The following is a 72,089-nucleotide window of genomic DNA, read 5'->3' as shown; positions in this document are numbered from 1 at the left end:
TATTATTATTAGCTCTGAATAGTAATTTCTGTTTTTACTATTATATCTGAATTATAAACATAGACTTCCATTTGTACCTTATTTATATGAATAGTTAGATCAACTGATGTCAATTACTAAATGTAAAATATTCAGCTCACACAACATATATTTCTTCCCGAACCTTGTGAAATATGCTCTTTATTTATTTTTGTTTGGTATAAATATTAAAAATTTCAAGTGCTCTCTCCTATGACATGCCTTCTTGTACCTCATGTACAGCCAAATTAAGGTACTTGCCATTTTAAAATATTATTTGAATCATAATCTATTTTAACCATGGATTCCTTTTGCAAGTATTTGAACAGATCTTGCTATAGGCTGAACTGTGTTTTCTAACTTTATATGTAGATGCTCCAATACCCAGTACCTCAGAATATGATGGTATTTGAAATGGGCATCTATAAAGGAATAATTAAGTTCAGATTATCATGGGTTCTAATCCAATATCACTGGTGTCCTTAGGGAAGAGAGGGTTAGCACACAGATACACAAAGGGAAGACATAGGGAGAAGACACCTCCTAGGAACCAAGGAGAGAGACCTCAGAAGGAACCAACTTTGTCAGCACCTTCACCTCACCTTTACTACCATTGTCCTAAAGATTGAGAAAATTAATTTATGTTGTTTAAGATACCCAGTCTATGCTGTGTATTATGGTGTCATTAATAAACTAGAAGTATGCTAGTATTGGGCCTTATATCTGCTATTGGAGTTTCACTGTGGACAAAATTAGACCATGGCCTTCTTAAGCTTATGCTCAAAGATCTGGGTAATAGAGGCTGAAAAGAGGTACCCAAAGGTCTTCATCTCTGAGAAATCTGGAAGAGGACTTGGATCCAGGAAAGCATAAAAAGAGAAATCAATTAATGGATTAAAGTGTCGGAGTTAGACATGAGCACATAAGAAAGTTAGTATGTGATAGCTTACTGATCAATGTAGTTGAGTAAAAAATATGAGAAGAAACTATTGGGAAAAGGAGAAAACCTGGAGTGTTACAGGATCCCAAACGAAAGTGTTGTTGGTTTAAAGTTGTATCAGAACAGATGAGCTTGGGAAATTGACCTTTGGCTTGGCAACACCAAGTCATTACTGAACATGTTACAGTGGTTGCAGAGGAAGATGATTCTGTTTATTTCATGCACGGTTATGGGCAAAGAAAATGATACAACTACTCTGAACAACTCTTGTATTTTCTTAAATACTTAAACATACATTTACTACAAAATGCAACAATACTTCACCAATATTATCCAGGAGAAACAGAAGTGAAATAAAACAGGCACAGAAAGACAAGTACCACATTATCTCACTTAAATGTGGTATCTTATAGAGTTGAACTAGAAATTACAATGTCAGTTATCAAAGTCTGTGGGCATGGAGCAGGAGAGATTATTGACTTGATAGGAAGAATAACTTTTAGATCTATTAAATTACAGAATTACAGTATGTGTAATATATTGCAAAATAACCTGGAGAGTAAGTCTCAAATGTCTCACCATCAAAAGTGATAGATGAGTGACATGATAGATATGATAATTACCTTTATAATTGTGCCACGTTACATAACATGTATCAAAATTTACATTGAACCATCTAATGTGGTGTTTGTAATTATGATTTATTAATGAAAAATGTTAATAATTTTTGAAAATATATAAAATTATTTATAGCAACTTTGTTAATAACAGCCTAAATGGGAACAAACCAAATGCCCTTCCAATTCTGAATAGTGAAACCAAACATTTCATCCTTGTAATAAACTAATACTGAGGGATTTTTAAAAAATTACTGATGAACTATTGATACTTGAAACAAATTAGATAAAATTTGAGAACATTATGCTGAATTTTAAAGAAAACAAACTCAAAAGTTCATATATGGCATAATTTTATTGATATGACATTTTTTTGATATGATAAACTTATAGAAATGGAGAACAGGTAATGGTAACCAAAGGTTTGGGAAGTGGGTTGGGGGTGAGGGACTCCAAAGGGATGAAGAAACAACTCCCTATCTTTAATATGATTCTGGCTACATGAATCTATCCAAGTGATAAAATGTCATAGTTTATACACAAATGGATTTCTATCACCCCCTAATAATGAGTTCATAAAATAACCAAAAATATCTGAATATCACTCAGAGAACCAATAGTCAGGAATATCCTCTCCCAACATGCTGCTGACCTCATTCTGGTGAGACAGATCCTTTCCACTATTGTGAATATTTCAAAGAAAAAGCATTGAGGAAGAGATTCAGAGGAAGAAAATTTTGAAAATGTCAAGAAGGATGGAGGTACTTTATCTTCAGACTAAAGTTTTCCCTGAGATTATTGAAAAAAGGCATGTTAAAAAATATTTGGATGTACAAGGCCTTGGATTTGATCTCCAGCATTGCTGGCGGGGGCGGGAGTGTGTGTAAAAAAAAAATGGCTGTGGGTATAATTCACTGATAGAGCACATGCTTAGCATGCATGAGGCCCTACACTTATTTCCCAGTACTGAAAAAAAATAGTTTAAAAATCGATTTGGAGAACTTTTGGGTATCAGTGGTGTAATCCACAGGCCCAAGTAGAGAGAAGAGAAGATAACTGTTGAACACGGCAGGGAAGCCTTGACTCTCAAAAACACATCTGACTGACCTGGAGAGAGGCTCCTCATTTCTGTTCCACTCTGCTTCCCAATATCTCTTGTGTTCCTTAAGGATAGAAGCCTATCCATTCATAACCTCAGGAGGTTCCTGTAGTGTGTTAGGGTAGGATTTGTGTTTGCTGAATTACTCAAAATTGCAGAGAGAGAGGGAGTAATTGAAGGTGAGGTGCTTGTGCCTCGGAAAAAAGGTATTGGTAGTAAGGGAATATATATGGAGGGCTACTAATTTGATGTATAGAATATAAGCACTTTCTGTTCTTTTTCCCCAAGAGATTCTTAATAGGGTTTGGTTTTCAGCTGGAAGTTTTAGTGTGAAAGTCTGTGTCAGGAAAGTATGAAATTTGCAGGGCTTGGAATATGAAGTGAGATGAACAGACACATTTCCATTTTGAAAAGTAGACTGGCTCACATCTGGGTAGAAAAAAGCCAACTGACAATTTACCATGCATTTTCTCTTTCATTTTCTGAAGAACCTACAAGGTAAAAAGTAGAATTTTTCCCATTTTATAGAGGATGAAATTATGTTACAAAAAAGATGAGTAATGAATTTGTGATCTCAAACCATGTGGTTTTTACCCAGAAGACTAGCACAGGCCCTACTGTTTTGACCACACCAACACTGTTAATTACAGATGGATGGGAAAGCAGAGAAGTCATCCCCCAGTTATGTCCAGATAACATTCCAAATTATGAACAAATGTAAAATCTAACAGAAGCAACCCCCAGAAACACCAAGGCCAATCACATAGTGGCAAAAGTGCTGTGTGAAAGCAAATTATGAGCTGATGTCTGAATCAGGGAGCCTTTTCCTGACTCACAAAAGCAGTCATTGATCCATGAATCAGAAAAATGGTGGGTTCAGGAGGTCTTCTAGTAGAAAATGTACGTGTGTTCTCCGGGTGTTCAGGGAGTCATAAAGGACTAAACTCTTTCTGAAAGGCCTGCTCTTACAGATGGGTTGGCCAGAAGATAATGTGGGAGAAAAGGTAGAACCTCTGTTATCTCTTCTCAAAGAGTAATTTATAAATCCCTTTTTAAGGTCTGATATATTTGTCTTCCTCTTTCAACCTGGAGGTCCATCAGAATTAAGTCATATCTGTTTTTTTTTTATATTTTAACTACTATATTTCCAAAATTTTTCATGTGTCTTAAAGACTACATGTTTTAATACCTTCATTAGATTTTAAGACTTTCAGAGTCCATAAGATTTTCCTAAGGTCACACCAGAAACAGTAACCCAATACCAGCCCTTGCTCCTGGATCCCTATCTAAGGTTTTTCCACTTGTCTGTGCTGTGTTATTATTTCTGAGGAGCTCTTAAAAATATCTTGATGCAAATAGAATCTGAGAGGCAACCAGACTTTGCATACGAGTATTTTGCCCAGTCTCTACTTGCTATATGTTATATAATAATCCTGAGCGGTTTATACCAGAAAAAGACCCATTTCTAAGTCTCCTTTGATTCTGAATGGCTCCATGTGCTTAGGCACTGACTACTGATTGGAGGTTGAAGTGGTGTGAGCAACTCAGTCTTGAGATTAATAGAGGCAGAGTAGTCTCCCCTTCTCAGGAGGGGAGATGATATGAAATGATGATGTGGCTGGGGGCTGTGTATGGTTATGAGAATGAGATCACCTAAGTTTGGGGAGCACCAGTAAAGAAGGAGGCCTGGAGACCATTAATGTGCAGGCTGCACCCCAGGTCTAAATTGCTTTCTTATTTAAATAAATGTCATAATGAGTCTCTATTAGAGCATGCAACCTTACACACTATCCAAAAGTAATATTTTTCACTTTTTTATGTTACATTCCATTTCCAAGGAATTTTTGATGAATGTACTTGGATACTTTTAAAAAAGTGACATTAGATAAAGAATTTGAAAACAGAGAGAGAGAGAGAGAGGAGGAGGAGGAAGGGGGGTTAGCAAGAGGGAGAGAGAATGAATGCTGATGTAAAAGAGATGAAAAATAATTCAGTGACCTCTTGATGGAAAAAAAAACCCAGGATGTAAGAGGATATAGGGAAATATGAGGGATAGTCTCATTTGCCAAGAGGATTTTAATTTTATCCTCCTCTATTGTGTCTTGTATCTCAGGAGTGTAGCTTCTTCATGTCCTTCATGAATTCAAGTTTCTGATTGAATTGAGTCATCAGCTCACTGGGACATACCATCCAGGAGAGTAAGACACAAGGAAAGCAAATTGGATTGCCCATCTCGCTCTGTCTCTGATGATCTGTGTTGACAGTGACAGTCCATCTGTGTCATGGCCCTCCTCTTGCAATTTTACTTCCCTTCTTTCTTTAGGTCAAAGGGTAGAAATTGTGCTTCCCCATCATTTGCATTAAAGACCTTCACCAGGTTTTGTCATTTTCCCTTAACCATGTCCATCTTTAGAAATAGTTCCATCATGAATTACTGCTCAAGTATTATAGCTTGGGCCATCTCTTTCTTCACAGGACCTTTCCAGAGACAAAAATAGAGTAACTTTGAAAAGTAAATTTAAAAGCCCATATTTTGAGCAATTTACTTCTGTGATGCAATGCCTGTGTGTTGCCTTGCTCCTTGAATGAACGTAAGAGGCAGCATTCTACCCATGATGGCTTTATTTCAATGGGTGGAATAAAAGTCAGGACATAGAGAAATGGACTAGAAGGAAGAATGGGTCTGGTTGGAGTTCCACTAGGAACTCCTGTCTTTGAGAATGTCAGCACCCTGCTTTTTATGGGGAAGCTGCTCTCTCCTGTCTCCTGCCTCTTCTTGAAAGAACCCCTGACTTCCTGCATGTAGCAACTCAGTGTAGAAACAAAAGGATGTGAGTTTAGACTAAAGACCATAACTGGAAATAAGATAGTTCTTAGACTGTGTCCTGGACTTTCCTCCATTCTCTGGTTTGGAGGTGAAGAGATGCCCAGTTTTGAAGAAGAGCCTCTATCCTCTAACTTGAAAATATGCACAGGAAATGGAGTGAAAGCGGCGTCCAAGACACACCCATCAAAATGCTAGAGAGCGCTGTGATTTCCTGTACTGGGACTTCAAAGAACAAAAACCATTTGGAAAACAAGCCAACACCGAGGGTTTTTTGGCGTCTCCCCCATTTTCACACACATAACATACTCTCCTGTCCCATAACATTCTATCTGATCTACCTCTTTGTGAATAATTGTTATGCCTTCTAGCATTGTTAGCAATTGCTGTAAGTAATCTATGTTGAGTAAATGCTTTTTTGGAGCATCAATAAATTATGACAAACAGAATTATGCAGAGTCATTCAAGCTTATGCTGACCTCGCTATTCTCTTTTCTTTCATGTTTGCTTTATATTACTTGTTTACCATACAGTAGTAATTCTTTCATGTGTACATGTTACTCCAAATGGCAGAGAAATATATGCAAGGTTATTGTCCCACTCCATGTCATTTCCAGAGCCTACCACGTGCTATACATTACACCCTATTTTTTATTAGTAGTATATCTGGATATTAAATACATTTCTGTTTTTATATTATTATTATTAACAAATGCATCATGTTAACTCCACATTAAATGCAACTAGTTAAAAACTCATTGCAGTTCATTTTTTCATCCTCCCATTCTTGAATATTGTTATTCATTTCTATTTATTTGGTGTAGATGTTAAATTTTTTAAAGCCTCATCTCTTATAATTTCCTTTCTTATGAATCAGTCTATTGCAAAATTAGGCTGGCTGTCTTTATAAAAATAATGTCATTTGATAGAAGAGTGATCAGTGGAGTAGAGGGAGGGGATTGAGAGAGAGGGAAGAACAGGTAAAGGAGAAATGATGGAATTAAATTGACCAGAATATTCTACATACATAGATGAATACACCAAAGTCAATTTCACCTTTATGTTTATTAGTAAGGTACTAATTTTAAAAATGTAAATAAATAGAAGAAAGGCCAATAGAATAAAGAGGGGGAAGGAGAGGAAATTACTGGGGACTGAATTGGAACAAATTATATTCCATCCTTATATAATTATGTTAAAAACGAACCCCCATATTTTGTATAGCTATAATTTATAATAAAAATTAAAAGAAAAAGTATCAAGGAAGATAGATATATTGAGACATATTGGTTCACAGTTCCTGAGAATCCTTGAGTTCTAATGTTACAAACCATGGAGAAGACTTGGGGGTCAATCTCCTATCCCAGCTCCAAATTAGAGACAAACCAGATAAAATTGCTTTATCATCTTTGGCTCCCTTGGGTGAAGAACCACTTACTCAGGAAGGCATAAGAGATTTCACCCTTGGAGGAACAGCAAGAACTAAACGACTGATATTAGGAACTCAGGTTGTTCACCAAATGTTTTGTCTTCTCAGTTGACCTTGAGGAACACAATCTGTGATTCAGATTCCATAATTGACAAAGCTGGAGGTTGAAATAAATGTTGTTTGAATTAGGATCACTTTTACTACTTAGTAAAGTTCTTTATTTGTTTTTGAAGAGAATGCATATATGCCTGAAGACCTGAACTACAAAGAACAATTTTCAGTGTAAGAATTTAAATAAATTTTTTTTAAAAATCTTTGGCTACATTATGATCACATAAAAATGTAAACAAGAAAAATAAATTTACTGATGTAGCTAAGAAAAGCAGATAGAAATATGAAGATATAATAGAGAACATAAAGTTTGATACGAGGAAACTAATATGCTGAGGATGAAAAATATTTGTAAAGAGATCTATATTCAGGGAAAGAAAAGACATAAGGACATGAATGGAGGGGAATGTGGCATTGGATAGTGTTATAGTCAGCAGAAAGAGTGTTTTTAGACACTGAGATAGTTCAATGAGAAGGAAACCTCAAGATGCAGCCATTAAAGCCAATCATATGAAGTGATGTTGCACAGGAAAAGGAAAGGTGAGGACCATATAGGTTGATTGTTTAGATCATGCAGATCCCATTTCTCTGCATAAAAAGAAAGGCAGAGATATGGGCTTAGAGATAGATAGTAGGGTAGGTTTCGTGCAGGGATAAGGGGAAATTCTCAATGAAGCATCAATGAGAAATAGTTTGAGAAGTTAGAAAATGGTCTTTCTCTTGGAAAGTGAGGAGGAAATTATGCAAAGTTACATGATTCTCAGCAGAGCTAAGAGGACACTTAAGGTTCATAATCGCACATTTAAGATGAAAAGATATTCAACATCACTAGCCACCAGGGGAAAACAAATTGAAACCACAAGATATGACTACACACCTCTAATTTCAAGTCTTGGCAAGGATTTGGAGAGCTTCAGTCTTTCACAAATTGCTGGTAGGAAGAAAAAATTGTACAGCCACTCTGGAAAACTCTTTTGCAGTTTCTTAAGTGGCTAAAGACACATTTACTAACACAACACAGTAATCTGCTCCTGGCATGAATCCAAGAGAATAGAAACTATGTTCACTTGAAAATCTCTATTTATTATAGCAATAATCATTTAAAAAACTCCTCTAACTTCAAGATAATAAAACAACATAGAGTGAATCAATTCAATCACAATGGCATACTTCTCAGCAATTTAAAATACTCATCAACAAACTATTGATACATGCAAGAGATTTCATGGGTCTTAAGGACATATACTGAGTGAAAAATGCATATATAAAAGATGAGATGTTGTAAGATTTTGTGCATGTAATTTTTTGAGATGATAAAATTTTAGAAATGGAAAATAGATCAGTGGCTGTCAAAAATTTGGGGAGTGGGCTGAGGGAGGAATTAACTCAGGAATAGATAAAAGGAGTCAGTGTGTGGCAATCAAATATATCCCATCTGAAATGGTTTCATGGTTATGTGAATCAGTATGTGTGAAAAAGGTCTAGAAAGATACACAAGGGACACCCTTGCCACAAGCTCGCATACAAGAACTAGTGAAATCCAAATAAAATCAGTAGGAAATATAATTGTATAGTCCTGATGTCAACACCCTGGTTTTGATAATATATTGTACTACCGAAAGATGTTACTGTAAGTTGTGTGATGAATGTATAAAAATTCTGTACTGTTTTTGCAACTTCTCATTAGTATTTAATTAATTCATGACATAAAAGTTAAAAAAATGACTGATGGGTCAGTTTCCTGAATTGACTGTCAACAATCAGGGTGGACAGGGGTTTTCTAGAGAGTTTGTAAATCAGGCACACAGATGAGAAGGTAATATGATGAGCACAAAAATGAAGCATTTGTTAAAATTTTATCATATTTGCTTCTAATATTTCTTTAAAAATCAGTGAGTAAAATTTTACAGACAGCATTAAAGACCCACAACTGAATCACTTGTCTCCCTGATATCCTCAGAATTTTCTAGTTGGTATGACTTATTCTCACACATGTATTAAGAGGAGGATGAAATCTATTAAGCTATTTAATATAATATCAAATGTTTTAACATAAATAGCAAGTTACTACAACACCCCATATCAAAATAGGCCAGGGTGACATAAATAATTTTAAAATGAAGTTTCCAGTAACTGATTACCAACTCAATCAGTCATCCATATCAAGGTTATAAAAACGTTTAGAGATTTGTTTTTTTATGAGGGAAACAAAATGGTGAATTTAATTCACAAATAAAATCTCTTGCCTCCAATTTGGGCTTTTGTCAGACAAATAGTCCAAACTAGAGAAGTACATGCAGACTCCTGTTTCTGCCTTCCCTCCTGCTCCCCAGCTATTCCTATTCCACCTTTCTATAGTCTTAATGTGGTGTCAGAAATGTAAGAGTTGAAAACATCCTTGAGCATAAAATCAGGAGAGCAAGAAGTTGCCATTTTACTTATTCTGTTGGGCTGATCTAGTTGACCATCTCCAGGTGTGACAATATTACAGAATTTATTCCAACCTTTCTGAAAAATTAATGTCATGCTCTATCACCTGAAGGCCATGATAGTCATTGTTCAGAACACTCTAGCCTTGTGACCCTTCTTAAGTGAGATCTAGCTGCCAAGACCAAATAAATGTACAGAAAGCATTGTATCTATGTATATATTGATCATCATTGACTTAAGAACCTTTAGGCTTTTATTAATTTATATCTCCATTAATTAACTCTTCTTCTCCCACTTTCATATATCCTGATCCTCTTTTCCTTCCCTATCTCAAGAAGTGGTGTGGCTGGCAAGAGTGCAACAGTTACTCCCTTGGTAAATCATGGAGTTATTTGTTCAAATTCCAGGTATTTCAAGAAGAGTCCCCTTTGTACTCAAAACTACATGTGTGCTTCTTAATGAGATAATCCCCACCTATGCTCCTATACTGTGTTGAACTTCTGCAAGAATTCAGAGCCAATCATACCAATGTGATATATATGTGAGATCTCTTCTTCCACACTCCATGGTAAGCTCCTAGAGAGCAAGAACGAAATCTTACCTATTTTTTGGCCAATATTGGTACATTGGCGCCCAATACACTTTGGAGACAAGAGTGCCTGACTCACTATGGTAGTTATTTTTAACCCATGTCCCTGTCAAACTTCACTGCTATTCTCGGAAAAGAGATACCCTACCACAAAGGGCATAAGACTCAGAGTGAGGTAATCCCATCACATCATTACTTTTCTGAGTTACCTAGGAAGGGTATATGAGTCAAGTAGGTCATAGTGTCAGCTTGAGAATCCAGTTTCCCTGATTTCAGGTCCAGGGATACACCCAATCTAGAAATTAAAAACTGTATCCCAATGTATTTTGGGGTTTCCAGATGAAAATGGCTGGTGGCAAGATCTTCCCTGCTGAAATATGGGATGATGGAAATAGGTAGTTATAAAATGGGAAAAGGTAGTTATAAAGTGCATGTGGCTTAAGTACCATTAGAGACTCTCTTTGAAAAGTGTTTCTATGAATTGTGCATTGTGTGATGTGGGAGTGTAGACTGACAGCCAGTATAACATCAGCATGATGACTATTAATATTTCTTTAGTTACAAACCTTTTGCTGAACAGGTTTTCCATGATGAGGAGCCACCTAGTAAATATTCTATCATTTCATGGAGCCATATTGTCACGGTACACCTGGATCAGTAGGTGTGATTTTCCTCTTCAGGAAGAAAGGAAAGCAAATTACAAATTTTAGGTGGCCCATCCTCTGAGTGCAACTGAACTCCAAACACATCTTTATGATAGTGTGTATCACATTGTGTAGCAGTCATTCCTGCAGGAGGATAACGTCTTTCACAGACTACAAACTCTGTCAAAGGTGAGTTTACTGCCTTTGAACCTCCAGTGCCAGGCATGGGGGCTGGAACATAGAAGCTGCTAAGTAAGTACATATAGATAAACATAATGACTAATTAACGTTACTATTAGAAGTATTAATGATTGTAGGTGGATAGGTTAATTGCAAGTATATGTATTTATACACCATTTTTGTGATACTGCAGATTGAATCCAGAAGTGCTCTACTTCTGAATGACACCCCCAACCTATTTTGTTTTATTTTGAAATATGGTCTCATTAATTTGCCCAGGCTGGACTTGAACTTGTGATCCTCTGCCATAGCATTAGGAGTAGGTGGAATTACAGTATTATACCATGTAACCTGGTTTGCAATCTATATTGAAGGGATACAAATAAAATAATTTACAAATGTATCTTATTAATATACATGTCCCTTCAACCCATTTGAATATGTTTCATCTAATGGCTTAAAGCATTAATTGTAATCAATCTTTCTATCTTTGTTTTCCTAACTTATTTTACACTTGTTCCTTTTAACACCAATTCATCTATGAGGTAGTAGCATGTATTCTTTGCTACTATCTCAAATACACACCATCCATCTATTTCTCCTTTCTACCAAGGTATAAATTATCCTTTTCTATCATGCCTGCCCCCTTCTCTCTTTATGTCTGTCTTTCTTTTTCCCCATCTCCTTTTTGCCCAATCTTTCTTCTTCCCCTTTTACCCTTCATTTAAGGCTATTGCCATTTTGCTAAAAGTCATCACTAAATTTTTACCTATTCCTGAACTTTACTACAAGTTTATACCTGGATTTTAGAAAATGTTCAGAACAATATCAACAATGGTTTCTTTCCCATAAGAGTTGACTAGTAAGAGGTAGGCTCTGAAGTGAGTATAGTAAATAGGGTATAGTGGCATCTCTCAAAGTGAACTGATATTGTAAACATCAGAGATCACACACTGAGTTATATTATCAGTACCTGGATATTTGCCCAATCCAGGACTCTTAAGAGAAAAAAAACTCACAAAGTAGTCCCTTGCTTAAAAGAAGAAGTGACAACTATCTCAAAAGATGGGTAGACATGCAAATAAAATTAAAAAACAAGGGGACAAAACACCCAATAGTCCATAATGCTTCAACAACTGACTCCATTGACACCAGAGTGGAGGAAATGTCAGAGAAACAATTTAGAAAGTTCATAGTTAAAATGCTCTGAGATAAAAGAAGATGTAAGAGTGAAATCAGACAGAAAATATAGGAAGTTAAAGATTAGTTCAATAAAGAGAGAGATTCTGAAAATGAAAATGGAAATCCTGGGAATAAAAGACTCGATAAACCAAATTAAAAATTCAATGGAAAACCTCAACAATAGATCAAACCACTGTGGAAATGGATTTTCAGGCCTCTAAGACAAGTAAGTGCCATGTCTCAGTACCACTGGATGGAGGTATTTGACGTTGGGGATATCTATGTAAGACTATGAAGTGATATGCTGTGGTGTGCTGAACAGTCCTACACCATCCTCTCTCCTAGAAGATATTTAGCAGAGTTTTTTTTTTTTCATTGAAGTAAATTTTTGATGTGCATATGAGAGAAGTCTATGAGGGAAAAGTAGAAAAAGTATAGAACTTGAAATGTAGAGAGTGATGCTCGTGCAGACTTCAACTGGGGAAAGAAAACTAGTTTATATTAGTAGCTGATTGACAGTTTACTTGTCTTTGAATTCTCTTAAGAACTCATGAGCATTTCCCCCAATTTTACAGAGGGTAAAATTGGACCACAAAATGGATGACTTCCTTGTTTCTGGTCTTAATCCACAGTGTGGATTTGACCCAGAAGCACTCTCTCAGTATCTACCTTTCAGATCAAACCTTTATAGCCACCACTGCTGAGTCAGTTACATGAAGATGAAAGGTAAGTGGGAAAGTAGTAATTCCCAAGGAATATCCAACATGGCAGTCAAAATTGTGGATTCAAAAAATTCTAACCAAAGAAAATTCCAGAAAGAGAGAAGAGAACCCAACCAAATATGAAATGTAGGAGGTAAGTGGAAACCAATTAGACAAAGATCACAGAATCGAGGAGCCTTCTTCTGCCTCACTAAGTCAGCCATTATTACAGAAGTCAAAAGCCTCACCTGGATGAACCACCAACTGGAAAGAGGTTGTGTATTCTTCTGGGTATTCAGAAAAGAAATGTTATCTATTGGAAAGGGTTTGGGTAAAGTTCAATGTTTCACATCCTAAAAATTTAATCCCATTTTGAGGTAGAAGAAGGGTGAAAAGAAAGTCCAACTACAACGTCTAGAGATGGAGACTTCTATTTTGTAAATAATTTATTTTATAAATAATTCTCAATTAGGCAGTTTTGATCATCTCTTTCCTTGTTTGTACATTTCTAGATACACAAAGAAGAAAATCCTTGAATAAAAGTTAAACAAAGAAATCTGGGTTTATAGCAGATCATCTCCGGGAAGCATCGTCACAATATACCTTACTCCTTAAAGAACATAAGAGGCAGACTTCTCTCTATGTCAGTAGATTTAAATGGTAGTAATAAAGAGGAGAGTGTCAGGGTATGTGTCAGAAGGGATCAATCTCTTATGAATCCCACTTAGAAATCTAACAGTTGAGGCTACCCACACTAATATTTCAGAAAGATGCTTTGTGTCTCTTTGTCTTTCCCTGAGGGAAACTTCATGAGCTACTGCATGTAGCACACAAAAGTACAACCAGAGATATGAAATATTGTGCTGTATATGTGTAATAAGAATTGTAATGCAGGTCTGGGGATGTGGCTCAGGTGGTAGCATGCTCACCTGGCATGCTCAAGGCACTGGGTTCAATTCTCAGCACCACATAAAAATAAAATAAAGATATTGTGTCCACCTGACACTAAAAAATAAATATTAAAAAAAGAATTGTAATGTTTTCTGCTTTCATTTATTTTTTTAAAAAAATCAATAATAAAAAATAACTTAGAGCAGAAATAACAGAGTTGGGAAATAAGACAGTTCCTGGTATATACTTTTAGCATTTCTCTATGCAAAGGTGGAGACCTGATTTGTGCTGAAGAAGACAGCCTTTATGAGATCAAGTGATGCCAGAGGACCCTTATCTATTTCTCTAATTTGGGAGATGCCTGTGGGTATGGAAATAAGATCTAGTGATAAATCCAAGCACATAAAGATTGTAAACACATCCCTGTTTTCCTGTATAGGGATGGTGGGCCAATCGGAGACCAGAGTTGTTTGAAATGTTATACCTTACCAATATGCTTCTTGAGAAGCCCTGCCAATTTTCACTTACATATCAGCCTCTTCCATCTCAACTCATGTAGTTTATCTTTCTGTACGTAAGTGCTCTTCTGGAACCTTTGATTGCCAAAGCACTAAGAGAATATCAAGCAATTTTAACTTTAATTGTGTGGTTTTAAAAGTAAAAGCCCTGAGGTGTACCACAAGTCTTCAAGGCACACTATGGCAGGTCCCCACATTTTTGCATATTCTATTTATGATGAAGTAAAATATTTTGCATATTTTCTTTTGAAGTGATAGAGAAGCATAAGAAGGTTAAAGTTTCCCGAAAATCTATTATTCAGAGGTCATTACTTGATACAATTTTCAATATTATTTCTTTTATTAAATTTAGCTCTGAATAGTAACCATAAATTACTGCTTCTAATTTATCAGTATGATCAATGGATCAGCTAATTTCATTTAAAAATATAAAGAGTTCAACACATGTAACATATCTCTCATTTTCCTCTCTCCAACTAATGAGATTTGTCATTCATTTGATTCAGATATTAAAATTCTAAGTCTGATCTCTATAACTTTCTCCCCTGTGTCAAGTTAAGTTAAATAACAAAAATAAACCAATATGGCTGGAAATATAAACCATGTCCTTGATAAATACTTGCCCACCCCACATTTTCAGGGATTTGCCCCATACTGTGCTCTGTGTGAGTGGCAGCCCCTAGATTTTGGAAGTGCACAACGTGTTCCACTGAATGCAGTGAACTGACTGGTGAGAGAGCCTTTGAAAAGAGATAGTTTAGTTGTGGTGGGTACTTTAATAAAAGGGTAGAAAAGTGAAACCCCACCTTTACCATATAATGTCAAAGGAATAACTGGGGTTCTCCTATGAAGATTTAAAGTGACTAACCCAGATGAGTTATGTATTATTGAGTCAAGTACATTATTAAACATACGCATGCATGAAAGAAATTTGTCTGTATATTCAATTTGTTATCATTTTAAGAAGAGTTAAAATAGAACAAAGTTCACAATTAGGAGGAAAGTTGAGAATGGTTGAGCAGTTAATAGTTCCTACCCCTGAGATTCTAGATCACCCACACACCTTTCATTCTTGTCTTAATCTCATAGCTCTTGGGTTACCCAGGTATGTGACATTCTTTCCAGGAGCTTGGGAGTTCTGGAGGATTAGGTCAAATCACTGACCCTTCACTACCCTTTTTATATGGAACTCTATGTATTATTTGCTCATTTTATTCAATGCAATTCTTACATTGTCTCCTGCTCAAAGACTTCTCTTCCATGGCTATTTTTTTTCTTGTTAAATTAATTTCTTGGTCATGTTTTGGTTTTCCTTTCTTTGGAGTGCCCATCCTTAATGAAAGAAATTTGTCTGTATATTTATTTTAATTTCTCTCTCACTGGCTTCTGAGCCTCTCAGACTCACAGAACTGGGAAGTACACAAGGTGATCTTTAGATTTATACACCTCCTTATAGATAAAGAAACTGAGGTTCAGAGCATGTGGGTGATTTCTTCCAGGTCACAAAGAAAGTTTGGGCCCGAGCTTCCACTCTGTCCTCACCTGTCTTTGTTTCTTTCTCTGGGTGATTGTTATTTGGGTAGGGCCAGCATGGATAATCCCACTTCTTCCAGAAACATAGTGCAGAATGGGAAAAGATGCTGTGGCATTTCTGACACTTAAGCAGGTCTGTAGGAGGTGATAAAACTGTTCAAAGTGACTTATTAGGATGAGTTAATTGGAATAAGGACAAACCAAAAAATGAGGAATCAGTCAGCTTCCTCTGCTTTCCCCTCCTATACCAGCCATGTGTCTTTCTCTCTCTCTGTACCTGCTTCAGTTTGGGCTTCTTTTCTTTTTTCCCCCCAATAGCTACACCTCTCATGCAAGGATGAGTACATGGAAACAGAATATGCAATATAAGTAAAGATGGTTTGCTTCTCTCTCAGACTCTGTTCTGTGAACAGTTTTTGGTATTCTTTTTTGAGGACTGTTTGCAAGTAAGATTAGAGAGGCACTCCTGAAAGATCAGAGCCTGGATCAGTCATGGTGCTGGTGATTTAAAGAGCTCAGTAGATAGGCTCCGTTTCTCCACCTGTGGTCTGAACCAGTTATGAAGTGACAAGTTATCAGTCAGCTGGAGAGCAGGGTCACCTTACTTGCTCATTGAACTGGAGAACACAACCAAGAAGGGTCATCAGGGATTTCTAATGTGGAACTCTAGTGTTGGGTCAACTTGCACTGCCATTCACAGTCAGATGGGTCTCTTCTCTCCCTCACCTGAAAGGTCTGGATCAGCAAGAGTAGAACTACTTATACAATTTAGACTCTTTAATGGTACTTTTTTTTTTATCCCAAATTCACTGATCAGGAAAACTGCCATATATCTCAAGGGAGAAGAGAATGAGAGGAAGGATAAACCCTGTTGGAATGGCAGGAAGCATCAGCAGTGGGAAATATGTGTTTCCTCTTAATTGTGAGCTGGGTTCTAATTCCATGCTTGTTTCAAATTTATGATCTTAAACATACCACTTTACTACTCTAGCTGATATTTTTCTCTCCTTTAACATGATAACATTGTACTAAAAGATATTCTACCTCTGATATACTGAATTTGTGAGGTTCATTCATTATTTATTGTCATTTGTTCATTCATTCAGGAAACATTTAAAGAGAATCTGGCATTTATCAGGCATTCTGATCTAAACTGAGAATATCACAAAGAAGAACTGTCACCATCTTCATGAAAACTACTATCCAGGGTGTGTGGGTGGGGAGGGGGTGGGCCAGTGGACCAGATAACATTATTCAGTTTTTGTCTATAAATACAATTAGGTGATACAAAGTGATGTAGCAAGTGCCCTTGGAATATAAAATGGGAATTCCCATCCCTGTTTCCTCATCAGAACTAGGGCATTAGCTAAGACTTCCATTTGTGGAGGGTGTGGTCAAGCTTTGCCTCACTGGTACAGAGAGCTCTTTATGGTTTCTGCCAACTCCAGCTCTCAGACTCTTCTGTGTTTTTCTACCTTGAGGCCTCAGACAGGCCCAGGAAAGCCCTCTACTGATTGCACTTGGAGGCTGCATTTCTGTAGAGAAAAGAGTTTGGGACAGTTTCCTTTTCCCACTGACTTCCGTCGACCAATTTCTTTCTTTCTAAATTATTTTTTTATTTGCTTTAATTAGTTATATGGAATGCATTTATGTACTTTGATTTATCCTATAGAGATGGGATTTAATTTTTCATTTTTCTGAGTGTACATGTTGCAGAATCATATGGGTCATGTAGTCATATATATATATATATATATATATATATATATATATATATATATATATATACACAGTAATAATGTCCGTTTCATTCTACTATCTTTTCTATTCCCACATCCCCTCCCCTCTCCTCCCATCACTTCCCTCTACCTAATCTAAGGTAATGCTATTCTTTTCTAGTGCTCCTTGCCCTATTGTGAATTAGCAATCACATATTAGAGAATCAGCCTTTGGATTTTTGGGATTGGCTTATTTTTCTTAACATGATATTCTCCAACTCCATCTATTTACTGGCAAATGCAATAATTTTACTCTTCTTTAATATTCCACTGAGTATGTATACCGCATTTTCGTTATCCATTCATCTACTGAGGAAAACACTTAGGTTGGTTCCATAGTTTAGCTATTGTGAATTGATCTACTATAACATTGATGTGGCTGCATTACTATAGTATGCTGATTTTAAGTCCTTTGGGTATAAACCGAGGAGTCATAGCTACGTCAAATGGTGGTTCCATTCCCAATTTTTTGAGGAATCTCCATATTGCTTTCCATAGTGGTTGTATGTCACTCCTGTCAAAATGGCAATCAATAAGAATATAGGAAACATCCTCGCCAACATTTATTGTTTCCTATATTCTTATTGATTGCCATTCTGACAGGAGTGACATTTCTATTTCAAGACTTTATTGACTTTTCTTCCTTTGTGTTCCTGGAAGTTGTCTATTTTTACTACACTGTTTTTATTAGTGCATTTTAGTTGTATATAATATTGGGGTTCATTTTGGTGTATTTATACAATCTAAGAAGGATCATCATGAACAAATTTATGCTAATAGACTCTATAGTTTAGATGAAAGGGATGCATTCCTTAAAAGATATATAATGTCAAATAGACACAAATAGAGTTAGAAAATTTGAGTAGCTGTATGTCTGTTAAAGAATATACTTTGTAATTAAAACTTTCTACTGATAAATAAAATAAGGTCCTGATATATATCAATTGTATTTCTATAGTCTACTAATGAACAAATGAAAAATGAAGATAAAATATCATGTAAAATTAAATATTAATTTGACTAAATTAATATTTTGTACAAGGAAAGAGTTGTACAGTAACAAACACTGTTATAGCTTTGATATGAAATGTTCCCAAAAAGCTCCTGTGTGAGATTATGTAAGAGTATTCAGAGGTGAAATTGATAGACTATGAGAGTCCTAACCTTATCAGTGGATTAATCCTCTGGTATGGATTAATTGGGTGATAACTGTAGGCTGGAGGACCTAGGTCACTGGAGGTGTACCATTAGGATTCATATTTTGTCCCTGTGAGGAGCTCTGGCTCTGTTCTGGTTGCCATGTCCTGAGCTACTTTCCTCCACCACATCCTTGCACCATGATGTCCTGCTTTATCTCAGGTCCAGAACAATGGGGTCAGCCATCTCTGGACTGAGACCTCTGAAACTTTAGTTCCAAGTAAACATTTCCTTCTTTCCATTGTTCTTCTCAGGTCTTTGGTCACAGAGATGTACAAGCTGACTAAAACAAAAACAAAAGGTGTTGGAAAAAAATTTAAAAACTACAAAAAACAAATATACCATGTTTATAAATCCAAAGACTATCATTAGATGTTGCTTACTCCTAAATTAATAGATTCAACACTTGCACAATAAAAATTCCATGAGAATTGTTTGTAGCTTTTTATAGTTTATTCTAAAATTACAGGAAAATGGAAAAGGCCTACAAAACTAAAATAAACTTGAAAAAGAAAACCAAAGTTACCTAAAATATCACCTAACTTGAAGATTTCCTCAAAACTAGAATATCAGAACAGTGAAGGTTGTTATAAGAATTGACCAGGGATCAGCACATGTATTTTTTTTGTAAAGGGAAAGATAGTAAATATTTTAGTGTTTGCAGTCATATGGTATCCCTCACAACTGTTCATCTCTGCTGTTCTCATGTGACAGCAGCTAGACAACACATAAATAGACATGGCTATGTTCCAATGTACCCTTATTTACACAAACAGATGGGTGCAGGATTTGGTACCAAGGACAAAGTAGTAACACAGACTAGAAAATCTGGAAATAATCTCACACTTATAAGGATAGTTTTTAACAGAAGGTGAATAATTCAGTGAACAAAAATATATTTATTCAACAAGTAGTGCTGGAACAACTGGATAGCTATAGAAATAGTGAACCTCTATCTCAAACCTTGCAGAAAAGTTAAATTGAATTGGACCACACACCTAATTGTAACAGCAAAAATTAAAGTGCTGCTTGAAGAAATATTGAGAATAACATTGTTTTCTAGGAATAATTCTCAGGGTACATAAAGCATTAGCCTTAACAAAAAAATTGCTAAATAGGCTTCATGAAAAATAAAAATGCCTGCTAATTACAAATATTTTTAAACATACAAAAAAGTCCCAGACTGGGAAAATAGTTGCATTGTGTATATCTGAAAAAAAGAACTTCAAAAGAAAGTTTTAAAGAAGCATATAAAAATGGGATGTAGTCTTAAGCACAAAATTCATACAAAGACACATGAATGGCCATTAAGTACGTGAAAAGTCGTCTACATTTTTGGGGAAATGGCATGCTTTGATTTCTAGGTTGGAGAATCATATCATGATAGGAAGAGGCTCGACTTCAGTCTTGTCTTTATTTGGAATTAGCTGTGGTTTAAAGAGTATTGGGCAGCAAGTTGAGAAGGGATAGATTGCATTGCTTTGAAAGTGTCAGCTCATCTGGGCTGCACATTTCCCCAATCTTCTTCTCTTTAAGTTTCTGGTTAGGGTGGCATCAAGCTTTGGTTTGTTATGGAAGGCTGGTGAAGGGGTACCAGGATGCTCAGCATGTTGTTGCTTCCCTGTTGGCATCTCATTGGCATGAGCCAGCAGCTGGCCCTGCAGCTGATCCTCCCACACTTGGTAACCTCTTCAGCTGCTCTGATGATTGTGTGTTTATCACCATGATAATGGGAACCAACTTCTCTTGCAGAACACTTGTATCATAAAACTTACAGGTACAGAAAGAGATAAATAGGGTTCTGGTTTGTTCTCAGGAGTTTAGCTCAGGCTTTCTTGGTTCTACCCTGTCCTGTAGATTTCAAGCTCAGCATGAGACAGAAAATAAAAATAAAGTTCCATAAGATAATCTTTACAGAAAATATTTAAAATAGAATTAAAAATGTGTTAAAGTGAAGTATCTATGCCTCTGTTTTTATTTATCTGTATCTGTACATACATTTGTGAAGATCATGTTAGTGAATATGTTAATCTTCACAGTCCTGTGATCTCTGTTACTATTCATCTCAGCTGTGGTCATGTGAAAGCAGCTACAAACAATAGGTAAATGGGCACATCTATCCATCTAATCTATATCTATCTGTATCTACATAGTCATCTATGTAATCTTCTGGAGGTACAATTTCTCTGAATGTACCTGGTAGCTACAAATTCATTACATTAAGGGGATGCTGGACTTTCTGAGTTTGCTGAGGAAATCTTTCTCACATAAGCTATGTCCTGGAAGGCCTTCTCCAGAACCTACTTCAGGTACTGCCACTGCTATTGAAGCTATTTCCACCTACAGAAGCCAACAAAGAAGTAGATGAGGTTGTCACCAGAGTTAACACCATATAGGAATAAAGCAATTCTCTCAGAATTATGGCTCATCTGAATCCAGGATGCCTGCAGGCAGGACTCAGAGGAGTAAGACCAGCATTGATAGCCTGATGGTCACATACAGCCTGGTCAGCTGTATCTTTTGGGAACCACAGAGGATCCTGACAAGTAGTGCCAGCATACACGCAGAGATAACCACAAATAAAGAGATCAGCCACACAAGCATGAAAGAAATTTAATCTCTGGCATGGATAATATCTAAACTGAAAGCCCCATAGTTGTGTTCCAGGATGCTCAGCAGCAGAGAAAGGACCCAGAGCAGGGCACACATGACAGCTGATATGTATCTGGGTCAACAATAGTACTAGATGGGCCACAGGACTGACAGACAGCACTCAGTGCTAATGGTGCTAGCATACTGAGTCCATAAAGCAAGAAATAATTTAATGCTAAAACTGGAAAAGACAATAGAAAGAGCATCAAGTTTTTCTTCATTAAGAATTCTAGCTGTTGTGTAAATCATGTTTATATGTATATATGTATATTATATATTATATATATTTTTAAGTTTATTAATACATAAGTTATGAACAGAAAAATTCATCTTTATATATATTTGACCAGCACATGCAGTATAGATGACTGCCACTACCATCAAGGTATAAAATATTCCCATCACTTTGAAAGTTCCCTCATGCCCTCACAGAGTTAATCCCAGTTTTTTATCCTCTCTGCTGAAAACCATTGATGCTTTCCACCACCATAGATTTTCCACTTTGAGAATGTTGTATAGGAATAGAGTCTTACCTTCTGTCATTTAGCAACATGCTTTTGAGCTGTTGTTTTGTGTACCAGTTTTTTTTTTTAAATCAATCAGTAGTGTTCCATTACATGGATATACTATATTTGATGATTACCTAGTTTATGGTCATGAGGGCTATTTCTAGTTGATGGTTATTATGAATGAATATATCATAAATTTTCACAAGTAAGTCTTTGTATAGATATATATTTTTTACTTCTTTGATAAAATACCAAAATGAAATTGCCAAGTCATATGTTACCATGGGTTTACATTTATAAGAAACTGTCAAATACTTTTTTCCAAAAGGATCTACTATTTTCATACCCCTAGCAATGTCTCATAGTTTCAAATTTTCCAATCCTCATTTGTGAAAATATCAGTTTTACTTACTATAAATTTGCAATGTTTTTATATTCAGTGTTCAATGTCTTTCCTTTTATTTATTAAATATACATTGCTCTCAACTGCACATGGAACATTCCCCAGAATTGATTATGCTAGGCCATATAAGAGTCATAACAATTTTTAAAAGTCAAAATCATATCAGGCATGCTTTCAGACCACAATGGAATGAAACAAAATCAAGAAGAGAAGGAATCCTTGAAACTGTATAAACACATGGAAATTAAACAGCATGCTCCTGAATATCCAATGAGTCAATGATCAAAGTAAAGAAAAAAATTTAAAATATTTCTAAAGAAAAATGAAAATGGAAATGCAACATATAAAGAGTTAGGTAATAGGTGGAGATATAGCTGGAGATATAGCTCAGTTGGTAGAGTGCTTGCCTTACATGCATAAGGCCCTGGGTTCAATCCCCAGCACAAAACACACACACACACACACACACACACACACACACACACACGGAATAGGCAAAAGGAACATTAAGTGGAAAGTTTACAGCAATAAAGACCTACATCAAAATGTAGAAATATCTAAAGTAAAGAACATAATTGGGCATCTGAAGAAACTATAAAACAACAAGAAGAAACTATCCAAAATTAGTTGTTAACCAATATCCATAGCAGCATAAGTCTTAATTGACAAAACTTGGAAACAACAAAATGTACTTCAACTGTGGAACACAGGTACAACGAAGTTTTATACTTTGTTTTCCTCATTTTTAATGGTGCATTACACTTTTACTTATTGATGGGATTTGTTGTTACATGTTTGTACATGCACACAACATAACAGTATAATTTTGCCCAACACTCTCCTCCCACCTCCCACTCCTTAGACCCTTTGATTTGTAGAAGATCCACCCCCACCTTGTTTTCTTTTTCCTCCTTTAATTTGAAAACCTAACACCCCTGCCAAGATTAAAGAACATTGTTCTTTTGTAGGCTAGATTGAAATTTAATTATTCTAGTTTCAATGAGACATAAATTGTAGGGAACAGAAAAAGAAACACCAAAAACATAACATTCTTTTATTCTCTATCAAGTTCAGTGACCAAAGAAATTTAAACGGTTCCTAGATTAGCTTCTGCCTTCTGCTGGAGGAGGAACTACTCAAAAGTGAGAACAGTCCTGGACCCTAGAACTACAAAACTCACAGGGGGATGAGATGATGCCTCAGAGTGAGTTCCAATGACACTGCAACATTCTCTGTGTGACAGACCCTGTCTTGGTCCTCACAAGGATGATTATTATCTTAAGCATTTGGAGATCAGGGGCCTGACAGAGAAAGAGATTGTGAAAAGGGGCCTCTCAAAGTCATGTCTATCTGATTAAGGCAGAGACTCTCAACTGCTACATGATGCTACTTCCTGACCCTCCAGGGATTGCTGAAGACAGTTGTAGGAGTGTCCTGCAGAGCCCTCTGGAGAACCAGCTTGAGGGGCTGCCTCTGCCGCTGCCTAAAGGAGCCAACGAAAAAGTAAATGAGGGGGTTGGCAGAGCTATTAACACAGGACATGACAAGGGCCACCAGGAGAAACCTACAAGGTAATGAATTAATATCATTATAAAACCAATATAATAGGAAGAAGTAAATGCCTAGGGGCACAGCAAGGAGGAAGAAGACTAGTGCAGTGATCAGGATGGTCACATACAGCCTAGTTAGCAGCATTGGCCTGGAGCTACAGAGGATTCTGACTAACAGGACCAGGCTAGAACCAAGTAGAATCACAACCAAAATAATCAGCCATGCAGCACAGGTGAAATAAAATGCCTGACACCTATCATTGTCAAAATCCCTCAAAAAGAAACCACAATAGTTCCCTTCCAGTATGCTCAGCAGCAGGGACAGAGCCCAGAGCACAGCACACATGATAGTTGACATGTGTCTTGGTCGATGGAAGTGATACCAGATGGGGCACAAGATGGAAAGACAGCGCTCAGTGCTAATGGAGCTGAGCATGCTCACGCCTGCAATGTAATAAAAGATCATCACGGTGTTTAAGAACTCTGGGATGGAGACTGAGTTTGAATGAAAGAAGTTGATGAATGTCACCAGAGATCCTATAAGGTGGCAGCAGAGGAAGAAGAAGTCAGCCCCAGCCAGGTTGAGAATGTAGATGGAGAAGACATTCCTGCGTATGCAGAAGCCCAGGAGCCAGACAACAACCGCATTCCCTGCCAGCCCAACCGTGGCAATGATGAAAGTCAGCAAACGCAGGATAAGTTTCTCCTTGCCACATTGTGGAGGAGCAGCTGGGTCACTTCCATTCATTGTTGTAATTTCAGTCCACAAGGCTGGAATGGTGGGATCCATACTCAAAATCCTTTCACTGGTGCCCCTGCGAACACAAACAAGATGTGAGCAGCAACTGCAGCAGGAGTTCTGATTCTCAATACCACCCTGCTAGGTGGGAACTACTGTCCCTGTGTCACAAAGAGTGAAACAGAAGCTTGCAGAGACTAAGTGATTCATCAAAGACTGGGAATTCCTACAGATTTGGCTTCAAATTCAGCTCTTGCTGCAGCTTGCTGACCTAGCCTGAGACTGTCTCTCTAGCACAAGACAGGTCCTCTCTTGACATGGGAAAATTCTATGATCCCAACGTCCCCACTTATTATCCTAAGCCATGTCATGACTACAGGAGGCAGGAGGAGAAAAGCCAGGTACATCCACAGGACGGCAACAGAGCTCTGGGATGAGAAATTCTTCTGTACTAAGACAGAACTTTCCTCTCATGGATAAGAAAGTGGAAGCCTCAGGCATGACCCATGGCCACCTTCAGTGACTGACAGCAGGAGAGAGAGGAGGTTATGATTCAAGATAACAAAGGGAATGTGACATCTTGCTGTAACAGGTGTGTGGATGGCCAGTCAACAGAGCAGAGACCTCAGCAATCCCTCTGTGACACTGAAAAGGTTCTCATTCATCCAGATTCTCCAAGACTCACAGAGAACAGAAAGATCCTAATGGGAGATGGCAGGATCTTCAGAGCATCAAGGACTATATCCTTTCTTCCCACGTTCTCATAGTTCCTATAGATCTGGTTGAGCTGAGGAGGTTATGATTGATCATGGCCTCTGGTGTTCTTCCTCATGACATATTAGACTTCTTATTTTTGGCACTGAACAGAGTGCCAAGTTCACATTTATATTTTCAAAGTATAAGTCTTATTTCCCCCCTTTGGTCTCTCACATTATACTCAATGTTCCATAAAACCTACACCTGCTTGGTTCTCAAGGTTATCTTTATTGGTCACTATTATGTTTCTGATTACTAGTACAGGTCCTATACACATTTTTTATAATATCTTAATTTTCACAGGAAGAATCTGAGACTAAATGAATGCAAAAAAAAATTGAGATCACAGAATGAAGAGAAAATCCAAAAGAAATTCAAGTCTCCTGGAACACTGTTCCAGATTTTATTATTGTTCTCTGTCTTGTGTTAATGGGCAGTGAGAAAGAATCAGGGATATGGAAGCCACAAATGGCTCCAAACAGCCATACTCCTCCTTTCTCACATAACAATACTGAGAGTGATAGACCAGAACAAGGACTGTAGTCCAAGCCTCCCTCACTGTTGAAGGCAACATATCACTGAGCATTGGTAAATAGGACGTGGGCAGAAGTGATGTAAGAAACTCCTAGGTTCTGCCATTCCTTCCCTTTTCCCTCCAGAATGGAATGATGATGAATTTGAAGGCCATGAAGGACCATGAGGATGAGGGCACCTCTCTAGACAGAGGGAAGTAGATATTGCAGGGTAATGTGGCGCCTGCCATAATGGAACTGCCAGTTCTGGGTCTGATAAACACCTTCTTGTTAAATTACTACTCTAACTGGTTCCTCTTTGCTGAATCAAATATCACAGCTTAAAATAATTAGAAACACGTTTCTTAGAAAATACTTAGAAACAGGTTTCTTCACTATATACCATTCCCAATTCATTTATGATGGTAGTGAGATATTACTTAAAAGAAAGCCACCATAGAGGGATATACAAATAAACATTCAGACAAACTGGGAGGAGATAAATGTGAAAATGTATCTGTCACTTTGTGAGGGAAAAATTCCCCCCAAAGTGCAAAGTGTGAAAGGCTATACAAAGAGATGGATTATTTCCCATTTGTTGTCAGAATGCCATGTTCAACCTTCACTACCTCCTTGTGCATCCTAGGAGGAGACATTTCCATGCTCCATTAATGAAATCCTTTTGCTCTCACTTCTGGTTGCATTTGCTCAAAAAGACGCATTGAAAGGGGATTGAACAGAAGGAGAAGAATAATTTGGTGATTTTTAATATCCTGGTTTTCTAGGCTAGGTGGTGATTTGGCAGTGGCAGTGCTACTGTGTTACTAAGGACACAGATTCTATGTAGTATATTTCCTGTGACCACATCAAAAAACCAGCTTTTTATTCAGCCATCTCTGAATCCCAATGATTTCTCTTTCTGATTTTTCTTTTAAAACCTATTGACTTCAAGCTCCTTGGTGGGAGTGGTGGGAGTCTCACCATCCCTTGCAACTTTTCCAAATCTGTCCATATTGATACATTTTCCTTTATTAGACTTCTCAATTATCTCATTTTAGGCCACCAGTTTTCTACAGAGATATTGAGAGATACATAAAACAAAGATTTGTAAACGAAGAAAAACAAGTGACAAATTTATTCACAGGGTTTAGTTTGGAAAAGCATATGTGTACCCCATCTTACTTCCTTGGTTAAGGAAAGCAGAGGATTTCCATTGTTACAGTGAATTTGGACAGTTGTAATGAATAGAGGAATTAGCATATGTTGGAAAAACAAGGAAAGGTCCCAGTTTACAGCCTTCATTTCTCCCACAGTCAACCGCTAGCACCAAAGTTATAAAGAGGGAGCTTCATATCTCCTGACTTTCCCAGCTACAGCCCCTGTGGATCCCTTCATACACTTTGCCAAAGTGAAGTGGATTATTCCCCATTTGTACATGAACTAGAAGGGAAAAAAAGAAAAATGATTTGAAAATAAGTTCTTGCTAAATTCTTACCTTTGTTTAATTCTCTTGACAGTAGTCGCAAGTCGTGCTGAAGGGAAGAGCCTCCTGTATCTTTGACTGTCACTCAAAGACACTTCTCTGCCCTGGAGAAGTGACTGCAGAATCTGAGTGAGCCCTGGTACTCCAGTGACCATCAAGATCCCAGAAAGCCCTGTGGCTTCCTGTACAGCCCTTCTGACAAATGAAAGTGTGGAGTGTGTTGAGTTATGTTCCTCACAAGATGCTTCTTGACATTTGGTCAAACTCTAATCCCATGTCTCAGTCTCTGCCCATCCTCACCCAATCAGGTCTCCTTCTGTGGAATTCATTTTGTTTTGGGACTTCTTCCTGCTTATAGACCATATATTCCAAGTAATGTGAGCTTAACATGAAAGGCTACATAACTAAAAATAAATCACATTTTAATTACTTGCCATCTGAGGCCCTTCATGTCCTGGCCCACTCTTCTTCATTGTCATAGCAGTCACATGTGCTGCTTACATGTTCTTTTTGAATATTGAAGTGCATCACACAGAAGGGGACCGTCTTTCTCAATCCTATTCTTCAGAATCAACATCTATGCTTAGCCATTCTTCTAAATTTTTGTTAGTCATGGTTACAAATTTAAATAGTAAACTTACATTTTGTATGTTTTATGTCAAATCATCTGCATTAATGATAGTATCAATTGGTTTCCATGAAAGATACAAAGTATTTGGATATGGTAGAGAATTTGAAAGTGACTGGGGGTGTAAATTAGCTATGATTAATATTTTAAAGACTCTCATAGAAAATGTGGATAGTTTGTAAAAGCAGGTGGATTTGACACACAAAGAGAGAATGATAAAAGTAAAAATCACTGTAACAGAAATGAAGAATGCCATTGAAGAACTCTCATGGGTGTACAATGCACAACCTAGAAAAATATACAACGAACTAGAAAATATAGGAAAATTGGAGGAAGGTGATAAAAACTTCTCAAACAGGGCTAGGATTGTGGCTCAGTGGTAGAGTGCTTGCCTAGAATGTGCGAGGCACTGGGTTTGATTCTCAGCACCACATACAAATAAATAAATAAAAATTTAAAATTTCATCAACAACTAATAAAAATATTTAAAAAAATCTTCCCAAACAGAAAAAACAAAGATTAAAAACAAAGACTTGAAGAAAAAATAAAAATAGAATATTCACAAGTTTGTATCCATTAAAAAGGGTTAACATTCATATTGAAAATAACAGAAGGAAATGATAGTAAAAGGAGGGGCAATATTTGAAATAATACTGGTTGAGATTTTTAAAAAGATTTTCAGACACCAAACCACAAATTCAAAGCAAACACCAAACAGGATAAATACAACAACAAAAATAAATAAATAGATAAATAAATAAATATATCTAAGCATATTGGATTCAAACTACAGAACATGAAAGACAAAGAAAATCTTGAAAGACACCAGAGGAAGCCCCTTACATATAAAGACAAAAGAAAATAATTACATTAGACTTCTCTTCAGAATCCATGCAGAAAGATGAGAATGGGGTGAGATATTTAAAGTGTTGCAAGAAAATGACCAACAACCCAGAACACTGAACTTAGTGAAGTCATCCTTCAATAATGAAAGAGAAAAAGACTGTGAAAGACACAAAAATTAAATGAATTTGTTATTGGTATGCCTATATTGCTAGAAATCTTCTTTTAAATTATTTTAATTGACAAATAATAATTATATACACTTATGGCATATTTTTATAGTATTTCAATACATGTATTCAGTGTATAGTCACATCAGTATAATTGATCTATCACCTCAGACGTACACCTTTCTTTGTGTGGGAAATACACAAAATCCTATTAGCTATTTTATTATATGCAACTAATTGTTTTCAACCACAAGTATCATACTATGCTATGAATATAAAAAGTTATTCCTCCTACCCATGCCATTTATTGCCCTCTCACTTCTCCCTTCTGTGTACATTTCTCAGGCTCAGGTAACAAGTACTATAATCTCTATATATTTAGACTAACTTTCATTGGTCTTCTTTAATATGAAGAAATATGAAAGAAGTTTTCTTCAGAGAAAAGGAAATGATAAGGCACAAACTGATACCAATGTAAAGAGCATTCAAAAAAGGAACAAAAGAAGTTAAAATACCATCATACATTTTCTCATTCTTGACTGATCTAATAGATAATATTTGGTATAAAATAATAACTACAGCAATTTTGAATGATTACTGCTTATGGGAAAATGAAAAACGTATGACAGTGATGTTATAAGGGATAGGTAAGACAAAATGAGAATACTGTTATAATAATTGAACTATTCATGAAGAAGTATACTATTAATTGAAAGTGGACTTAGATTAGTTGTAAATGTGTGTTGAGAATACTAGGGCAATCATTACAATCATTTTTAATAGAACTATAATGAATATGTTGAGAGAAGAGAAAATAAATCATATAAAATGGTCAATAAAACTAAAATAGGCAAATAGTGTAATAAAAAAGATGGGGGTAATTAAGAGACTACAGTTGCATATATGGTGGACTTACTAATGATAATAATCACTTTAAATGTGAATGGTTTGCAATAGCGATTTTAAGTCAGAGAACATGTGAGCATTAATAAAAATCTAAACATATGTTGGCTACTAGAAAAACAACTTAAAAATTAAGTCACCATAGATTCCAATAAAGATATGGAGAAAATGCACGATGTTATTATAATCAAAAGAAAGAATGGATAGCTGTATCAATTCTAGAAATACCACACTTCACAAAAGAGAAAATTATCAGGGATATCAAAGGTTACTGATCCCATAATAAAGAAGTCAATTCTCTAATTGACTAACTAACTTATTATGTTTATTGTACAATTGTACAAACAGAAAAACAGAATGACAAAATGTCTGAGACAAATTCTAGTAGAAATGCAATGAAGAAATAAATGAATCTACTCTTAGATTTGGAATTTTTCTCATGGGTCTTTTTCAGTAATTGGCAAATACAGCAGGCAAAAATTAGTAGGAAATGAATAGTTGAAATTGGAGAGCATCTTCAATCAATTGTATCTGACTGACATTCAAAAGTTTGATCTAATGAGTCTAATTCAACTACTCAAGTTCACAAGAAACATTCATCAAGATCAATCACAATCTAGGCAGTAAAACTTACCTCAAGCAATTTAGACAACAGAAATCATACAGTGTATATGCTTTCAGGCAATAGTAATTGAGAGATAAGTAACAGAAAGATAACTGGAAACACCCAAAATATTTAGAGGTTAAATGAGAAAATTCTGTTTATCACAAGAGTAAAAGAAGTATCAAGAGAAATGGAATTTTTTCAACTAAATGAAAAATAATTTTTAAATTATCAAAATTTGGGGGATGATAAAGTAATCCTTAGAAGGAAATTATCACATAGAATCATTTCTTTGCACACAGTAGCAAAGAAAAAGACAAAGATATTTGGATACATATCTTTGGAGGCATAGCACTTTCCTCCTTCTGCACAGAAAACCAAGTCAACAACAGAAAAGGAAAAAAAGAAAGAAAAAAGAAAAACTTCATTTCAATGTGAGTGCCCAAGGGAGAACACTGGAACTCAGTAAGGGAGTCATGGGAATGTTGCAGTCCACAGAGACCTGAGGTGTCAACATCGAAAAACAAGCACATCAGCCACTGTGGCCATAGACCATAGCCAATGGAAAGGGTAAATGAGAGAGCCCCAGTAGATTCTTTCTCCATGCACTCTGGCTACTTGGCCATTCTATCTATAGGTGGTTTCCACAGTTGTCACAGGCTTAGAGCCCAGTAAGGGGAATTCCTTAGGGTTGCCATGGTATTTTTGCTACAGAAAAGTAGCGCACATTGTCTCCCTTCACTCCCAGAGGACAACTTGTGGTAGTGTAATACCATCTTGAGAAAGAGTTCACACTGCCCTAGGGGACAGGAGACCCACATCCCCATCTCCGGGGTCACACAAACATTCTGTCACACTACCAAAAGGGAATGTAGCCCCACAAATGCAACTAGACTCAGAAGTACAAATGTGACCCAGCACCCTAGCCTATGCAGTGCCCTACATTATAGGGGAAAGTGCTTCAACACAACAGGAGAGGTGCTGCCTCCAGCACTGTAGAAGCCATGATGCTTACCCACTTTAGGTTTGGGGCTCATTCTCACCTCACCTCCTCCTGCCCGCCACCTCCTAGAGAATTGTAGGATTCCCCTGGTGTTGAGAGCCACAGCCAAAAGGGGCCCCAGCAAACTTCCAGCTGCCAGCTGATGATTGGCTCACAGCGGCCCCAGCAACTTCTAGCTGCCAACTGATTGGCTCCTCTGTGGTGATGCTCATTGGGCTGTTTCCCCGCCCTTTTAGACCAAGGAGCTGCTCATTGGGGGACTTTTTTTGGCTCTTCCCATGCGACCCAGCCAATCAGCCTCAAGAGCAGGAGGACTGGGGGAGGAGGAGAGGTTTGTGGGAAGCAGGTGGTGACAGTTGGGCTCTGAAGGTTTTCCTGAGGAGCTGTTTTGTTTGGCGTGTGTGGTTCTAAAAATAAAGTTCGTTTCTTTTGACAAGTGGCTCCTGAATTGTGCCCAGCCAGACTGCGGCACCCTGGGATATATATGTACCCACTGGGACTCCACAATGGCACTTCTGTAGCCCCATTACTGCAGTCTGCCCACAGGGACCTGCCTGCCACGGCCACAACAGAAATGACTAAACCATACCCTCAAATCTGATGCCAGTGATTACAGAAGGAGACACTATAGGAAAAAATGCATTGTGATGTCCAACTGTGACCTTCATAAAAGTAGCCGACCAAGCCAGCAATTAAAATTGGATGAATTGACTAAGAATGGCTCAGTTTCTGGACATACAACTTACCAAAATTGAATCTTCAAGACATAGAAAGTCTGAACAGAATTAAGGAGATTGAATCACTAATAACAAGTCTCCCAACAAAGAAAAGCCAGAATTATGTGGCTTCACTGCTGAATTCCACCAGCTATTAAGGAAGAACAAATTATTCACAAACACTTCAAAAAAATTGGAAACGAGGAAAGTCTGCAAACATGTCAGTATTAACCACATACCAATATCAAACAAAGACAAAACATAGAAAAATATAGTTCAATAACCCTGATGAACATAGATTCAAATTTCTCAATCAAATACTAGCAAATTAAATCAAACAACAAAAAAACCATCCATCATTATCAAGTTGGATTTACCCAAGGAATGAAAGGATGGTTCAAAATTGCAATTCAATAAATGAACTATATATTAACAAAAGAATGAAGAATTATTTTTTAAAAAAATTTTGTGGTTGTAGATATACAAAATGCCTTTATGTGTTTATTTTTATGTGGTGCTAAAGATTAAACCCAGGGCCTCACAAGACTAGGCAAGGGCTCTGCCACTGAGCTATAGCCCCAGCCTCTGATAAATTTTTATAACTATCTCAATATATTAGGAGATTTGATCAACTTCAACAGCTATTCATGATACAAACTCTGAATGAGTTAAGTGTAAGAGGAATGAGCCTCACGACAATTAGGACTACATGTATTCAAGTCACTGCAAACATCATTTTTAATGTAGAAAAAGCTGAAAGCATTTCCTCTAAAATCTGACACCAGCACTCTGCTCACTCTTATTCTATATGCTATTGGAAGTCTTACCCAGACAGAAATTAGGAAAAAGAAAGAAATTGAAAACATACAAATAGGAAGGCAGAAAATCAAATTGTACTTTTCATGTGATATGATTTTATACTGATAAACCTAAATATTCCACCAAAAGACTATGATATTTTTATGGTGTAGGCATGAGGTGTCCCCCAAAAGATCCTGTGGGAGATAATGCAGGAATGTTCAGATATGAAATGATTAGTTTATGAGAACTGTAATCTGAATAGTAGATTAATCCACTGATATAGATTAACTTGGATGGTAAAATATTTTTCCCCTAATGGACAGAGTTGTTCCCTGCTCCTTGAATGCAGTGAGTTGAGCAGCATTCCTCTGACACAGTCTTCTACCATGATGTTCTGTCAGATCTTGGGCCCAGAGCTATGGAGTCAGCTGACTGTGGACAAAACCTCTGAAACCATGACTCAGAATAAACTTCCTCCTCTAAATTGTTTTTATCAGGTCTTTGGTCACACTGATGATAGATATAACTAAAACACAGGGCATGCATTTGAATTTCTGGAGCACGGTATTGTGTCTGGAACTTGGAAGATGTTCAGCATCTATGTTTCTCAAGAAGCTCCTGATTGAAAATCACACAGTTGTGGAGCAGCTTGAAAAGAGTGGCTCATGCATCTGGGTTCACTAGAGTCCTGCAGGCACCACCACTCAAAGGACCAGAGGATTCCCTCTGCAGCAAACCAATCTGAGGAAAGCCTTGCCTTTTGCCCTCATTTAGCCTTACTGGCTTCTCCTGGGGAGAAGAATGGAGGGAAGGCAAAAGCTTATTCAAGAATCTCCTTTATATCAATACCAGTGATGGATTTTCTTCTTGGTTACACCTTGAGGTATAACACAGAGGATATCTAGGAAGAGAGAAAAGACATGAGAGTCCTTCATAGCACATTTTGGGAGCTATTACTCTTGGCTGTTTATGCATTAATTAAGTGAAATTTTAAATCTAGTAGATCAATCACTCTGATAATTCCATGCATCATGAATACCTGTTAAATAAATATGTGACTCTACATTCCATCTAGGAAATACACTGATTCCTGGAAATGCTGAGTCCTCGTGGCCTTTCACTGAAATAAGTGTGCCTGTGCTCTACCCTTAGGGCACTGAGTCCTCTGCTTTAAAAGGACAACACGGACCTGTTTCCAATTCTGCTTATGCAGGTTGAATTTGTCAATATTACTGCCTATTTTATCATAACAGAATGTAAATCAACAAAGTAGGAGTACAGTGAAAGCTAATGTAAATATTAAAAAAATCTAAAAGGCAGATTTTAAAATGGTTTAGTAAAATAGTTGCAAACCTGAAAACTATACTATGATGAAAAAATTTATGAATAATTAAGAATATCCTGGTGCACACTACTCTCTCTAAAATGATAAGATCTCCACTATAAATAATCTGAACTTCAAATAATAGAAAATGCTTGAGGAATGTGAGTCCTGAAAGATAGAGAGGCTAAAAATCTATTTGCTGAATTTTACTCAAAAAAGTCATTCACTCTTCTTCATTTTGGTGAATTAATTCAGGTAAAAAAATAAAACATTTGTGTTACAAATTTATCTTATAATCATTACATGTACATTCTCAACTAACCTACAGAGTTGTGGTCCTCAATATATCAGTAAGTGGGCTTCCTACTGCAATATCACTTAGTCACTCTGTTTATTGTGTAAATACTTATTTAGCATCCTCCATATTCCAGCCCTCATGCCTGGCACTGGAGATATAAAGACAATGAACCCACCCTCAAGGAGTTCATAGTCCATGAAAGGAAGGAGTCTAGTCTAGTAAAGACTGCCACACAATGTAACACATGCAATCATAGAGATGTCTGGGGGTGTACAAGGGTGTTTACAGGAGGGGCTGATCTGAAAGTTCTAACTTTTCTTTTTTCCAAGATGAGGAGAATATCACACCACTCACCCTTCCAGATAGCATGATCACATGGTTCAGAGAACTGTGAGAATGTCCACTAGGTGATTCCTCATAATTGGAAACAACTTCAGCAAACAGTTTCCCACTGATGAAATATTAAAATTCATTATATTGAATTTTCTAATGGCCTATTAGCATCTACCTGTAAATGAGAGGGGTGGGAGTAATGCTCTTTCTGGAAGATAGTATGGCATCTATCGTGCATCAGTATTGTGAATGCATAAATGGTGGCTATTATTATAAATGAGATTTGCTTTCTGGTCTCCAGGAGATTACAGTGGAGTGTGGAAGAAAAGGACCCTTACATATATCTCTCACATTGATAATATTGACAAACACAGAAAAGAGAGTAGAGAAGGGGGAGATCTCAGAGTGTACATGTGGCTCTGAGTAGATAGTTTCTTCAAATACCTGGAATTTAGACAGATGACTCCAACTTACCACAAAAGAAACCTATTATCAGTCCAATCATCTCCTTGAGGAGGCAAGGGAAACCCTGGGTCAGGAGAGATGGAAATGGCAGAAGAAATTGATCATGTAGTTACTTCTGTGTCTTCTGGAGTAAAAGTGTGCACATGAATGCATTACTACTGAAACATGAAAGAAATAAAAGAAATGCCATCATTGAATGGCCTTATATTGTACTTTATTATTTGTTAGAAAGCCCCACAATGAAAACTTACATTGCTTTATATTCCTATCTAGGCTCCAAAATACCAGGGATTACTTATACTAATTACTAACAATGCTAGATGGAAAATAAAGGCTCCAGAATAAAAGTACTGAGAATGAGGTGGACTGAGAGATGGTGAACTCTGAGTGAAAATGGGGTAGGTGCCAAGAAACACCTCAGGGTAGAATTGTGTCAACAGCTCTGATCTCTGAGGTTCTTGGAGTCCTGGTACAGGAAATTTCTAGGTGGTCTAACATCTTGATAGGTTCCCATGGCCACCAGCTTTCACTCCATTTCCCCTGTAGACATTTCAGAAATTGAGGACAAGCAAGGATCCTCTGGCATTTCTCAAAGTCAGAAAGGCTCTCCTCCCTCAAAACTGAACAATTCTTCACCTCCAAACAAAAACATGGATGGAAGGTGTGGATAGACACCAAGAATTTTCTTATTTCCACTTACAGTCTTTGGTCTATGTCCACATGCCTGTGTTTCTACTTTGGGGTGCTACATGAAGGAAGTCATTCTGATTTCTTAAGGAAAAAGCAAGAGACAGAAATCTCCCTCTGAAAACTGGGTGCTGGCAGCCTCAAAAGTGGGAGTTCTCAAAGGAGTCAACTAGATTTTTCTGTATTCTGATCCATCTCCCTATATCCTGTCCTTTTTTCCAAACATTCAAATCTGCTGACATGGGTAGAATTCTGCCTCTTGAGTTCATTTAAGGGGTCAAATGACATGTAGACATTTCATCCCAGAGCTGAAGGGCTGAAGACCCAGGTCTCAGTGTTTCATTTGCTTTTTGAAGTTATTTGTTTTTATTATCCCAGGAAGAAAGCATTGACACAAATTGGAATTTTTGAAGAGCACGTCATGATAGAAGTATTTACCAAGATGGGCAGGTTAAGGAAAAGTGACAAGTGCATGGTGAAACAGGGAAAGAACAAGGGAAGGAACACTGAGGAGACAGGGCAGTTGCAGAGGTGGGAGAGAATGAGCATAAAGATGGAGAGGCACTGTCTCTGCCAACACAGAGACTCAGACAGAGATCCAGGAGATGTAAAACCCAAGTTCCTTTCCTCCTGTCCTCTGCTCTCCTGGGTGGTGTATCCTTGTGACTCTATTCAACCAGAAAGTTGGATGAAAATACCCCACTCATAAGGGCCACAGACACCGCCCTCTTGATATGCCAAACCAAACAGAGAAGGAAGAAAGAAAAATTCTTTTGACAAATGAGACTATCCCTCAAATCTCCTTCTATCCTCTTACTTCCTGGAGTTTTCTCTACCTAATTCTCACTGAATTGTTTTTGATGGTTGGAAATTAAAGGGCCACAATAGTAGTTACTTACAGAGAGGTAAACAAGAAAAGGCTGGATGGGAGAGGCTGAACATGAGTGGCAATTGGGAAGATGCCCAGAAACACTTCTCTGAGGGTCACATCTTAAACTGCTCTGGTTTCCTGTTTGCCCACAATCCTTTGGAGGAAATAAAAGGAAGGGCTATTCAGCATCTTGATAAATTTTGCTTATTTATTGCCTTTTACTCCAGCTCCTGTAAACATCTCCCATTTTAGAAGAGAGAAGGGTTCTGTGGTGTCACTTAATCCCAGAATTGCTCTCCACTTCAGCACAGATCAGCTTTCCTCCTGTGGACAGAGAATGGGAAAAAAAGGTAAGGGTATTTTCTAAATGCTTTCCTATTTCCAATGATTGCTGATATTTTGTATTGAGTTCATATCTCTATGTTTCTACCTTGTGATGCTACAAGCAGGGGGTCATGGGGTTCCCTCAGGGAAAGGCACAAGAGATGATGCCTCTTTGTTAACACTGGGTCCTGGCATCTTAAACTGAATTGTTCTCAGAGAGTTTCTCCAAACCATTCTCCCTTATGATTCATCTCCCTACATTCTCCCCCTTATTCTGGACATTCAAATCCATCATCACATGGAGAACACTGCTGGTTACATTCATTTGAGGACCACAGTAACATGCGGGAATTGCACCGAGAGCTTAGCTGCCATACACCCAGGTTTTATTTTATTTTGGGGGGTGTGGAGGGTACTGGGAAGTGAAGTGAGGTATACTTGACCACTGTGGCACATCCATAGCCCTATTTTGTATTTTATTTAAAGACACCAAGAGTCTGACTGAGTTGCTTAGCATCTTGCTTTTGCTGAGGCTGGCTTTGAACTCTCAATTCTCCTGCCCCAACCTCTTGAGCCACTGGAATTATAGGCATGTGCCAGGACACCCAGCTCCCAGGTTGTCATTATGTTACCTGCTTTTCAAAATTGTTCTTTTTTTGCATATTTAAGAAGAAAAAAGCAATCCAAAAATGAAGTAATTGAGTATTTGTTTAGTTGACTCTTTACAAAGATAGAGTTAAGAATAATTAGCATGGTATAATAAAGTAGCTAAAGGCACGCAAAAACAAAGCATTATAACCACCCCTACACTTATAGTGACAAGAGAAAGAGAAAGAACCACAGTTAGTTGTAGCAGTAGCAGGGGGCAATCAAGCAGGAGGAGAAGCACTGCCATTGCAACTCACAACCTCACAGGCAAAGAGCCAGGAGTTGAAATGTTCAAATCCCTCTCTCCATGCCCTTCAGTGTCTTGGAAGCAATCCCCACATGTTCCAACTGAGGTTCCCAGAGTGGGGGTAACAGAGGTTGTAGATTTCCTCCCATATCCCCTTCTGGACAACCAAAGCTGCGGGAGCTTTTATATCTACAAGACCTCATGTTGGATGCATTCACTTCTGATGCCTCTCTGCACACCAGAGAAGGATGTGTTCTTTTTTTCACTTGAGGGTCCATGTGAGTTCTCTGGCCTCCACGACCCTGGATGCCCTTGCAAGAAAGGGGAGAGCTTCTATATTCTCATCTGTTCCTGACTGGCTTCCAAAGCACCTCATTTTTGCCCTATTTCACTTGCTTTCCTTCTTCTCATTTCTGAAGTTTGTTTATTCTTATATACATATTATAAGAATATATATGATATTACATTCTTATATACACAATATTTAAGGCCAACTTGGATTTAACTTGGGAATTACTCCTCTGCTTCCCACCCCCATGTAGAAGTAATCAAGAGTTCTGTGGTGCTGGGTCAGTAGGGCCAAAGAGTGGGCCCTGAGGGGGCACTGCTGAGTTCATCCACAGTATTGGACCACAAGAAATAATTCATCCTCTCTGTGATCTAATTTTGTCCTCTTTTTAGTAGAAATGATACAAATTCTCACCTCAGAGGTCTCTGAAAGAATTCAAAGAGAGAATACCTTATGACTTATCCATCTTTATTATTATTCACCCAAGTTTGAGATAATTCACTTTCTCTAGTTAAAATATATGCAAGCATCTTTCCATTCCAACCCTTTAACATTTTACTTCTCCTCATAGATTACCCTCACACAAGACTTCTACCTACAAAGCAAACTCTATTGTGAGAAAAAATGGAAAAGATTTATATTGGACACTTCACAGCCCAACAATTAATAGCTTTTTTATTTTTTAATGTTTTCATCCTTCAAAACCTTTTCTTGGCACTCAGACCTGAACCCCTCTTATTTCTCTGTCCTACAAATTGCGGGGCAATTCAGCTCAAACTCACATCTTAACCCCATACTCTGCATCAAAATGTTACAAAGTACACAGCAAAGCCATTTTTGTTCCTTGCTTTTGTGGCCCATCAGTGGTCAACTTCTGTTGTTTGGATAAACATAAATAAGTCTTCTAAACACACTCAGTTGTCCACAAAAAAATAATGATGAATTGCCGCAGTCTGGCTGGGCACAAATCAGGAGCCACTGAAGCAGGAACAAACTTTATTTTTAAACTGCAGGAAAACACTTCACACAGCTCCCGGGGAATCCTCCCGAACACCACTAGGCTTGTCCAGGAACCCCCAGCCGGAAATATCTCTCCCGGAAATCCCTCCTCCTGCACTTCCCCAACCAATGGGAACTCTCGGGGAATCCCCGGAAATCCCCACGAGAACTCCAAAATAGTGCAAGAACTCAAAAGTTGCGGCAGAAGCGGATAGTAATGCCTCGCTTGTCAATCAACACTGTTGGCAAAATGCCAGGGGCCATACAGACTCAGCCTGGCTCTCAGCATCTCCCCCTTTTTGGTTAATTAAACAACAAGCAATGTGGCTTAGGGACCGTGCCTGTTAGGCAGTCCAGTTCAACATATGGTCCTTACCCGTCATCGGATGAACTGACCTCTAGGTGTCAGCCTCCTGTCTTAGGTTGGTATCACTGCAATTGGATCATACCCATCACTGACTACCGGTCCAGCATACAGCCATACTTGTGGATAGGCCTTTGCACCAGTGGGGGGGTGAGGTTCTTTGCCTCACCTCTGTTGGCCCCCAAATTTTAGACCATCACTAGTAGAAGGGAGGAGGACGCAAAATGCCATGACACTAAGCCAATTGAGGGCTCCTTTGAAAAATTGTACCACTGGTGACACCATCAGCAAAAATACTCCAGCACTACCACAATTCGCTGTACCAACAGATAGTTCACAATGCATACAAGTGATACATAGTCCAGGCAAGGTCTGCAAGCAATTCAAAGCAGAGGAATCTGTCAATATGTCCATTTCCTCCCAAAGTAAATTGACTCCTTAATTGAGCATTACTTGTGGAGTTATTATTCATTGATGCATCAGTTTTTACAGTTTGTTGTGATAACTATCGAAGAAGCTGTAGTTTGGTTTTATCTTTGTCTTCACCGGCACTGGGATGAAGATAGGAATTCTGGCAATGATGCTAAGAAAAAAATTATGTAACATTCCAACAGGCACTAAGAAAACAATTTTTTGAACAATTTACATTATCCTGAACAGAATTATTAAATATAATGAGAAGGAAAGATGAAAGTAAACAAACAGATCTGTTAACCTCCTTATTTGTTCACATATTAAAACAATTTTCAACAGCTGTTTACCCAATCTAAATTAAACCATTAAAATCACATGAATAAAAAAATTCGGATCCATTTATTCATGAGCGCTCCTCATATATGATATATGGACATATGCACATACAGACATACAACACAAAACAGAAGTGTGCACACATAACATACAACACATAAGACAATAGTAAAGGCCTTGTAGCTTTACCTAGGTGAAATCTCCATTGCAATGCTTAAAAACTCCACAGTCAAAAAATAAAACTGATCAGAAAAACATTAACCTAGGTCTGTATGAGCTCAAAAATAAAATAGAACTTTATGATGTGGGAAAAGGCAAATAATAAAATAAATATTGAAAAAAACATCCTGGTTAATCACTGTCGTAGATGTAAGAATAGCCAAACTGGAGTTCTGGATATCAGCTGTTATGGATTTGAGTCAAATCATCTTCCTTTTGGCCTGTAGAAATTGTTTTAGTTAATCTCTCTGGAATCCAAATCGGCTGCTGTTCTCCCTGTGGAAAAACACAAACAGAACCCCGACTCCAGACAATCACTGGGTCAGGACCTTTCCATTGTCCTGTTAGAATATCCTTCCAAAGTACCTTAGGCTTATGTACATTTTTTGGACACATATGCCTTTCTGCAGCACTAAGCCCTGAGGAATCCAAATTTAAAAAGTTTAGAGTAAAAAGGGTTATTTTAAGTTTATCTTTGGGTGACATATACCCCTTTCCAATTCCCTCTTTTTGCTTTAGTAAGTACATTTTAATAGTTTGATGAGCTCTTTCAACTATGCCTTGTCCCTGTGGATTGTATGGAATTCCTGTTATATGAGTAATGCCAAATGATGAGCAAAATTGTTTAAAAGAGGTAGAAGTATAACCAGGACCATTATCTGTTTTTAATTGTTTTGGAACGCCCACAGTGGCAAAATTTTGTAAGCAATAAGCTATAACATCTTTAGTTTTTTCTCCGGAATGAAGGGAGCCCATCAAAAATCCGGAAGAAGTATCAACTGTAACATGCAAATATTTTAATTTTCCAAATTGTGGCAAGTGTGTGACGTCCATCTGCCAAATATGGTTAGGTATCAGTCCTCTAGGATTGACTCCAAGATTAACTTGTGGTAAAAAGGTCACGCAATTTTGACATTGTTTTATTATTTGTCTAGCTTGTTCCTTAGTTATTTTAAAACACTTTTGTAAGGTATTAGCATTGACATGGAACCTTTTATGAAAATGTGTAGCTTCTTCTAGTGTAGAGAAAATATGTATGTCATGTGTAGTTTTATCTGCTAAATCATTGCCCAAACTAAGGGCTCCAGGCAATCCTGTATGTGCTCTGATATGTCCTATAAAGAATGGATCTTTTCTGTCCCAGATTAGACTTTGTATAGCAGAAAACAAAGAGAAAACAGTAGAGGAAGGGGAAATCCTGCCAGCATCTTCAAGGGATACTATAGCATTAACTACATACTGACTATCAGAGAATAAATTAAATACAGAATCTTTAAACATCACAAAGGCTTGTAAAACTGCATTAAGCTCTACCTTTTGAGCTGATTGTTTGGGTACTAAAAATGTAAAAGTTTGATCAGGGGTAACTACTGCTGCTGTACCATTATTTGACCCATCAGTGAATACATTTGGAGCATTCATGATAGGGGTTTTTCTTGTCATTTTTTGAAAAACTACAGGATGCGAAGACCAAAAAGACAACAAAGGATTAGATGGTAAGTGATTATCAAATGAAACATTAGATTTACACATGATTATTGCCCAAGTATTTAACTCATTAGCTAACTCATCAATTTGATCCATAGTATATGGAGTAATAATTTTATTGGGAGAAATTCCAAACACTCCCTTTGCTGCTTTTATTCCTTTGAGTATTAATTGTCCTACAGCCTCAGGATACCTAGTAAGAATAGTGTTAGGAGAATAAGATAAATGTATCCACAATAATGGACCTTCTTGCCAAAATACTCCTGTAGGAATATTTTTTGTTGGTATTACAATAAATAATAAAGGCAAAGTTATATCAATTCTATCCAAATGCATATTTTCCATATATGTTTCAATAATTTTTAATGCCTTTCTTGCTTCAGGCGTTAACATGCAGGGTGAATTTGGATCTGATGGACCTTTTAGGATATCAAATAAAGGTCCCAACTCTCCTGTTGGTATGCCTAGATAAGGCCTTATCCAATTTATGTCTCCTAATAACTTTTGAAAGTCGTTAAGTGATTTGAGTTGATCTACTCGTATTTGAATTTTTGGTGGACGGACCATGGTTGAGGATAATAGAATTCCTAAATAATTAATTGGAAAATTTAATTGTACTTTATCTATTGCTATCTCTAGATTATAATTTTTAAATAAATTTGTAAGTGTGGCATAACATTCTAGCAATGTGTTTTTATCTTTGTGTGCTAACAATACATCATCCATATAGTGAAATATTTGTAGTTTAGGATTTTGATTTCTAAGTGGCTGTATTGCTTTGTTAACATAAATTTGACACATAGTTTGGCTGTTAGCCATCCCTTGAGGGAGTACTTTCCATTCATATCTCTGATCAGGACCTTCATGATTCAGTGCAGGGATAGTAAATGCAAAATGTGGACTATCCTCAGGATGAATTGGAATTGAAAAAAAAAATCTTTAATATCTATAGCTAAAATGTACCAGGTTTTTGGCAAAGCAGACAATTGAGGAATCCCCGATTGAGCAGGTCCCATAATAACCATCTCATTATTAATGGCTCTTAAATCTTGCAATAATCTCCATTTACCAGACTTCTTTTTAATGACAAAAATGGGAGTATTGTAAGGAGATACGGAAGGTTGTATATGTCCCTCTGCTAATTGTTGTTTGACCAGGTCATGGGCTGCTTGTATCTTTTCTTTAGTCAGGGGCCACTGAGGAACCCATACTGGTCTATCTGATTTCCAAGTAATTTTTATTGCCTCAGTGACCCCTTCTGAAAACCCAGTCCATGTCTATTTATTCCCTGATCTATTTGAATTGGTGCTGCTATGCCTTGTTCTCCTAATCTTTTTTCTTTCCTGAAACCTTGTCTAGCCCTAATAGTGGGCGCATTTGGATTGATGTTATTTGTTAATGTCAAACCTAATTGATCTAGGACATCTCGTCCCCATAAATTTATAGGAAGATGATCCAATACATATGGCTGTATAGTTCCTTCACATCCTTCAGGATCCTTCCAATCTAATACCATTGCACTTCTATGGGGATTAGTTGCCACTCCTAGGCCTCGAAGCATTTGAGTGGCTTGTTGTAACGGCCAATGTTGTGGCCATTCTTGAAGAGATATGATTCTAAGGTCTGCACCTGTATCCAGTAGCCCATTAAATTCATGTCCTTGAATATTTAGTTTTAGCATGGGGCGAGAATCTAAATTTAAAGACAGCATAGCCCAATCTACACCTGTGGAGCCTAATCCCCTGGAACCTCTTTCTATAGTACAACTGGAAAATTTATCATGTAGGCTGGGTATTATTAATAACTGTGCTATTCTATCTCCTGGTGAAATTACTGATATACCCTTTGGAGAACTAGCTATAATTTTTATTTCACCTTCATAATCGGGATCAATTACTCCGGGACTTATCATAAGTCCTTTTAGCGTAGAAGAACTGCGTCCTAACAATAAGCCTACTGTTCCTTGGGGAAGAGGTCCTTTTACTCCTGTGGGAATGATTTGAACTCCCATCTCTGGAGTTAGTACTGCTCTGGCGGAGGCGCAGATGTCCAACCCTGCGCTCCCTCTGGTTCGTCTGATGAGAGATCTGATGGATAATGTGTCCTGGGCACTACCCTGATGGTGTTGTTAGGTTCCTCCATGGTGTTTCTGGGTTCCTCCAGTGCCCCGTACATTTGTGGTCATGGGCCCCGGAGCATTGGGCCCCCCTGTCCGTTTTTTGGCAATGGAGCCCGATGCCTTTCTCCACGATATCATGGGTAAACACTTGGTCCTTGTCTGTTTTTTGATAACGGAATACCCTCTATGGTGGTTTGAGAACGGCATTCATTAGCCCAATGTTTCCCTCTACGGCATCGTGGGCAAATACCCGGTATTCTATTCGTTTGATATCCAGCTTTGTTAAACCCTCCTCCTATGGGGCAACTCCTTTTAAAATGTCCTGTTTGATCACAATTATAGCATGTTTTTGGCCTGGCATCTAAAGCCTGTTGTACTGCTGCTAAGACTTGCCCTTGTTCATTAATGTCTCTACATAATTTAATATATGTGTTTAAATCTTCATGTCTCCATGGTCTAATGACCTCTCTGCAACAACGATTTGCTTGGTCATAAGCCAGTTGTTTTATAAATGGCATTGCCTGTTCTGTATCCCCAAAAATTCTGGAAGCTGCTTGAATAAGCCTATCTACAAATTCAGCGTAAGGTTCATTAGTTCCTTGTATTACCTTAGATTATTGACCTTGTAAACCTCCATGCCCTTGTAAAGTTTTCCATGCCCTAACCGCATATACAGCAATTTGTGCGTATACGCCAGGATCATATTCAATTTGTTGCCGTTGACCCTCATAAGGTCCTTTTCCTAACAACATATCTAGATTTCTTTGAGGGTAACCAGCTGCTGCATTTCGTCTAGCTGTCTCCCTGCAAAATTCCTCATTGGCAACCTTCCATAACAAATATTGTCCTCCATTTAGCACAGCTTTGCACATACTAGCCCAATCTGCTGGCGTCATGTCCAAGTTGGTAATGGATTCGACCATGCTTACAGTGAACGGTGCTTGAGGACCATAGGTTGTTACAGCCTCCTTTAACTGCTTCACTGTTTTGAAATCTAAAGCACGGTGAATTCGCTGCCCTCCTGCCTGCTCAAGTACAGGGCATGCTAATCTTTGAGGTCCTGTCTCAGGATCCCATCTATCAACTACAGGGTTTGAGGGCCACTCAGCTATCTCCATAGGGGGAGCTGTTGGTTGAATTACGCCCCCTGGTGATAGAACGGTGTTAGTAGCAGCCTCCTGTTGTAGCTTTTTCCCTAATAACTGTTTCTCCTCTAAGCTTTCTTCCTTTAAATTTTCTTCCTCTGTCTGACTAGCTTGAGAGACCTTCTCTTTTGCTTGATCTAAAATGTCTTTCTCCATGGTCTGAACCTCTAACAATTTACTTAACACTCTTTCAGTTTGTTTTTTACTAATTTCTAATCTGTTATAAAGATAACGCAACCCAATAAGATAACACAAAACAAAACCGAAACAGAATGAAACAAAAACGGAACAAAAAATCGTTGTATCAATTTTCCTATTTTCTTGGCATGTGCATTTGTGGTCTATTTCTATCTCTTCCTCAGGGGCGAACAACTTCAAACCTTGAGCCAACCATTTTTCGCAATCTGCCTGAGAAAATTCTAGGGATAGGCAGCTTGAAACAAACACAAAACAAATCAAAACAAATCACCCATTCTCTCGCCTTCCCTTAGGGGCAAGCAATTTCACTTACCCCGAAGCTTCAGACGTTCCCCGCACGGGCCGCCAAATGCCGCAGTCTGGCTGGGCACAAATCACGAGCCACTGAAGCAGGAACAAACTTTATTTTTAAACTGCAGGAAAACACTTCACATAGCTCCCGGGGAATCCTCCCGAACACCACGAGGCTTGTCCAGGAACCCCCAGCCGGAAATATCTCTCCCGGAAATCCCTCCTCCTGCACTTCCCCAACCAATGGGAACTCTCGGGGAATCCCCGGAAATCCCCACGAGAACTCCAAAATAGTGCGAGAACTCAAAAGTTGCGGCAGAGGCGGATAGTAATGCCTCGCCTGTCAGTCAATACTGTTGGCAAAATGCCAGGGGCCATACAGACTCGGCTGTGGCTCTCAGCAATGAATGACATTTTCCTCATCTAATTTTACCTTAATGTTTTAACTCCTTTAATTATATTTCATTTTTGTTTGTCCATTTAATCCAAGTCTTCTGTCACCATTAGTCTCCTTATTCATGCATCCATTCACTGAATAACCATTGTGAATACAGTGTATAGCACCAGATCTAGACAGGGGATATGCATAGTGTGGCTGTCCTCTGTGGCTGACACACTGAGCCATTTCTATGACACACTTAGCCATTTCTAGCCTACCAGGCCCAACCATCCTTACACCTGCCCTACCAAGAGGTCTCCTTCCTTTCAAGTCTCCAAAGCAGTCTTTTTTTCTCCTAAATACAGCACTGTTAGTCATGAGTGTGCTGTGGGATCATATTTCCCTTTTTAAAAACCTGAACCTGAAGGAAAAATTCTGGCCCAGGACAAGATAATGCCTTTGAACACAGTCCTTTCCTGGTATCTCAGATCCTATCCCAGACTTTTTCTGGAGACATGGCATGACCTCTGGCAGGAACAGGAGGGGTCTGTGTGCATGATCAGTTATAGAATATTCCTGTCAGTAGATGAATCTGTGCAGTAGCACCCAGCATAGCGTTTAGAGTCGACATGAATTGAGTTTGAGTCCAGAACCTCAGACTCCCTGGCCTTTTTAAAAATAATTTTTGCAACCATCTGTGTCTTCCCCTTAACACAGGGACAGTAATTCCCACACAGCAGGGTGGTCCTGGGAATCAGGGGTTATGCAGCAGGAACTCATGACTTTTTTATGTTCCTAGCAACTTCTCTGGATATTTTCTGATACTAAATCCAACCACCCCAGCCGAGGGGACAGAATTCACGATGGTGAATGGAAGTAACAGGACTTTTCCTCAACCTGTCAACCTATGGACCTTGATCCCAGGCTTGCTGACTCTCATCATTGTGATGATTGGGCTGGCGGGAAACGCAACTGTGCTCTGACTTTTGGGCTTCCGCATGCGCAGGAACGCCTTCTCAGTCTACATCCTCAACCTGGCGGGAGCCGACTTCCTTTTTTCTCTGTTTTCATGTTATAGCTTCTCTGCATGAACTCAGCCCCACTTTTGTTTCCGTTTTCAACTTCATCATCAACTACTCTACCACTGTGATGATGTGGTCCTACCTTACAAGCCTGAGCATGATCAGGGCCGTTAGTGCTGAGCGCTGCCTGTCCATCCTGTGTCCTGTCTGGTACCTCTGCCACCGCCTGAGACACATGTCAGCTATCATATGTGCCCTACTCTGGGCCCTGTCCCTGCTGATGAGCATCCAAATAAAAACCACTGTGATTCACTTTTTATGAATTTAGACTTCTCTTGGTGTCAGACATATGATTTCATCAGTGCTGCATGGCTGATTTGTTTATTTATGGTTCTCTCTGTGTCTAGCTTGGCACTGCTCATCAGAATCCTCTGTGGCTCTCAGAGGGTGCAGCTGACCAGGCTGTATTTGACCACTGGGCTCACAGTCCTGGTCTTCCTCTTCTGTGGCCTCCCTGTAGGCATCCTGGAGTTTCTGTTGCCTTGATTCATAAAAACCATATAAATCTGCATTTTGCTAAGAGGACTGCTTTATTCCTGTATAGCATTAACAGCAGCACCAACCCTATCATTTACTTCTTTGTTGGTTCCTGTAGGCTGCGGCAGCATCAGCAGCACCAGCGACAGTCACTCAAGTTGGTTTTGGAGAAGGCAGTGGATAAAGTCTTCCTCAGGAAAATATGGAGAGTCCAACATCCTCCTAATGTAGTGATTCTGCATCTTCAAGGGATCCTTAAAAGAAGTAGTACCTCTGGAGGATACATAGATGATTGTATAGAGTCCAAAATTGACATTCATATATATATATACCATTTTAAACAATATATTTATTATTGTATAAAATATGCATAATAAAATTTATCATTTTAACCATTTTCAACTGTATAATTCATTGGTGTTAAATATTTTCACATTTAAGTACATTTTGAAGAGCAATAGTTTTTATATTTTATGAAGTCTAATTTATCGGTCTTTTAATTTTATGATTAGTGCATTATGTGCATCTAAAATTATAGATGTGCAGCACCATTTCTGGCTACTTACTATATTTCTCTTCTTTACTGATCAGTCTACTAGAATTTTATGAATATCATTACCATTTTTGAAGTGCTACCTTATAGCTTTGACTTTTTTCTCTATTATTTGCTTTTCATTTCATTGACTTCTGTTTATTGTATCTTCCTATTTATCTGGGCTTGAAATTCTATTGAAGCTTAAATCTTTATGTTTAAAATTCTTTGCATTTTATAGAATTCACCAGTGCAGTCATTTAAACCTGAAGCTTTCTTTGTAAAAGACAATTTAATTACAAATTTATTTTCCTTAGTTAATGGAGGATTACTTTTGCATTTTTATTTATTCTTGATCAAGTTTGGTAAGCTGCATTTCTCAGAGCATACTTTTTAAAATTGCCAAATTTCATCAAAATCCTTCAAAACAGCTTTTTATTATTACTTTTATAATATGTGTAGTATACATTGTGATTGACTTTTTGTGATTCCTCCTTATACAGGTGAGAAAAGGAGCTGAGAGCTATTTCAATCAGCTTCAGGTTTAGGCCACTTCAACTAGTAGCTCTGCAAGCAACACAAAAAGAGAAAGAGCTTAACACCCCTAGCCCAGGTATATTCATTCTCATTCTCATTCTCATTCTCTCTCTCTCTTTCTCTCTCTCTCTCTCTCTATCTCTCTCTCTCTCAATTGGAAAAGATACTTGGGTGTAGACAATGAGCATCAATCCTTGTCAACTGTTTAGACCACCTTCATATTATCACTCCTTGTATGTTAATACTAAAGAATCAAAGTCACCATACTATAGCAATACATGCATACTAGTGTTTACCATAGCCAAACTATGGGACCAGCTTAGGCGTCCATCAATGAATGAACAGATACACAATGAAATTTTGTTTAGCCATAAAGAAATATAAATTATGTCAGAAAATCAAGGATTATATGATTTCTCTCAAAGGATGAAGGAAAAGAAAGTTAGGAGACATCTCAGATAACCACAGGGTGATCAGTAGAGGAAAAAGCCCAGGAGGTAGAGGAGGGGAAGAAAAAGGAAAATACTACCAGGGAAAAATATCAGCCAAATTATATTGTTATACTGTGTGCAATTAGGTAGTAAATTCCACCAACTATGATGCACCAATAAAAACATGCAGAAAAAAGATTTAAAACTGAAAAAAAAGTTACAAAGCCATTTGGTGCGTGAGAAGTGCCCAGCTTCTCTCTAATTGATGGTGGAAAACTGTGATGGCTAGCCAATTTATGGAGATCATGCCTCAGTCTGCAGTGCTGGAAGAAAGTATATTTTTACTTCATCCCACCTAGAGATACCAGCAAATAATATTGCACATAATGCCATTGATATAGCAATCTGATTAACCTGTATAGTGGGATCCTGGTTAGCTGAAGGCTGCTGACCATCCTCTTTCCTCATCATTGGCAATGGGAGAGGAGTGGAGCAGAACAAAGTGCAAGACACTGCCAGGGAGAGCGGCATGTGGGGAATAACCTAGCACAAAAGTCACCCATTGGCTGCAGCCACCTGGGCCCCAGTTGTCAGCTGAAGCTAGTAGTGGCCCACTGTCACATGCAACCCAATATTAATTTGCCACCATGTGTGACCCATAAGCGCACTGCTGCATGTACCACCAGTCATGTCCACCTACCCTGTGCCTTCATCATGGGTCACCCAGCAGCACAGCTGCCCAGTGGCTATACATCTTCCATAAGCTGCCATGTCTCTCACACCTCAACATCTTCATGGGCAAACTCACACCTGTTTTGGCATCTCTGGCCCTATAAAGCAGTTCTGTAGGTGGGTACACAAAGCTGCAGTACTAACCAGGGAGAAACTTGGCTGCTAAACCACTGATATTTAGGAGAAATTTCCTCTGATTAAAAAGAAAAGACTAATAAGTTCTCAGGCCCTCACTCCAAAGAGTAGAGGGATCCTCTGAAATTGGGCAGAATGAGGTTCTGGGGGATAAACTAAATATACATCTCCCCAACTCAGTGGGGACATCACTGGTATATTTTCCACCTCTATGTCCAGAGAAACTTTGAAGACAAACCAAAGAGGCATGGGCATTTAATGACCCTTCTATAACCTTACAGGATCCAAGTCTGGATGGCCCAGTAGGAAATCTCTCCATCTCAACTCAACAAGGAATACATTAAGACTCTCTGAAATACCACCTCAAATGTCATTATCTTCTAGGTAGATTTTGTAGGTCATTTGATATTGCATGTGTTAATCCAATTTTATAAATTTCCTTTATATTTTAATGTGCTAATTGGATTTATTTTTTATAGTTTTTCTTATTATCTATTTTAAATTCTTTTTAGTTTCTGTCTCTCCTTTCATTATCTACTCTGTCTCTCCCACCACCATTTGTCTTTATCCTTTCTCTCTTTTTTTCACATTTATGCCCTATAGAGTTTATTCATCTTATTTTTTTAATGCCTAATTTTTCAGCCAGTTGTAGAGTATTACTTCACCCTTACACATTTGGATTAGTGGAAATGTCAAGTCATTTTCTGAAAGTTTTAAAATGGTTTATTAGTGTATGGTTTTGCTCTATAGTGTTCACAGTCACTAATGATTATTATCTCCTCTCAAAGTGGCGTTAGAAACTGAACAGAGAACTGTGATCACATTGAGCAGGAATTTCACCTTCAGTCTACCCACACCTCACAGCACACAGTAAAAAGAAAAAAGTTCATTGAAAAACCCTCATAACAGTGGAAGAGATGCCCATCAAGGCCCATGAACAAATATCAACATATAAATACTGTAAATAAGTGTCAGAAACACAGTAAAGGCAGTTCTAAGGGAAAAGTTATAGCATTTGAGTGCACACACAAAAAAAATTAGCAAGATCCCAAATAAATATCCTAATGATGTATTTCCGCAGTCTGCCTGGGCACAATTCAGGAGCCACTTATCAAGCAGAAATGACCTTTATGTTTAGAACACACACCATGCACCACAGGAGCTCTTCAGGAATTCCCTCAGAGCCCAACTGCGACCACTGGCTTCCGGTGAGCCTCTCAACCCCCCACTCCTCCTGCTCTTGTGGCCGATTGGCTGGGTCACATGGGCGGAGCCAAATGAGTCCCCCAGTGAGCAGCTCCATGGTCTGAAAGGGCGGGGAAACAGCCCAATGAACATCACCGCAGAGGAGCCAATCATGCTGGGGCCACGGTGAGCCAATCAGCTGGAAGTTTGCTGGGGCCCATTCAGCTGTGGCTCTCAACAATGCATCTCAAGGTCTTGGGAAAACAAGAACACATCATTTCCAAAACCAGCAGAAGGAAATAAATAATAAAGATCAGAGCTGAAATTAATGAAATCAGGAATAAAAGAAGAATACAACAGATCAATGAAGGAAAATGTTGGTTTTCTGAAAAGATAAAAAACTTGACAAACCCTTAGGCACATTAACCAAAAGAAAGAGTAAGAAGATCAAGAGTAATAAAAATAGAGTCAAAAAAGGACATATTAAAACAGATACCACTGAAATCCAGGGCATCATTAGAGACAATTTTGAAAATATATATTTCAATAAATTAAAAAATCTACAAGAGATGAACAAATTTCTAGAAACATAGGCCTACTCAAATGGAACCAAGAGGGCATAGAAATAAATAGGCCAATAGCAATTAAAAAGATTAATGCAGGAAAAAAAAAACTTTGAATAAAGAAAGTCCAGGACCAGATGGACTCACAGCTAAATTCTACTGGACCTTTAGAGAATAAATAGTGTCCATGCTCCTCAAAATTATTGCAGAAAATAGAACGGAGGCAAAATTTCCCAACTTATCATATGAACTCAGTAAAACACAAATACCAACACCAGGTAAGTCCACTTCAAAGAAAGGAAACTCCAGACAAATATTCTTCAGGAACATAAATACAAATATTCTTAATAATATATGAATAAATCATATGCAACAAGAATTTAAATGGTTGTTCATCATGATCAGGTGGATTTCATTCCAGGGATACAAGGATGGTTTCTTATATGGAAATCAATACTTATAATACACCACTTAAATAGAATCAAGAGAATAAAATCACATGATCATCTCAATAGACTCAGTAAAAGCCTTCTACAAAATTTAATATCCATTCAGGACAAAAAGCCGTAAACAATTAGGAATAGAAGGAACTTATCTTAAAGTCATAAATATGATATACGACAAACCCAAAGCCAACATCATGCTGAATAGGGAAGAACTGAAACATTTCCTCTAAAATCAGGATTATGACAAGGACCTCGATGATTTCCACTCCTTTTCAATATATTATTTCAAACTTCAGACAGACTAATGCAACAAGTGAAGGAAGTAAAAGGGATACAAACAGAAAAGAAGTCAAATTATCTGTGCTTGAAGATGATATAATCATATAACAGAAGATTTTCAAAGAAAATATGGTATACACACAGCGGAATTTTATTCAGGCATAAAGAAGAAGGAAATTATGTCATTTGCAAGAAAATGTATGGAACTTGAGAGTGTTAAGTAAAGGAAGTGAAGCTCAGAAAGTCGAGAATCATATTTGTTTTCTCATATGTGGAAGCTAGAGAGAGTGAAGATGAGGAAAAGGTGGAGGGGACTTTAGAAAAAATAGAAGAGAGGCCAGTACAGTAGAAAAAATAGATGAGGGGGAGGGATGAAAGAAGTGAAGGGGGAAATACTGGGGAATTAAGTTAACCAAATTATGATATGTGCATGTATGCATATGTAAAAATGAATCCCACTATTATGTAAGATTCCAATACACCAACAAAAGAATTTTTGAAAATCCCAGTGGTGTTATTTTTCACAGAAACTTTAAAATCCTGAAATTCATATGGAACCACAAAAGATCCCTGATAACCAAAGCAATTCTGAGAACAAAATCAAAATTGGAAGTATCACTTCCAGATTACTATTATATTACAAAGCTATAGTAATCAGAACAGAAGTATACAAAATGGTATGGTATAAATATTATGGTACATGACATAAAAACAGACACATAGGCCAGTACAACAGAATAGACAGCCCATAAATAAATCCAAACTTATATGACCAACTAATTTTCTACAAAGGCACCAGAAGACACAATGGACAAATGATAGTCTCCCCCATAAAAATGTCCTGGGAAAGCTGTATTTCTATAGGCAAAATAATAAAATTGTACCTTTCTCTTATACCATACAAAATTCTAACTCAAAATGAATCAGGACCTAAACATGCAAAATCCCTAGCAGAAAACAGGAGAAAGTCTTCTAGAAATTGTTCTTGGTAATGGTTTCTTGGACATACCACCAAAAAAAAAAAGAAGAAACAAAAGCAAAACTAACTAAATTTGACTGCATCAGATTAAAAACTTGTTGTTTAGCAAAAAAAAAATCAATAAAATGAAGGCAACCCACATATTGGTACAAAATATTTACAAACAATATAACAGATAAGAGGCTAATATTCTAGATTCAGAGGGATCTCAAAAAGCTCAGTAGCAAAAAATAAAAACAATACAAATTAAAATGGGAAAATGACCAGAGAAGATATTTTTCAAAATGTGACACATAAATAACAAAGAGAAGAAAATGATGTGCTCAGCATCACTAATTATCAGGGAAAGAAAAATCAAAGCCACTATGAGACATCAGTGCACACCTGTTAGGATAGCTATTAACAAGAAGATAAGAGATAATGTGTTGAATTTTCATTAATATAACAAATACCTGACATAATCAACTTCTAAAGAGAAAGGGGTTATTTTGGCTTGCAGTTTTGGAGGTTTAACTCCATGATCAGTTGCCCTGTTGCTTTGGGCCTAGGGCACACTAGGGAGTGTTGAAGGATATAGCAGAGTAATCCCATTCACCTCCTGACCAAGAAGCAAAAGACAGAGAGATGAATGGCTTGTCTGGGGTCCCACTATGTCTTTCCAGAGCATAGGCCCAGTGACCTAAAGAGCTCCCACTAGACCCCACCTCTTCAAGTTTCTACCACCTCCCAATAGTGCCAAATCTGGGAACAAATTGTTAATCTTTGGAAGACATTCAACATCCAAACTATAGCTGATACAAGTGTTGGTGATTGTGTGGAAAAGAGGCAAGCCTGGAACACTTGATGAATGCACAGATTGGTGCAGGCATTATGGAAAGCAGTAGGGAGGTTCCTGAAGAAATGAAAAATAAACAGATCTACCATTTGACCAAGCCATCATCTCTGGGTATATATATATATCCAAAAGAAATTAAATTACTACCTCATAAAAAATCTGCACCCTCATGTTCATTGCAGCATAGCTAAGAGCAACCTAGGTGTCGAAGAATGGAGGTGCACATATACAACAGATCATTATTCAACATGAGCAAAGAGGAGATCCTGTCATTTGCCACAACATGATGTACTTAGAGGAGAGTATGCTAAGTACAAATACAGGAAGAAAAATATTGCATGGTCTTATTTCCATGTGGAAGTTTTTTATTTCAATATTGTATTTATACACAGTATTTGGGTACATTTCCACATAATTATAATACAAGAAATTTGGATTCATTCACCGTTTACCCCTCTTTTTTCTCCTCCTCCCTCCCTTTTTTCTCTCCTCTATTCTACTAATCTTTTATGTGAAATACTTTTTAAAGAAGCAATACATATAAACAGAATGTACAATAGTGGTTACCAGGTTTGAAACACTAGGCGGAAAATGTGAAAAAGTAGATAAAAAAAATTTAAAGTGATAAACATGTAGGATGAAACAATGTAAAATATGAGTATTACATTTCATTGTATTGGAGAATAGTGATTATGTACAACATTTTGCTAAATGGACAGATTATAACAGTTCTAACAATAAGGGAAAAATTAATAACTACATGATATGATAGATTTTGATTTTTTGACTATAAAATCATTTACCTTATCTATATCTACCTAATAGCATTGTTATAACCCTAAAATCAACACACTAAAATTTATTTTAAAATTAAAAAAAAAAAAACATAAGAGGCATCCTGAGCTCTGGGTCAAGGAGGATGGACTGGAAGAAATAATGGGAACTTACAGAGGTATAAAAGGGTTTTGTGTCTTGATTTGTTTGGGGGTCATGTAGCTATATTCCTTTGTTATACTCATTGAACTGTATACTTTGATCTGTGCTCGTTATTATCATTTAATTATACATGAGTTAAAATAATTAAACACTATATCCATGAAAATGAAAGTACTATTTTCACTGAAAGTGTTAAGTAGAAATACATGCCATACAATTAATAAAATACATGTTGTGAGCTTCTGGAAATAAAGTCTAAGAGTCTAATTAGAAAGCTCCGCAGAGAGACAGTATCAGAGCCAAGGCAAAAGTGAAGAAATGGAAAGACAAGGGTTGCTAATGGAGGACATGTGGAAAGAAATCACAGAAAGATAGTCTATGTCAAACCTTAAATATGCATGGATGTGGCTTTATCTGATCACAAAGCTGAACACCCAGCTTGCCAAAGTTGAAAATGATGGAAACAATACATAAATGTCATGACTCAAAACTAATAAGTGGAGATTTAGCACAGGTTTACTGAAAAATGAATCAGGTGTATTCATCCATGAAAACACTCATTCAGTAAACATTTATTATGCTAAGGCAATATACACAGTCCTTCCAAAATGAAAGGAGAGAGAGATTACAGGGGTAATTTATTTTATTCTTCTAATAATATCGAGACAAAGGTTGTAAGGTTTAGGGGGAAATGTCCAAAATATAGGATTCTTTTAGTCTTTATCAGGTGCACTGATGAAAGAAATTGAGATTCCCACCACCACCACCATTACTGTTTTCAGTCTTCTGGTGTATAAAAAAAAAAAAAAAAGTTTGTCAAAAGTTCAAAAGTAGAAGCAGTCCTGGATCCTGAGCTGATGAGTCTCACAAGCAAATGAGGTAAAGCACCTGAGTAAGGCAGGTAGAGATACACAGTAATCAGTGTTTAACAGGCCCTGTCACAGTGGAGATATGGACAATTATTGTCTCCTGATTTAAAACTAGGTAACCAACTGAACCAGGTTCTGAGCCTCTCCTATACTGATAGGGCCAGGAAGGCTCTCAGAGGCACATGTGTCTGATCAAAGCAGAGGCTCTTGCGAGTTGCCCCAGACTGTTGCTCACTCTCCAAGGTTTCCTGATGAAACCCTGCTTCGAGAGTCACCCTCATCAGGGGTGTCCTGCATGGCCCTCTGTAGAACCAGCTTGAGGGTTCCCCGCTTCCACCGCCGCTGCCTAAGGAAGCCAACAAAGAAGTAAATTATGGGGTTGGCGCAGCTGTTAACACAGGACAGAACAACTGTAACCCAATAGGATTCATAAGGAATAACATCATATCTCGGGATATGGAATAAGAGGAACCAGTAGATCCCAAAGGGCAGGCCAAAGGAGAGGAAGACCAGAACCGTGAGCCCAATGGTCACATATAACCTGGTCATTGGCACTCTCTGTGAGCCACAAAGGATCTTGACAATCAGGGTTAGGCTGGACCCTGAGAGGGTGACAAATAAAACCATCAGCCATGCGGAAGTGATGAAATCTAATGTTTTACACCATTCATATCCATAGTTATCCCACTTAATCAGGAAGTCACAGTACTTCCCTTCAGGGATGCTCAGCGACAGTGACAGGGCCCAAAGCAAGGCACACACGACAGCTGATGTGTGTCTCCAGCGGTGGCAGCGGTACCAGATGGGCCACAGGACAGACATGCAGCGCTCAGTGCTCATGGCACTGAGCATGCTTAGCCCTGCAAGATAGGCAAAGGACACAACTATGAGGAAATTTGGAGTGATCATGGAGATGGAAGAAAAACAGTTAAAGACTTCCTCCAGGGAGTTTATGATCTGGAAGCAGAGGAAGAGAAAGTCAGCTGCAGCCAGGTTGAGAATGTAAATGGAGAAGGTGTTCCTGCGCATGCAGCATCCCAAGATCCAGAGCACAGCTGCGTTTCCTGCCACACCAATCAGGGCAATGATGAGGGTGAGGAAAGCCAGGATAAGATTCGTCTTATAGCAGATTTGAAAAATGTCATTCATTTCTGCCTCCCGGGTTGGCATGACTGTATCCATGCTCATGAATCCTCCACTGGTGCTCCTGGGAATACAAACAAGATATGAACAACTGCTGCAAGATCTCTGATTCTTAAGACTACCCTGCTATGTGGGAAGTATTGCCCCTGTGGCACAGGGAAGGGAAAGACAGGCCTGCAGAAATTAAGTAATTCATCAAAGGTCAAGAAGTCATGGGACCTAATTTCAATCCCAGTTCTCACTGAGTCTAAAGCCTGGGCCATCTGCTACCCCCTCTTTCTACTGACAGGGAATATTTGATGGCCCCCAAACACCCACTCAGCATCCTAGATTATATGGAATAGGTACAGAATCCTTAGCCCAGCTTTCTTTCTGTCTTGGGATAGGTTTTGTGTCAGGTTCAGAAAGTTGGAAGCCCTAAGTATGACCACACTCACCCTCACTGACCAGGAGGATCCATACAACAGGGAGAAAGGACATCATAATTAGGTTTTTAAAGAGAATATGAGCTATTGGTAGGATACTTGTGAAGACAGCTAGCTCTTAGGTTATAATGACTCAGTGCCTGTTTCAAATTTGTAAATGACAAAAATTAAAGAACATTTTCCTTGTATTGATTGATGTGTCCCCAGCTGTGTATGAGGGTCACAGAAAATAGTTTAAAAAGTCAAGAAATGTGTGAACAACAAATGAATAAAAGAGTGGGGAGCCCAGGAATAGTTGAAAATTTGAGTTAAATGCCACCCAAGCCTTTTTAAGTGTCATCAGTCACCGGAAAACATGCATGTATGACACTGAAGAAAATGCCATTGCTCACGATTCCTTCTGAAGAAAATTCTGATGTGTTTGAAAGAATCCTTTATGCCTGCAGCGATGGTCCAGGGTGGTCACTCTCATGTCTCCAACCCAGGGAGGGCTAGAATATGACTTTAATGATTACCTAGAAGAGTGTAAGGCTACATTTTAGGGAGAGATTTCCAGGTTAAATTGAAGTTGTTGCACTTTTGAAGGGGAAAAGGAAGTTTGAGAAAGGGGAAAGAGAATTGGCAATAGAGAGTGTTGAGGCATGGAAACAGCCACGAGTGATTAGGAAGGATTGTCTATGAGTTGTAGAGTATAAAACTATTGACTTTTCCCACAAGTGATTTTATGTAGAATTTGTTTTGCATTTTAAAACCAGTTAGCAATTTAATTGGCTGATGTAAGCATGGGAATTTTTTATGTAAATGCTCATAAATGAAGGACTTTGGTGAAAAGAGAGATGCTCATGCACAAATCAGTTTGGAAACAAGTAGGAACTCTCAGGAAGGTGAACTTTAGCAATTGGTTGAAGGATTAATTCACTTTAATTTTCTATATAGCTATCTGTGGCAAATACTACAAGAGATTTGCTTCAGATCTAACCTCAAAAACTAATACTGCCTGGATTTAAACCCACAGGTTTGGATCAGAATCTTCATCCTTCACAAGACCTGACAACAGCCGGTGTGGCATGTTCACTACACATGGCGAAGGGACAGAGGATGAGGCATTTTACTTGTATCATTTATAGTTTATAATGCACACACCTCTCTTATTAAAATGGGAAAGGCAAATTTTGAAGAGAATAAGGAAGAAAAAGCTAAGACATCGAACAACAAGGGGTAATTGTACAACAAATCCCAGCCTAGAAGCCCATTTATGCCACTGCAAAGGCCCAAGTCACTTTATGTAGAGTGTCCTGAACTCAAACAAGACAAGAGGACCATAGTGAACCAAGACAGGAACCTCTGGGCATCAAGGGCTGAATTCACCTCAGGTGCTCTTAGTTCACCTCAGGTGCTCTCAATTATGATAGTTTCTATCCTATTGTTTCTAAACATAGTGAAATATGAACCTCTCTCTACTCCATATTATTTTCCTGGGGGAGGAATGAGATTCACCATTCCATGTAACTTTCCCAAACTATGCACATATTGGTAAATTCTACCTTGGTTAATCTCTTCTCATTCATTTTTGGATCACCTATTTTACGTGGAGGCTCTGAGAAATTCCAACACAAGTAACATGAGTGGCTGGTTTCTTCACAGCACTTTAGCTTTGAAAAGCATACATCCATGTATATTGTCTCCTAAATTAGGGAAGCAGCAGATTTGTCACTCTACCAATAAATTTGAATAGATTATATACCTCTACTATATCCACCTCATTGGCTCCTCTTCCCAGCAAGTGATTGCAGTTTGAAGTTTCTTATGGCCAGATGATCAGGAATTCCAAGCAAAGTATAGTTATAGTTAAGCACAGAATGGGGAGAAGGTCCAACAAAAGACAACTGTCTTGGTTTGCAGCTTTCATGACTCCCACACTCAACCTTGTCAGCCCTCAATGCTGCTGGGAGAGACTGTCATGTCCCCTGTCTGTTCCTGCTAGAACACATCAAGCTCCTTGTATCCTCCACCTCAAGGTGAATTTATCTGATTGTGGACTAATAGAAAAAAAGACACAGCTTTGGGAATAAGTTCTTAAAAAAGGTTTACCTTTCTTCCATTCTTCTTATTGGAGGTGATAAGCTGATCCGTGGCAAAAGGAAGAGTCCCCTGCGTTGGTAGTCACTACAGAACACTTCTCTGCTCTGGAGAGATGACTGTAGGGAATGAACTGAAGGCTGGTGCTTCAGAAAGTGTTATCAAAATTCAGATAGTCCTGTGATTTCCTGTACTAGGTCTTAAGACAAATGAGAGTGAGGCTTATTTGAGTGATATTCTTCATGAAATGATTCTCAATATTTGGTCTGATTCTATTTCTACTTCTCAACCTCTACTATATCTACCTCATTGGCTCCTCTTCCCAGCAAGTGATTGCAGTTTCTTATGGCCAGATGATCAGGAATTCCAAGCGAAGTAAGACCATGCCCAGAATTTATGCAACTGAAAAATAACACTTTTCTTTACTCATCATTCAAAGGCCTCATGATCTGGCCCACACTTTTTCTTTATCATAGCAGTTACACACAATTATTTATTTACAATAAATTATTTATTTCCAATAATTGTGTCATTTTTATATTCAAATGACACAGATTTGCATCAAATAAAAAGAAAACATTTTGAATTATTCTCCAGAATAAAAAACTGATTCCAGTTTGTTTTCTAAGGTTTTTTTTTACTAGTATTATTTCAGATTTGAGTAGTAAACATATTTTTTAATTAACATGTATTAAAAATAGGATACACTTACAAATCACAGGAAATGATAACAAATCAGGATATGGTAGATAATTTGAAAAATGAGTTGGGGAATTTAAAATATCTATAACTAAAATGCTAATGATTCTTGAAAAATTAGGACAATATTCAATAGAAGATGGACAGTAAATGAGGAAAGGTAGATACATTAAGTGAGAGAAAATGCTAACAGACATGAAAGTGACATTGAAGAATGCTCATCAATAGACTGAACACAGGCTAGAAAAAATTAAATATAAAGAACTGAAACTATAAGCTCACTGAAATAATATAATAGAAACTTCCCAAGTTGAAATGCAAAGAGGAAAAAAATCTATGCAAATGAAATGTTCATAGTCTGTGGGACAGCACAAAAAGGTGTAACTTCTACATAATTGGAATACCAAGAGGAGAACAGAAAAAAAAAATAAAGGAAGAGAAGAAATATTTAATTAATTCTGCTTTATAATTTCCCCAAATTATTATGAAAAAACAAACCACAGATGCAGAAAAATAAGAAAACAGAAAGCAGGATGAAAACAACAGTACAGAAAAGTGAAAAGAATTGAAGAAAATACAAGAAAGAATAAATTTCATTAGAAGAGTAGATAAGCTAAATAGAATTAGGATCAAAGAGTAGAAATAAAATGGCACTAAGTAATACATACATTTCTACAATAGCATTGACTCTACATGGTCTCCAGTTGAAAGACAAGGACTGGCAGATTGGGTTAATAAACAAGGCTCAACTGTAAGTTACCTGCAAGAAAAATACCTCATTGGCAAAGACTTTCACTGAAGGTGAAAGGATCGAAAATGATACTCTATGCAAATAGAATTCGAGAACATGACAAGGAGCAGACTTTAAGCCAATTTAATTAGAAGAGACAAAGAATGTGGTCACTAAATATGGGTAAAAGGAACAATCGAAAAAGAAGATATAACAATTGCAAATATGTATGCTCCTAAAATAGCTGTACTTAATTTTATAAAGCAAACACTACTTGACATAAAGACTTATATAAAGGTTCAATATAATAACAATGTATGATTTTAATACACCTCTCTCACTGATACACATATCATCCAGACATAAAATCAATGAAGGTACTGCAGAGTTAGAAAATTATAATCAAATGGACTTAACAGACATCTACAGAATATTTCATTCAACAATAGTCGAATACACTTTCTTTACAATTCCTCATGGAAATTTCTAAAACAGAGATCATATTTAGACCACAAAGCAAGTTTTAGAAAATGTGAAAACGTTGGAATAATTCCTTGCATTTATTGGATCATAATAAAATTAATTAAAAATCATCAAAAAGAAAAACTATAAAAGAATCTAAAAAACACATGGACATTAAATACATTTTGAATAACCTTGTTGTCAAATCAATCAGGGGATACATTTGATTCTTAGAATCAAACACGAACAGAAATACAACATAAAAGAACCTATGAGATGCTGCAAAGGCAGTTGTGACAGGGAAGTTGATACTATGAATGCCTATATAAGAATATCAGAAAGATCTCAAATAAATAAACTAATGATACAAATCAAGTTTTTAGAAAAAACAAGAACAAATCAATTCCAAAACCAGTAGAAGGAAAAGACCAGTAAAGATCAGATCTCATGTTAACAATAAAGAGAATTAAAAATAAAAAGCATCAATGAAAGAAGTGATTCTGCAAAAATATACAATCTAGACTAACTAAAAGACAGAGAGGACTTAAATTTATCAAATTAGAGACAAAGAATGGGATATTACAACAGAAACTACTGAAATTCTAGGATCATTATTAGGTACTTTACAAATTCTATATTCTAATACATGGAAAATCCAGAAGAAATGGATAAATATCTAGACTTATATGACCTAGACGTTTGAAATAACAGTGGGTGATTCAATTATACCTCTCTCATGAATACATACGTCTTCTAGACATAAATCAACAAGATATTACAGAGTATACAAACCAAGATAATATATAAAACTTCAATTGTTCAATATAAATAAATGAAATTAAAGCACAAATAGAAAACTTCTCAACAAATAAGAACCCAGGTCTAGATGGACTAACAGCTGAATTTGGTGAGGTCTGTAAAGCAGAGCTCATATGAATATTCCTTAAATTATTCCATAAAATAGAAAAAGGAGAAAACATTTCTAAACCTATCCTATGAAACCAGTATCACCTTGATACAAAAACCAGATGAGGACTTGTCAAAAATAGAATATTAGATTACTCAGGAGGCTGAGGCAGAAGGATCATGAGTTCAAAGCCAGCATAAGCAAGCAAAAGCAAGGTGCTAAGCAATTCAGTGAGACTCTGTCACTAAATAAAATACAAAAAGGGTCTGGGCATGTGCCTTAGTGGTCACTTGACCACTGAGTTCAATCCTCAGTACTAAAAATTTTAAAAAAAGAAAGAAAGAAAAGAATTTTAGAGACAAATACCATTAATAAATATAGATATAAAAATTCTTAACAAAATACTTGCATATCTAATTTAGCAACCTGTTAAGAAGATCATATATGACTATCAAGTTGGTTTCATCACAGGGATACAAGGATGGTTCACCCATTGCCAAATCAGTGAAGGTAATGCACTATACCAATAAGATCAAGGACAAAATCCTCATTATCATCACACTAAATGTAGAAAATCTTTAGATAAATTTTGTTGATAAAGAAATCAAGAAAACAATTCCATTCATATAGCTTTCAATGTTGATAAAGAAATCAAGAAAACAATTTCATTCATATAGCTTCAATGTTTAAAAAATAGGAATTAATCTAACAAAAGAGGTGAGAGACTTCTACAAGGAAAACTAAGAAATTCTAAACAAATAAACAGAAGAAGATACTACAAGATGGAAAGAACTCCATGCTCATGGTTAGGTAGAAGTAATATTGTTGAAATGATCATATTAACAATAGTGAACTACAGATTTAATACCATCTATACCAAAATACTAATGACATGTCTTTGCAGAATAAGAAAAAAATAGTCATAAAATGATATGGAAGAACAAAAAAATCAGAATAGCCACAGAAATTTTGGACAAAAGGAATATTTTTGGATTCATCAGAAGACCCTATTTAAAATTATAATTATCATAAAGAGCTATAAAAACAAACCAAATGGGAACCATTAACAGCATGAAGAGATAGCCTACCAAAGGTGTTATGGGTTGAATATGTGGCGTCCCTCAAAAGGCATGTGTGAGACAATAAATAAGTGTTCAGAGATGAAATGATTATAAATTTTATAACCTAATCCGTGAATTAAATCACTTGAATGGTTAATTGGGTGGTAACTAGGTCAGTAAGATGTGACTGAGGTAGGACACTGGGGCCATGGCTTTAAAGGTCATATTTTATTGCTGGTGAGCACAGCTCTCTCTCTCTCTGCTTCCTGCATGTCATGAACTAAGTAGCTTCCCTTCAACATGCCCTTCTGCCATGATGTCCTGCCACGGTTTGGGCCTATGTCTATGGAGTTGTATGATCATGAATGAAAGTATCTCTGACACTATGAGTGAATACACTTTTCCTCCTCAATGTTGTTCTTGTCACATCTTTTGGTCACAGCAATGCAAAGCTGAATAAAATAGAAGGGGAGAAAATATTTGCTAGCCACTCTTCCAAAAGAGGATTAATACACAAAAATATATAGAGAAATAAAAACTCAACACCAAAGGGCTGGAGTTGTGGCTCAGCAGTAGAGTTCTCGCTAGCTCTACTGGATTTGATACTCAGCACCACATAAAAATAAATAAATAAAATAAAGGTATTGTGTCCAACTATAACTAAAAAATAAATATTAAAAAAACCCTCAACAATGAAGAGACAAATAACCCAATTGAAAAGGGACAAATAAACCAAACAGAAATTCCTCAAAAGAAGTACAAATGGCCAAAAATTATATGAAAAATGTTCAAATCTTTAGTCATGAAGGAAGAGTAAATCAAAGTTATATTGAGAGCTGGGTATGGTGACACATGCTTGTAATCCCAGAGGCTTGGGGATTGAGACAGGAGGACTGTGAGTTCAAAACCAACCTCAGCAATTTAGCAAGGCCGTAAGGAACTCAGCCAGTCCCTGTCTCTAAATAAAATACAAAAAAGGGCTGAGGATGTGGCTCAGTGATTATGCACCCCTGGGTTCAATCCCTGCTACTAAAAAAAATTCACTGATATTCCATCTCACTCCAGTCAGAAAGGCAATCATCAAGAATACAAATAACAACAAATGCTGGGGAGGATATAGGGGGAAAGGAACCCTTGTACACTCACTCTGATGTGAATATGAACTAGTAAAACCATTGTGGAAATCAGTAAGGAAGTCCCTCAAGAAGCTAAAATAGTAACTATCCTATGATGCAGCTGTTTCACTCCTACCCAAAAGAAGTAAGGATGAAATATTTCAGAGATACATGCATACTCATATTTATAGCACCACAATTGATAATAGTCAAGTCAGGGGAAAAGCCCAGCTGTTGTCCATCAACACATGACCACATGATTGGATACTCTACACACACAAGCACACACACACACACACACACACACACACACACACACGTATATAATGGAGTTTTATTCAGCCATAAAAAAGAATAAATTTATGTCATGTGTAAGGAAATGGATGAATTGGAGACAATTATGTTAAGTGAAACAAGCCAGACTCAGAAAACAAAGTGCCATATGTTTTCTTTCACATAGAAACTAGGGAGATGAAAGGAAAAAAAACCAGTAACACATTAATACAGAAAAAAGACAATTGGGGTAGGGAAAGAGGATCATGGGAAGGGAGGAAAACTGCAAATACACATCCAGACTAATAATAGTCACTGAGAAGCAAAGGTTTAGTGGTGGAGCATGGAGCATCAGAGCAGTGGCAATGGGTGAGCTGGAGCACACGTGGCAAGCATGAGGCCTAGTGGGACAATGCCAAGGTAGTAACAGTGTGTGGACCTGTCACCCCACAGTGGACTGGCCCAGGTCAGTGCAGAGGCCCTGCTGCAGAAACCCACACAGCACTGCTGCTCTGAACTCTAAACATCCACCATCTAAAGACTTCTTCCTGATCCTCCTCAAGAAAATGGATGTGGGAAAGGTTCAAGTATCAACCAATAGTTAATACTTTTTAAATCCTTATTAACATAAATTTGGGACAATAGCTAGTACTGTTCCAAACCTTGGTTAGCATAAGTTTGAATGAATAGTGTTGACCCAAGTGCTATATCAACCCTAGACTAGCACACTCAGATGGACAGAAACCCCTCTTGGGTCCCCACTTATCCTGCAGGAGTTCTGTTTCTATTTGGTTCTATCCACACTTGAATGAATCCTACACTTTCACTCACTCATCCTTGTCTGTGAATTTCATTCTTGGAATTTACCAGACAAAACATAGAAAGAAGGTGGCGTGAGATGCTGGGGTCTGCTGCAACACTGAAGGGCAGATCCACCAATAAGAACTACAACACATTTCATGGCTACAGAGGCCTGCAGGTTACACAGACCCCAGCCAGCAGCAGAAGAGAGAAACTTGAGTTTCAGAGGTACTGGGAGGAGAAATGGAACACATTATGTTATATGTCTATATGAATATGCCAAAATGAAACTCACTATTCTGAATAATTAATTTGCAACAACAAAAAATTTAAGAAGTAAAACATAAAAGTAATATCAAAAATAAAGACAGGAGCCCTCACAACTGATCTGTGCACTTAATTACAATCTAGAGAGAAGAACATAATAATAATAATAAATTAGAGCAGAAATCATATATAATACAAACAATAAAAAAAATTTGTGAGAGCCCGGAGGAGGAAGCCCACCGCCAAGCCAGGCCAGACTGGAGGAGGAAGCCCGCCACCCCCCCCCCAGCTAGTCCAGAGGAAGCCCATCAACCCTTAAAACCCATCAAAGGGGGAGTGGCTACCAGCACGGTTCTGCAGCTGATCCAGGTACCCTGTTTCCAACTCCCCCACCCTTACCTGTGATAACTCAAAATATTTCCCACAAGCTTTTGGGGGGTGTAGCTATCAATGCAAAACAACAACTGTACAGGCACCTGGTTTCCACCTCAGAGACTAGAGTAGGGAGGATACAGGTGGAAGCTCATGTCCTTTCACACTGGCTATATCCACCACCCTGAACACAGAGGCTCAAGCTAGGAATAGACAATGCTACCTACTGGAAGAAAGGAAAACAGAGTTCTGATAGGCTTTTTATTTCTTTCTCTCTTCTCTCTCTTTCACAACTTCAACATATGTAAAACCAAGAACTGTGCATGAACAACCGAATCACCAAAATAATATAATATAGAGGAATTGCATATGCCCCACCTTCCCCCCATTTTTTTCCTTCTTTCTATCTTACTTTCTTTTTCCTTCTCTCTTTTTTCTCTTCCTTGTTATTTTTTTTCTTTTCTTCATTCTTATTCTCTCTATCCCACTTTCAACCCCCTAACTATTAATAACTATACATAGGGTAACTATCTAAATACAGATAGGAGGTTGAATCTATACATTCTTCCATAAATTACCAGTCTATTTGTTAGAGTTTTCCAAAGTTGCTGTTAGTTTAACCTCATACCCTCACTCCTTTCCCTCTAAGTATAACATCCTTCGTCTGAAATTCAGTTTTCTATATGCCAACAGATATGGTGTGCCTTGTATGAAACTAATGACTATATATATAAATAATAATTGAAACCAATATCTGTAGACATAGATTTTGACTATAAATGTATTAATAATGAAAACTTGTGCTTAGATGATGTACTGTTGATATTGGGAACTGGTGACATTGTCTTTCTCCACAAAAGAGGGATTTTGGAGCTATACAAGAACAATATAAATATATAAGGGGAAAACTATTAACACAACAATTTCACAAAGCTAGAAAGAAACATGAGCAGTATGAAAAGACAAGGAAAGAAAGGACCACAAACAATGCAGGTCAATTCAACATTAGAAGAGGTAATATCTGCAGCTGATGGAATGTCAGATAAAGAGTTCAGGATATACATGCTTCAGATGATCTGGAGTCTCAAGGAAGACATTAGACAGCAAATTCAGACAATGAAAGATCACTTCGACGATGAATTACATAAACAAATTCAAGAAGCAGAAGATGAAATCTACAGGGAGATAGAGGATATAAAAAAAACAAACAAACAGAAATCCTGGAAATGAAGGAAACAATAAACCAAATTAAAAACTCAAATGAGAGTATTACCAGCAGAACACTTGGAAGATAGAACATCAGACAACGAAGACAAAGTTTTTCAACTTGAAAATAACATAGACAGCTCAGTGAGAATGTTAAGAAATCATGAGCAGAACATCCAAGAATTATAGGATAACATAAAGAGACCAAACTTAAGAGTTATTGGGATACAAGAGGGTATAGAGCTCCAAACCAAAGGAATGAGCAATCTGTTCAATGAAATAATACTAGAAAAATTCCCAGACTTAAAGAATGAAAAAGAAATCCAAACATTAGAAGCCTACAGGATGCCGAATGTACAAAATCATAAGAGATCCACACCAAGACACATAATAATGAAGATGCCCAACATACAGAATAAGGAGAGAATCTTAAAATCCACAAGAGAGAGGAAGCAGATTGCATTTAGGGGTAAACCAATCAGGATAACGGTTGATCTATCAACACAGACTCTGAAAGCTAGAAGATCCTGGAACAAAATATTTCAAATGCTGAAAGAAAAAGGGTTCCAACCAAGAATCGTGTATCCAGCGAAATTAAGCTTCAGGATTGAAGATGAAATAAAAATCTTCCATGATAAACAAAAGTTAAAAGAATTTCCAGCTAGAAAACCAGCTCTTCAAAACATCCTTGGCAAAACATTACAGCAAGGGGAAATGAAAAATAACAATGAAAACCAACAGTGGGAGGTAGGACAGTAAAGGGCGGGGGGGAAATAATCAAAGAGGAAAACAAACCATGTTAAGTAATATAAATAACCAAATATGGCTGGAACTACAAACCATATCTCAATAGTAACCCTAAATGTTAATGGCTTAAATGCAGCAAAAAAAAAAAAAAAAAAAAAGACATAGGCTAGTAGACTGGATTAAAAAAATATCCAACAATATACTGCCTACAGGAGACTTACCTGATAGAAAAAGACATACACAGTCTGAAGGTGAAAGGTTGGGAAAAATCATACCACTCATATGGACCTGGGAAGCAAGCAGGGGTGTCCATACTCATATAAAATAAAATAGACTACAATTCAAAGTTAATCAAAAGGGATAAACAAGGACACTACATACTCCTCAAAGGAACCATACACCAACAAGACTTAATGATCATTAATATATATGCCCCAAACAATGGTGCAGCTATGTTCATCAAACAAACTCTTCTCAAGTTCAAGATTCAAATAGACCACAACACAATAATCATGGGAGATTTTAACAAACCTCTCTCACCACTGGAGAGATCTTCCAAACAAAAGTTGAATAAAGAAACCATAGAGCTCAATAATGCAATTAATCACTTCAACTTAATTGACATATACAGAATATACCACCCAACATCAAGCAGATACACTTTCTTCTCAGTAGCACATGGATCCTTCTCAAAAATAGAGCATATATTATGTCACAGGGCAAATCTTAGCAAATACAAAGGAGTAAAGATACTACCAAGCATTTTTTCTGATCATAATGGAATGAAATTGGAAATAAATAATAAAATAAGAAAGAAAAATCCTACATCACATGGAGAATAAACAATATGCTACTGAATGAACAAAGGGTTACAGAAGACATCAAAGAGGAAATTAAAAAATTTTTAGAGGTAAATGAAAACTCAGACACAACATATTGAAATCTATGGGACACTATGAAAACAGTACTAAGAGGAAAATTCATTTCATGGAGTTCATTCCTTAAAAGAAGGAAAAGCCAACAAATAAATGACCTCACACTACACCTTGAAGCCTTAGAAAATGAAGAACAGATCAGCAGCAAATACAGTAGAAGGCAAGAAATAATTAAAATCAGAGCTGAAATCAATGAAATCAAAACAAAAGAAACAATCGAAAAAATTGACAAAACTAAAAGTTGGTTCTGTCGCGACCCCTTGCCCGCAAGGAAGACGCAACTCAGGAATCTTCTTTCAGCAGTTTATTCAGGTCCTTGATATTTCTTCTTCTCTCTCTTGGATGCCCCTCCCAGCCTTAATAAAGCATCTCAAGCCCCAATGCAAAGCTGCCACGTGGAGCTTTCTCATAGGGTGATAAGGGATTACGTGCCAACACTCCAAAAAAGGAGTTGTTTATCACAGGCCACAGTGGAAGCCGGCACCATCTTCTAATGGCGGCCACGGTCTATAGGAACGGCTCACCACAGTTCCCCCTTCTGTTTTATAAAACAATGCAGGCAAAAGTAGAGGTCCTATCCCACTGTGCAGAAGTGGCTGCAATGTATGGTTCAGTCCTAAGGAGGTGCCTTCCCCAGACCTGATCCCATATCAGCCGACGCCTTTTTTCGTAGGGCGGGGCGTGGACGTCAAACCCGCATGCAATAGGACATGCTTTCCTTGAGGTCCGTTGAGGGATCACTCAAGTGCAGTGCCTTGCCTCGCATCCTGCATCGTGACGACGATGAGAAGTAGGATAACACAGGTAGCCTGGTAATGATGACAAAATTTAAGTTGGCAACACAATCCCTAAGCCCCAGAGGAAGGTAAAGAGTCTGTAGCCGAGAAGAAAGACCAGTCCTGAAACCCATCTGCGTGCAATGGTAACAAGACCTGCAGAGTGCAAGGGCTATTCAGTACCGGGAGAGCATAAAGAAGAGGACATGCCAATCCCAGTGCAATGTGAAACTAACTTGGGGTGCAATGGCCATGCCCAGAAATCACTGTTTAAGATGTGCAAGCCAGATTTGTGGAGAAATGCCATTTTCTAAAGCTGCAAGAGCTTGTACAATCATAGCTTTCTCTTGCGCATGACGAGCTTTAAGGCGACAGAGAAGCCACAAACAAAGTACAACACCGAAGCAACACATTGCACCAAAAATGCCTACCCCCACCCACTCTTTGAAGAAGGAAAAAGCAGAAGATATCCAATCGGTGAATTGACCCAAAGTCACGGGATCGACACGGGTACTGTTCAAGACAGCTATCTGGGTTAGTTGAGACTGGATCATGTCTTCCGCTGCCATGGACCAATTTCCAGCCAAATATTCGCCAATGATGCGGGAGGCATTTCTGGAATCATTAAATCTGACAGAGGTTATGCATAAATGTGCACGTTGGTCAACACAACCCAAAAGCACCAAGTCGGCCAATTCTTCTACCTGAGCTTGGAGTAAATCTATTCTTTGGTTGGCAGCTAAAATCCCTGACAAAATATGTTGATTAATTGTATTTTGGGATTCAAGTATAGTGGAAGTTTGTTGAACAACTTGATTAATGGTGGCAGCAGTTTGTACTTGACTGGCCATGGCCACTCCGGCCGTAACCGCTGCAGCAGCAGACACTGCCACAGCTGTCACTATAGCTGCTGTAATTCCAAAATCTCTACGGGCTCTAATCAGCTCAACAATAGGAAAAGATTCTGGATCTGCAGTAACTGGGATCGGGACAAAGGTTGGAATTTTCATAATCACTGCCGTAGTCCAGGAGCCATTCCAACACTCAGACAAGTAGCAAGTAACATTAGAACAATTAAGCATCCCCTGTAATGTAACATTAGCCAAAAGAAACAGGAACGGAGATTGGAGACAGACTGCTGCGGAGGGTAATGTAGCATTAGATAATTGTGAATTATTTGCAAAAATTTTAAGCCTCCTACCTCGCTCCGAGTCTTGGGTAATGCCAGAAACATTAAACAGCCAACTTTGGACTCCTAATATTTCCCTGGGGAAACACAAGCGCAGACTAGACTAGCCCAATCTGAGGGAGTCATGCAAAATCTAGTAAGTCCCTCCACTTGAGTGAGAGTGAAAGCGGCATCTATGCCATAAGTGCGGACGGATTCTGCCAAGGTTTTAACTATCTTAAAGTCTAAAGGCTCATGATATCTTCCCCTGTTATTGTCCTGAAATACAGGGTATGCAAGTCCCATATCTGTATTAACTGTCCTCCAAACTTGCACATGAAAAGACCTCCCGGAACCTTGGCTCCCCCCCACATATGGGGGTGGGGCAACAGGCATCATATCTTCTTCTAAATTTTCAACCTCCTCCTCCTCAGAATTCTGTTGACCAATATTAGATCCCTCCCCCTTCTTACAGTAGGCATGCGCGCCTTGTGTCTCCTTTTTCTTCTTTTTC

The 72,089-nt window shown here is 37.7% G+C and overlaps 2 protein-coding genes and 1 pseudogene across 2 annotated transcripts; 1 reads left to right on the top strand and 2 right to left on the bottom strand.

The window, feature by feature from the left end:
• Window positions 1-23,631: 23,631 nt before the first annotated feature.
• On the bottom strand, window positions 23,632-24,585 carry LOC114093825 (mas-related G-protein coupled receptor member X2-like). Its single transcript, XM_027936739.2, has one exon. It carries the CDS (start codon window positions 24,583-24,585, stop codon window positions 23,632-23,634), a length of 954 nt encoding a protein of 317 aa, XP_027792540.2.
• A 22,669-nt stretch (window positions 24,586-47,254) lies between these two features.
• LOC114093826 (mas-related G-protein coupled receptor member X2-like) lies at window positions 47,255-49,030 on the top strand (annotated as a pseudogene).
• A 7,610-nt stretch (window positions 49,031-56,640) lies between these two features.
• On the bottom strand, window positions 56,641-57,591 carry LOC114093827 (mas-related G-protein coupled receptor member X2-like). The gene has a single exon (XM_027936740.3). It carries the CDS (start codon window positions 57,589-57,591, stop codon window positions 56,641-56,643), a length of 951 nt encoding a protein of 316 aa, XP_027792541.3.
• Window positions 57,592-72,089: the final 14,498 nt, after the last annotated feature.

The sequence above is a fragment of the Marmota flaviventris genome, chromosome 9 (genome assembly GCF_047511675.1).
Source record: "Marmota flaviventris isolate mMarFla1 chromosome 9, mMarFla1.hap1, whole genome shotgun sequence".
NCBI classification, from domain to species: Eukaryota; Metazoa; Chordata; class Mammalia; order Rodentia; family Sciuridae; genus Marmota; species Marmota flaviventris.
The sequence above is the reverse complement of the archived record's forward strand: the minus strand, read 5'-3'. Positions and strand labels throughout refer to the sequence as shown.

What these genes read in the sequence shown, in the direction of transcription:
- LOC114093827 (XM_027936740.3), bottom strand. Translation starts at nt 57,591, where the DNA reads ATGGATACAGTCATGCCAACCCGGGAGGCAGAAATGAATGACATTTTT.
- LOC114093825 (XM_027936739.2), bottom strand. Translation starts at nt 24,585, where the DNA reads ATGGATCCCACCATTCCAGCCTTGTGGACTGAAATTACAACAATGAAT.